We start from the raw sequence: 72089 nt of genomic DNA, 5'->3' as shown, positions 1-72089 counted from the left end.
ACAGGACAGTATGCTTACGTACGTTTCACCTGTCAGAGTCGTATCTAGACGTATCAAGGGTCACATATCACTCCAACTACAGACGTCCCACACCATTACAGAGCCTTCACCAGCTTGAACAGTCCCCTGCTGACATCCAGGGTCCATGGATTCATCAGGTTGTCTCCATACCCGTACACGCCCATCTGCTTGATACAATTTAAAACGAGACTCGTCCGACCACGCAACATGTTTCCAGTCATCAAGAGTCCAATGTCGGTGTTGACAGGCCCAGGCGAGCCGTAATGCTTTGTGTTGTGCAGTCATCAAGGGTATAAGAATTGTCCTTCGACGCCGAAAACCCATGTCGATGATGTTTCGTTGAATGGTTCACACGCTGACACTTGTTGATAGCCGAGCATTGAAATCTGCAGCAATTTGCGTGTTGTATCCACGGACCCAACCAACTAACTCGTGCACGCGCGCCCTGACCGTGACATCGCTGGCCACAGTTCCTGTCGCGGCCGTCGGCGTCTCAGGGCGTTACCGCCGACGGAAGAGGTCGCGCCATGGCTGAGCTCTGGTCCGCAGCGCCCTCTGCCTTTTGCATATAAGGAGGAGCGCTGGCCCCGAGACGGACAGTCTATTGTCGATTGTCTGTTGCTAGCCTGTCGTGGAGTTTATAGCGGAGCCATTGCAGTGTGATATTTGCTATTGTATTCGACTAGGCTCAGTACACGGATTACTCTGGGATGTTACTTGGACTTGTATTGCTGGTGCACGTTTCGTCAGAAATAAAGATAAGTTATCTCTTCATTCTAGCTGGTGCAATTCTTGTCATTAATTATTTTTCCGCCAACAGACATAGTTACATCCTGGTCACTATCCACGCTTGATACAATTTGTGGTGGCTGACACAAAAGTACCGGCGAGGACCTTGGGTTAGGGAGCCGGCACAAAATTGCACTTCTGTCACGTTGGATGGCCCTCTTCAGTTGTCGTTGGTCCCGTTCTTGCGGAATCTTTTTCCCGCCGCAGCGATGTCGGACACTTGATGTTTTACCGACTGCTGATATTCACGGTATTCTCTGGAAATGGACGTACGGGAAAATCTCCATTTCATGGCTACCTCGGAGATGCTGTGTCCTACCGCTCGTGCGCCGACTATAACACCACGTACAAACTCACTTAAATCTTGATTACCTGCCACTGTAGCAGCAGTAACCGAACTAATAACTAAGCCAGACACTTGTGTTATATAGGCGTTGCCGACCGCAGCGCCGTATTCTTCCTGTTTATATATCTCTGTATTTGAATACGCCTATGCCTATACCAGTTTCTTTGGAGCTTCAGTGTAATACTAACGTTACTACGTGTAATATAAATAACGTTTCCCTTTTTACAGTGCAATTGACAACTTCTTGCACTCTTTCTCACGGACTGTCTGAATCTGTTAAATAACATGAGCACAATGTTTAACTTTTGTTTTAATATTATTGCGAAAACACCAAACTGGCAAGCCGGCCGAAGTGGCCGAGCGGTTCTAGGCGCTACAGCCTGGAACCACGCGACCGCTGCGGTCGCAGGTTCGAACCCTGCCTCGGGCATGGATATGTGTGATGTCCTTAGGTTAGTTAGGTTTAAGTAGTTCTAAGTTCTAGCGGACTGATGACCTCAGAAGTTAAGTCCCATAGTGCTCAGAGCCAACCACCAAACTGGCAAATTCTGTACTGGGATTGCCGGGTGCGTCCAGAAATAAGAGATCAATCCAGATGGGTAGTCCACTACTGGCCATTAAAATTGCTGCATCACGAAGATGACGTGCTACAGACGCGAAATTTAACCGACAGGAAGAAGATGCTGTGATATGCAAATGATTAGCTTTCCACAGCATTCACACAAGATTGGCGCCGGTGGCGACTCCTACAACGTGCAGATACGAGGAAAGTTTCCAACCGATTTCTCATACGCAAACACCAGTTGACCGGGGTTGCCTGTTGAAACGTTGTTGTGATGCCTCGTGTAAGGAGGAGAAATGCGTACCATCACGTTTCCGACTTTGATAAAGGTCGGATTGTAGCCTATCGCGATTGCGGTGTATCGTATCGCGACATTGCTGCTCGAATTGGTCGACATCCAATGACTGTTAGCAGAATATGGAATCGGTGAGTTCAGGAGGGTAATACGGAACGCTGTGCTGGATCCCAACGGCCTCGTATCACTAGCAGTCGAGATGACAGGCATTTTATCCGCATGGCTGTAACGGATCGTGCAGCCACGTCTCGATCCCTGTGTCAACAGATGAGAACGTTTGCAAGACAACAACCATCTGCACGAACAGTTCGACGACGTTTGCAGCAGCGTGGACTATCGGCTCGGAGACCATGGCTGCAGTTAACCTTGACGCTGCATCACAGACAGGAGCGCCTGCGATGGTGTACTCAACGACGAACCTGGGTGCACGAATTGCGAAACGTCACTGTTTCGTATGAATGAAGTTTCTGTTTACAGCATCATGATGGTCGCATCCGTGTTTTGCGACATCGCGGTAAACGCACATTGGAAGCGTGAATTCGTCATCGCCATACTGACGTATCACCCGGCGTGATGGTATGGGGTGCCATTGGTTACACGTCTCGGTCACCTCTTGTTCGCAATGACGGCCCTTTGACAGTGGACGTTACATTTCAGATGTGTTACGACCCGTGGCGCTACCCTTCACTCGATCCCTGCGAAACCCTACATTTCAGCAGGATAATGCACGACCGCATGTTGCAGGTCCTTCACTGGCCTTACTGGATACAGAAAACGTTAGACTGCTGACCTGGCCAGCACATTCTCCAGATCTCTCATCAATTGAAAACGTCTGGTCAATGGTGGCAAAGCAACTGGCTAGTCACAATACGCCATACACTAGTCTTGATGAACTGTGGTATCGTGTTGAAGCTGTACGGGCAGCTGTACCTGTACACGCCATCCAAGCTCTGTTTGACTCAATGCTCAGGCGTATAAAGGCCGTTATTACGGCCATAGGTGGTTGTCCTGGGTACTGATTTCTCAGGATCTATGCACCCACATTGCGTGAAAATGTAATCACATGTCAGTTCTAGTATAATATATTTGTCCAATGAATACCCGTTTATCATCTGAATTTCTTCTTAGTGTAGCAATTTTAGCGGCCAGTAGTGCAAAAAAATGAAATATCCCGCATATTCTAAAGAACTTAATGTTGTTTTGAGTATCATATCGATCTACCGTATTTTCTCCTCTTTCTCGTTTATTGTACTGGTAACTAATTAAAAGTTTCGGACCTATCGAAAATAATATACTTTACAAGGATAATCACCTAAATAAATATATTAAAATAACTGAGCATGACGTTCTTAAAAAGGTCTTGCACCAATATGACATTTTCACTGGAAATATCATTTTATAAACCAGAACCGCTAAAAGGGTAATGTTCGACAATGCTTGTCATACTCTTATATTGCGAGAGGTGGGAACACGTAATGCACCCAGAAGTATTGTCGAACATGATGGTGTTGGTAGTCCATGTGTTGTGTGGGGAGGCACAACGTTCCAAGAGCGTAATGTCCTCCAGATCTTTAAACACCGTGCACTCAGTGGTGAAGTTATTGTGACACGGTACTCCTTCTACATGTGCGTCTTGTTGGTGGTGCATTCGGTAGTTACTTCGTTTTTACGGATGACAATGCACGACCGCATAGAACAACGGCGGTGGAGGAGCTTTTCGAACAAGACGATGTTCGGCGAACGGACTGGCGTGCCCGGTCCGTCAACTTACATGCCATGGAGCGCGTGTGGGATGCATTGGTGAAACGTACTGCGTCACGCCCTGTACCAACAACATCCGGCAGCTGTCGTAACGCCGGCCGCGGTGGTCTCGCGGTTCTAGGCGCTCAGTCCGGAACCGCGCGACTGCTACGGTCGCAGGTTCGAATCCTGCCTTGGGCATTGATGTGTGTGATATCCTTAGGTTAGTTAGGTTTAAGTAGTTCTAAGTTCTAGGGGACTGATGACCACAGATGTTAAGTCCCATAGTGCTCAGAGCCATTTGAACCATTTTGAAGCTGTCGTAACCTCTGGTGGAGCAACGGAACACCTGGCCGCAAGAACTTCTCAGCAACCTTGTGGTCAAAATTGGATCACGTTGTCACAGCATGCATTGCCGTACCTGGTAATCACACACCCTGCTAAGAACTATGGCTCGCCTTTTGTAATGTCCAGAGGACCATAATGAATCGCGACAATTTCAGTGTAATTATTGTCTTTGAATAAATGTGTATTTTCTGTATGTCTAATTGAGTATATGAACTGTTACCTTCTGTATTGATTCAGTTATTACCATACAGGGTGTTCCATTAATAGTGACTGGGCCAAATATGTCACGCAATAAGCATCAAACGAAAAACTACAAAGAACGAAACTCGTCTAGCTTGAAGGGGGAAACCAGATGGCGCTATGGTTGGCCCGCTAGATGGCGCTGCCATAGGTCAAACGGATATCAACTGCGTTTTTTTTTAAAAATAGGTACCCCCATTTTCTATTACATATTCGTGTAGTACATAAAGAAATATGAATGTTTTAGTTGAATGACTTTTTTCGCTTTGTGATAGATGGCGCTGTAATAGTCACAAACGTAGAATTACGTGGTATCACGTAACAATCAGTCAGTGCGGACGGTATTTGCTTCGTGATACATTACCCGTGTTACAACTGACCGTTTACCAATTGCGGAGAAGGTCCATATCGTGTTGATGTATAGCTGTTGTGATCAAAGTGCCAAACGGTCTTGTGCTATGTATGCTGCTCGCTATCCTGGACGACATCATCCAAGTGTCCGGATCGTTCGCCGGACAGTTACGTTATTTAAGGAAAGAGGAAGTGCTCAGCCACATGTGAAACGTCAACCACGACCTGCAACAAATGATGATGCCCAAGTAGGTGTTTTAGCTGCTGTCGCGGCTTATCCGCTCACCAGTATCAGACAAATTGGGCGAGAATCGGGAATCGTAAGAACGTCGGTGTTGAGAATGCTACATCAACATTGATTGCACCCATACCATATTTCTATGCACCAGGAATTGCGTGGCGACGACTTTGAACGTCGTGTACAGTTCTGCACTGGGCACAACAGAAATTACGGGACGATGACAGATTCTTTGCACGCGCTCTATTTAGCGACGAAGCGTCATTCACCAACAGCAGTAACGTAAACCGGCATAATATGCACTATTGGGCAACGGGAAATGCACGATGACTGCGACACGTGGAACATCAGCGGCGTTGGCGGGTTAATGTATGGTGCGGCATTATGGGAAGTAGGATAATTGGCCCCCATTTTATCGATGGCAATCTAAATGGTGCAATGTATGCTGATTTCCTACGTAATGTTCTACCGATGTTACTACAAGATGTTTCACTGCATGACAGAATGGCAATGTACTTCCAACATGATGGATGTCCGGCACATAGCTTGCGTGCGGTTGAAGCGGTATTGAATAACGTATTTCATGACAGGTGGATTGGCCGTCGAAGCACCATACCATGGCCCGCACTTTCATCGGATCTGACGTCCCCGGATTTCTTTCCGTGGGGAAAGTTGAAGGATATTTGCTATCGTGATCCATCGATAACGCCTGACAACATGCGTCAGCACATTGTGAATGCATGTGTGAACATTACGTAAGGCGAACTACTCGCTGTTGAGAGGAATCTCGTTACACGTATTGCCAAATGCATTGAGGTTGACGGACATCATTTTGAACATTTATTGCATTAATGTGGTATTTACAGGTAATCACGCTGTAACCGCATGTTTTCTCAGAAATGATAAGTTCACAAAGGTACAAGTATCACACTGGAACAACGGAAATAAAATGTTCAAACGTACCTACGTTCTGTATTTTAATTTAGAAAACCTACCTGTTACCAATTGTTCGTCTAAAATTGTGAGCCATATCTTTGTGACTATTACAGCGCCAACTGTCACAAAGTGAAAAAAGTCGTCCAACTAAAACATTCATATTTCTTTACGTACTACACGAATATGTAATAAAATATTGGGGTTCCTATTTGAAAAAACGCAGTTGATATCCGTTTGACCTATGACAGCGCCATTTAGCGGGCCAACCATAGCCCCATCTGGTTTCCCCCTTGAAGCTAGACAAGTTTCGTTCTTTGTAGTTTTTTCGTTTGACGCTTATTTCGTGAGATATTGGCCCGGTCACGATCAATGGACCACCCTGTAAATCTACCAAATTTCATAGAGCTACGTTATTGACAGTGACACATGTCGCGAAAGTTACTTTTGCACACCAGAGTATCTTTGGTGCTTACGTCAACTTGTTGACCGTCTAGAAGTTACTTTCACGTCACAGGCATGTCGATTCTCTGCCGATGACCAACTCCTCCGCCCTACTCATCTCCTCTCCCTCCAGCTTAACTCCCGTCGCTCCGCCATTTTTGCCTCCCTCGACCTCGAAAAGGCCTACGACCGTGTCTGGCAACCCGGTCTCCTGTTTAAACTCCAAACCTACGCCCTTCCTGTCAACTACATCCATCTGATGGCCTCCACCTCTCCGCCGCCCCTCCTATGTTATCATCCATAATGCCAATTCCCACACCTTCTACCCCTCTGCAGGTGTGCCTCAGGGCACTGTCCTCTCCCCTCTCCTCTACCTCATGTACACGGCAGATATGCCCCAAAGCCCCCCCCCCCCCAGTCCAGTTCACCTCTTGCAATATGCCAATGACACCACATTCCTCTCCCTAGCTCCTACCCTCCAACGGTCCCAACGCCTTCTCCAGAATCACCTTGACCTTTTTGTAACCAGTGGCTCCTGAAAATCAATCCTTTCCAGACCCAGGCAATCATTGTAGGTCTTACCACTCGCTCCTTCCGGCTCCTGGATTTCTCCCTTACCGTCTGCGCCCGTCCTGTCCACCTCTCCCCCACTCTCACCTACCTTGGCCTCACCATTGACCGTCACCTCACCTGGATCCCTCATCTCCGCTACATCCAATCCAAAGCTCACAACCGCCTCCGACTCCTCAAAGTACTCTCTGGCCAGACATGGGGTTTGCACCCCTCTACCATATTCCACACCCACAAATCCTTAATCCGTCCCATCCTCTGTTATGTATGCCAGTCCCACCTTGATATTTGCCCCCCCCCCCTAATTCTGTAAGTCCCTCCAGATCCTTGAGCATGATGCACTCCGCCTCGCCTTCCATATACGCCTCCCGTCCCCCATGCGGATCCTCTATGACCTCATTCCTTCCCCCCATCTGCCCCTATTCCTCCAACATATCCGCATACTCTACACCTCCCACAGCCTTGATCCCCCTCACCCTCTGGTTGCTCCTCTCCTCTCCCATCCCCACCCCCTGCCACGCCTTCACTGTTGTGTCCCGCCTACCTTCCATCTCTACACCCTTCATCTCCTTTACCAAGGTGACTTCCATCAACTCCCCCTCCCAGATGATGCCCTCTCTCCCTCCATCTATCCCTTCTATCAACTCTGATCCTCACCCCCCTCCTTTCCTCCATCCTTTCCCTGGGCTCCCTCTTCCCCCCCCCCTTCCATCCTGTTTTCTCTCTTCCAAACCTCTCCCTACCTCCCTTCTCCCCCCCCCCCGAGTCCTTTTTGTATTCCCCTCCTCTGCCTTCCCCACTCCCTGTAGCGTCTGCCCAGCACCCCCCACCCCTCTTATGGGTCCTCATCCCCTATCAGCTACTTTCCCCCTCCCCCCTTCGCTTTTCCTCTCCTTCCCCCGCTGTTTTTATTTTCACGTCATCTGTCCAGTTACCCCCCCACCTGCTCTCGGCTGTGGTATGTCACATTTGCCAACCTTTTAGTGCAGTGTTCCAGTGAATGTTCAGTGTTGTTCGTCTTTGTAGTGTTGCGAACAGAAACCAGACTGTCATGGTGTTTTTTAATTGTCTATTATTTTACCTGTCTGCTTCGAATGTATTTTATTCGCATCATCTCCCCTTTGGTCTATGTTTTAGTTCCAAGATATTTTCGCCATGTTACAATTTAAGTCTCCGATTTTATGGCCTGTTTTTATTCTCTTCATCTTTTTAAAACAAAGTCTGTAGGCTGAAGAACGGCATACTAAGCTGCTGCCAGCCCGCCCCCCTTCGGGTGGGGGGGGGGGGGGAATCGAAATTCAATAAAGAAAAAAAGCATGACGACCCCTGTACGATCAAATAACGATTATGGTGTTATTTCCAAGTACTAAGAAATGGAATGTAACAGTCTTCTAAATGCAAATATTGGTATATGAGATATGAACAGGTATTCGGCACGAGTTTCATAGCGTAAATCGTAATGTAGTAATGCAATACTGTACACTAATTGCAGAATCACTCGAAAATGCCTTCAAAGCTGAAGGAGAGAAAACCGTAAAAAAGTTAAAGCAATATGAGTTACACAATTCCTTATGACCGTGATTGCTACTAATAAAGAAATCATACGTTGTACTTCTTGTTCGGAAATATACGGATACTTATTAGAACGAGTGACTCTGGAATAGAGAAATGCGAGTGGCGTTACACCCCTCGAGCTGACAGCTAGCAGCGCGGGTGTGCGGTGGACGGCTTTCAGAAGACGCAAATAAACGGTATCGACTTTGATAGGGATTTTGACGAGCAGCGCATTCACGGCGCCAGCGCGCCGGGTGCAGCTTATCTGGGCAGCCCGCACGCCGCTTTCATCCCGCGCCGCCTGTGTTCTGCGCTGTCATCATGTAATTCACACACCCTGCCACTGGCGCAGGAACACCGACCACGGACGCGCTCACCGTTCGTTTATCGCCTCCTCGCAGGCACATGCTGAATTCCTGAATAGGTCGACTTATACACCTTAATTAAATACGAACAACGATCGACAGCCTATCTCAGAGAATGGGGCGCACATCTGAAACGTCCCCTTAGAACAATTATACACGACTGTGCTGATAAACCTCTTACACTATTTGCTTTTCAAAAAGCTGAGCAAAACTAAACGTACTCAAACATTCACTAAAGTGACACACAATATTTTTAGCGCAACGCAATCTGACTATCAAAGATCCCTGCAAAAGAATGGCCCTGAGTAACATTAAACTACACCTTTCAGAAATCACTTACCTCACAAAAATCTTCATTACTCGAACTACTGCAATACAGAGAGCACCACTACTGCCAGCTAAATAAAAGATTCAAACTACGGAAGGCACTAACTACTGATAGGCATAGTTAGCAAATGAAAGATATTAATAGAGAACAAACAATGTATTTACCTTAATAGTCATAATATATATATAGCAGTTCATGACAAATTACAAAACTCCGTCATCTCTCTCCCCACATCCACCACTGCTGGCGGCTCACCTCCAACTGCGCAACACTACGCGCTGTTCACATCCAGCTGCCGCTGCCCAACACTACAATGGCAGACAACAATGCAAACTAGCCACAGACTGCACACAGCACAGCCAGTGATTTTCACAGCCTACTTACATAAAGAAAACATAAACAGCCTACTTACACATCTTAATAGAAGACAAATGTCTTCTTTCAGATGTTTTGTTACGATGGTATTTCTAGTCCTACTAAATCTGTATGACATTCGATGGGTAACCGTATATTACTTGTAGGGAACACAGTTACGGTTCAATTTTTTTTACTTTCTCTACAGTGCTGGTTTACATGAAGTGCTGAGTGCTACTGACAAGGGATTTCAGGTCGATTCCATATTTCTGGATTTCCGGAAGACTTTTCCCCCTGTACCACACAGGCGGCTTGTACTGAAATTGCGTGCTTATGGAATATCGTCTCAGCTATGTGACTGCATCTGTAATTTCCTGCCGGCCGGGGTGGTCGAGCGGTTCTAGGCGCTACAGTCTGGAACCGTGCGACCGCTACGGTCGCAGGTTCGAATCCTGCCTCGAGAATGGATGTGTCTGATGTCCTTAGGTTAGTTAGGTTTAATAAGTTCTAAGTTCTAGAGGACTGATGACCTGAGAAGTTAAGTCCCATAGTGCTCAGAGCCATTTGAGCCATTTTGTGATTTCCTGTCAGAGAGGTCACAGTTCGTTGTAATTGACGGAAAGTGATCGAGTAAAACAGAAGTGATTTCTGGCGTTGGCCAAGGTAGTGTTATAGGACCTTTGCTGTTCCTTATCTATATAAACGATTTGGGAGACAATCTGAGGAGCCGTCTTCGGTTGCTTGCAGATGACGCTGTCGTTTATCGACTAATAAAGTCATCAGAAGATCAAAACAAACTGCAAAAAGATTTAGAAGAAATATCGGAATGGTTCGAAAAGTGGCAGTTGACCTTAAATAACGAAAAGTGTGAGGTCATCCACATGAGTCTTAAAAGGAACTCGTTAAACTTCGATTACACGATAAATCAGTCTTATCTAAAAGTCGTAAATTCAACTAAATACCTAGGTATTACAATTACGAACAATTTAAATTGGAAGGAACACGTAGAAAATGTTGTGGGGAAGGCTAACCAAAGACTGCGTTTCATTGGCAGGACACTTAGAAAATGTAACAGACCTACTAAGGAGACTGCCTGCACTACGCTTGTCCGCCGTCTTTTAGAATACTGTTGCGCGGTTTGAGATCCTTACCAGATAGGACTGAACATCGAAAAAGTTCAAAGGAAGGCAGCACGTTTTGTATTATCGCGAAATATGGGAGAGAGTGTCACAGAAATGATACAGAATTTGGGACGGGCATCATTAAAAGAAAGGCGTTTTTCGTTGCGACGGAATCTTCTCACGAAATTCCTATCCCCAACATAATCCTCCAAGTGTGAAAATATTTTGTTGACGCCGACTTACACAGGGAGGAACGATCACAAACATAAAATAAGGGAAATCAGGCATCGTACGGAAAGATATAGGTGTTCATTCTTTCCGCGCGCTATACGAGATTGTAATAATAGAGAATTGTGAAGTTGTTTCGATGAACCCTCTGCCAGGCACTTAAGTGTGATTTGCAGAGTATCCATGTAGGTGTAGATGTAGATGTGCACTGAAATCGTCTCTCCACGTTACCGTAGACACCGCTAGAGGAGCCAGATGAGTTGGCGCGGTTCATTGTTGAAGTGGAGGATGGTGCGGCTGCCGTAATTCCTTTTCTCCATTCGAAGGCGACAGTCCAAGTGTACGTCAACAACGCGCTGGCGTATGACACAATGAGTAAACTTCCAATGTGGTTAGATGAGCCTGAATGTCTAAGAACGAAGTAGCGACCATCTGTCTATGAAGAACCGGAAATCGCAAGAGAAGTGGAGGACTTGCTGCCGCGAATCGCGATCGTGAAAAATGGTGAGTTTTGTACATTTTGTATCAAGTTTTGAACATTACTTGTATTGGCGCTCGTTAGTTTCCACTCCTGCTGGTACTCATTCAAAAATACCGTCAAATCGAGGCAGCAGCGGGACTGAAACTTCCTGGCAGATTAAAACTGTGTGCCGGACCGAGACTCGAACTCGTGACCTTTGCCTTTCGCGGGCGAAAGACAAAGATCACGAGTTCGAGTCTCGGTCCGGCACGCAGTTTTAATCTGCCAGGAAGTTTCATACCAGCGCACACTCCGCTGTAGAGTGAAAATTTCATTCTAGCAGCGGAATTGTTGCAGCTGGGGCAGAGCTGTCAAGATGACATTTTAGCGACGTAATCATCACAGTCGGCCCTATGACTGTGAGACACAGGTGCTGGGCAAGCAGTGGAACCACCGCTTAACAGGGCGAAGGCCCAACCACAATTGGGAAAGATGATGTGGAGTGTTTTTTTGGACTTCCAGTGTGGTGTGCTAACAGCTTATACTTGTAAAAGGGTAATTCGTCACAGTGGAGGACTGCCTGGGTTTTCGTCCTAAGAGTGAGGTCTCGTCGTAAAGCTAGTACCTCACGGCGGCGCCACAAGATATACACTCCTGGAAATGGAAAAAAGAACACATTGACACCGGTGTGTCAGACCCACCATACTTGCTCCGGACACTGCGAGAGGGCTGTACAAGCAATGATCACACGCACGGCACAGCGGACACACCAGGAACCGCGGTGTTGGCCGTCGAATGGCGCTAGCTGCGCAGCATTTGTGCACCGCCGCCGTCAGTGTCAGCCAGTTTGCCGTGGCATACGGAGCTCCATCGCAGTCTTTAACACTGGTAGCATGCCGCAACAGCGTGGACGTGAACCGTATGTGCAGTTGACGGACTTTGAGCGAGGGCGTATAGTGGGCATGCGGGAGGGCGGGTGGACGTACCGCCGAATTGCTCAACACGTGAGGCGTGAGGTCTCCACAGTACATCGATGTTGTCGCCAGTGGTCGGCGGAAGGTGCACGTGCCCGTCGACCTGGACCGGACCGCAGCGACGCACGGATGCACGCCAAGACCGTAGGATCCTACGCAGTGCCGTAGGGGACCGCACCGCCACTTCCCAGCAAATTAGGGACACTGTTGCTCCTGGGGTATCGGCGAGGACCATTCGCAACCGTCTCCATGAAGCTGGGCTACGGTCCCGCACACCGTTAGGCCGCCTTCCGCTCACGCCCCAACATCGTGCAGCCCGCATCCAGTGGTGTCGCGACAGGCGTAAATGGAGGGACGAATGGAGACGTGTCGTCTTCAGCGATGAGAGTCGCTTCTGCCTTGGTGCCAATGACGGTCGTATGCGTGTTTGGCGCCGTGCAGGTGAGCGCCACAATCAGGACTGCATACGACCTAGGCACACAGGGCCAGCACCCGGCATCATGGTGTGGGGAGAGATCTCATACACTGGCCGTACACCACTGGTGATCGTCGAGGGGACACTGAATAGTGCACGGTACATCCAAACCGTCATCGAACCCATCGTTCTACCATTCCTAGACCGGCAAGGGAACTTGCTGTTCCAACAGGACAATGCACGTCCGCATGTATCCCGTGCCACCCAACGTGCTCTAGAAGGTGTAAGTCAACTACCCTGGCCAGCAAGATCTCCGGATCTGTCCCCCATTGAGCATGTTTGGGACTGGATGAAGCGTCGTCTCACGCGGTCTGCACGTCCAGCACGAACGCTGGTCCAACTGAGGCCGTTCCACAGGACTACATCCAGCATCTCTACGATCGTCTCCATGGGAGAATAGCAGCCTGCATTGCTGCGAAAGGTGGATATACACTGTACTAGTGCCGACATTGTGCATGCTCTGTTGCCTGTGTCTATGTGCCTGTGGTTCTGTCAGTGTGATCATGTGATGTATCTGACCCCAGGAATGTGTCAATAAAGTTTCCCCTTCCTGGGACAATGAATTCACGGTGTTCTTATTTCAATTTCCAGGAGTGTAGACAATCATTACCAGGCGCAGCCACGAATTTGAGACGTAGACAAAGAGAAGTTTCCAGAATTTCCATACGACGCCGTGCAAGGTAGCCTACTTACCAGCAGGTTGGTTTTATTCAGGATTCCAGTACGCCACACTATTCCCCACTCACTTGTCTACAAAACCCCATTTATCATCACAATATCCTTTCAATGCGACAGCCTTACATCACCTTACTGTGGGCACGCATGGTAGCACTGTACCTGTCGACGTTAGAGTCACCCTCTTCCTGCATCAATAACGGTTCTTTCATCCACGTACTCCTACCTGCTAAGATCACCCTTCATTGGGCCAGCCGCGCGGGATTAGCCGAGCGTCTCAGGCGCTGCAGTCATGTACTGTGCGGCTAGTCCCGTTGGAGGTTCGAGTCCTCCATTGGGCATGGGTGTGTGTGTTTGTCCTTAGGATAATTTAGGTTAAGCAGTGTGTAAACTTAAGGACTGATGACCTTAGCAGTTAAGTCCCATAAGATTTCACACACATTTGAACCTTTTTTTTTTTTTTCGTTGGGCCAAGCAGATGGAAGTCAGAAGGTATGAGCCCCGGGCTGTAGGATGGATGAGGAACAACAGTGCAATGAAGTTTTATGAGCTCCTCTCGGGTGTGCAGTCTCGGGTGAGGCTTTGCGCTGTCATGGAGAAAGAGCAGTTCCCTTGCATTACTGTGGCGACGAACAGCATGAAGTCTCTTCTCCAATTTCCTGAGGGTGCGTACGAACGTCCGGCACGCGAGGCAGGTTTGAGCGACCTTGTTGTGATGATTACAGAGACTCGCCCAAAGACTCACCGTGCTTTTGTTCACTGCCAGGTCTCCGTAGACATTTTGCAAGTGCCTCTGTATATCTGCAATGCTCTGGTTTCCCGCCAAACAATCTCACTGACACCTCTCTGCTTGGAACGCACATCCATTAAAGAGGCCATTTTGAAGGCTACCTTCCGAAACTTCATACAACTACACTACTGGCCATTAAAATTGCTACACCAAGAATAAATGCAAATGATAAACGGGTATTCATTGGACAAATATATTAAACTAGAACTGACAGGTGATTACATTTTCACGCAGTTTTGGTGCATAGATCCTAAGAAATCAGTACCCAGAACAACCACCTCTGGCCGTAATAACGGCCTTTAGACGCCTGGGCATTGTGTCAAACAGAGCATTGATGGCGTGTACAGGTACTGCAGCCCACGCAACTTCAACACGATACCACAGTTCATCAAGAGTAGTGACTGGCGTATTGTGACGAGCCAGTTGCTCGGCCACCATTGCCAGACGTTTTCAGTTGGTGAGAGATCTGGAGAACGTGCTGGCCAGGGCAGCAGTCGAACATTTTCTGTATCCAGAAAGGCCCTACAGGACCTGCAACATGCGGTCGTGCATTATCCTGCTGAAATGTATGGTTCCGCAAGGATCGAATGAAAGGTAGAGCCACGGGTCGTAACACATCTGAAATATAACGTCCACTGTTCAAAGTGCCGTCAAAACGAACAAGAGGTGACCGAGACGTGTAACCAATGGCACCCCATACCTTCACGCCGGGTGATACGCCAGTTCGTCGTTGAGTACACCATCGCAGGCGCTCCTGTCTGTGATGTAGCGTCAAGGGTAACCGCAGCCACGATCTCCGTGCTGATAGTCCATGCTGCTGCAAACGTCGTCGAACTGTTCGTGCAGATGGTTGTTGTCTTGCAAACGTCCTCATCTGTTGACTCAGGGATCGAGACGTGGCTGCACGATCCGTTACAGCCATGCGGATAAGATGCCTGTCATCTCGACTGCAAGTGATACGAGGCCGTTGGGATCCAGCACAGCGTTCCGTATTACCCTCCTGAACGCACCGATTCCATGTTCTGCTAACAGTCGTTGGATCTCGACCAACGCGAGCAGCAATGCCGCTATACGATAAACCGCAATGGCGATAGGCTACAATCCGACCTTTATCAAAGTCGGAAACGTGACGGTACGCATTTCTCCTCCTTACACGAGGCATCACAACAACGTTTCACCAGGCAACGCCGGTCAACTGTTGTTTGTGTATGAGAGATCGGTTGTAAACGTTCCTAATGTCAGCAAGTTGTAGGTGACGCCACCGGCGCCAACCTTGTGTGAACGCTCTGAAAAGCTAATCACTTGCATATCACAGCATCTTCTTCCTGTCGGTTAAATTTCGCGTCTGTAGCACGTCATCTTCGTGGTGTAGCGATTTTGATGACAGTAGTGTATAGGGGCTGAAGCGGGAATATCCCCTCGTATCCCACAAAAATTTCCGTAGTTTTTTCAACCTGTAGTGACTGGGAAAAAAAGTGACACTAACCTCTTCGTAGTCTGGATTCGGCAACGATCTAGGGGCGTGTACTGAAGTTCACAGTTAAACATAACAAGCGATATATTAATGTCGTATTGGGCTGAGAACCTTTCTGTGTAGAACAATTATTCAGTACAAGAACTATAAACAGTTGCGACAACAGCAGCACAATTATTCGATGTAAAGAACTGTTTATCATTGAATGTGTTTTGAGATTGCATGATGTATTATCGCCCCACATAAGGACATGGATGTCTTCTAAAGGTAAGTATTTGCTTTAAAGTATTTTGCTGAAATTGATCGAATGACACGAGGCGGGTTTTTTAAGTAAGTACCGTTTTGAAATTAAAAAAAAAAAATTGCTATGGTATCTCAATAATTTTATTTTTCATGAAAGCCTGTACCTTAATCCGCTTTTCTACACAATTTCCGTCAATCTTGAGGCACTTTTCATAACGTTTTGCCAGTTTTTTAATACCCTCCTCATAGAAGTCTGCCGCCTGACTTGTTAACCACTGCATCACCACTGTTTTGACTTCGTTGTCGTCTTGAAGACGCTGACCGCCCCGGTGTTTCTTCAAGTGCAGGAACAGATGGTAGTCACTGGGCGCAAGATCGGGGTTGTTCGGAGGATGATCTAGTTTGCAATCGAGAAGATGTGATGAGATCTTTGGTCTGATTCGCCACATGCGGACGGGCATTGTCTTGCAGCAAAACGATGCCCTTGCTCAACTTCCATGGACTGTTGCTTTGATTCTGGAGTGAGGTAGGCCACACATGTTTCATCGTCCGTAACAATTTGGCTTAAGAAATCATCACTGTCGTTGTGGTACCGCTCAAGGAAAGTCAATGCACTGTCTAAACGTTTGGTTTTGTGCACATCCATCAACATTTTCGGTACCCAACGTGCCCACAATTTTCGGTAATTCAAGTGCTCAGTCACAATGCCATACAAAACATTACGAGAAACATTGGGAAAGTCATCCCGAAAGGAGGAAATCGTAAAGCGTCTGTTTTCTCTCACCTTATTGTCCACTTCCTGCACCAAAAGTTCATTAACGTCCGAAGGACGCCCACTCCGTTGTTCGTCATGCACATTTGTACGGCCATTTTAAAGGTTCTCACTTTCCTACCATTCCATCACTCATAATGTTTTCTCCGTAAACTGCACAGATCTCAAGATGAATATCTATCGCTTTTAGGCCTTTAGCACTAGTAAATCTTATAACAGCCCGTACTTCGCAGTCGGCGGGACTCACAATTATCGGAGGCATCTTAAATTCTCAGAACACAACGTAAACAAGGAAGAATTAGACTGTAATGGCGTCAGTTCGTAGATTAAGGTACAGGCTTTCATGTAAAAATAAAATTATTTAGATATCTTAGAACGTCTTTTTTCAATTTCAAAGCGGTACTTACTTAAAAAACACGCCTCGTATTTAAACGTTGTAAAGGCTTCTCGACCTCCTTCGGAAGTTAACACCGTAGAAGTGTGGTCTAAGCTTCCTACGACACAAAAAACTACCGAAATCTCCGGATGAGGTTACGGGAGGGTATCAAGGCGAATCGCGCGGGTAGCTAACCAATGCGATGTTTTTGCTCCATGACAACGTCACAGCTGGTTCTGCACAGGTAACAGTTACTCATGCTGCTTCTTTGAGCTAGAAATTTTTATCTCCATCCCACCAGTATTCCTCTGACGTGGCAGCAGGTGTTTTCTACCTCTTTCCTCGGATGAAGTGTCCATTAGATGGAAGCAATTTCCAGACTAATCATGTACAGGTTTTCGAAATGGAACGTATCCTACACAGCCAAAACTCTGACTGTTGCTACCAAAGTCTCCGCTGATTTATTCATCGGTGGGAGAAGTGTCGCATATAAGGATGAAGGTGTAGAGAAGAACCAATAACAGCACAGAATTTCATAGCTGCAGTTTAAAAATTAAAACCTGATGACTCCGTCTGTTGTGGTCCCGGCTGCACCAGGTTAGCGTTTTCAGTATTTTCTAACTAATTCATCAGTAAGTCCTATGCCTCTGAAGACAATCAGATTCAGTCCCACACTTCGCTCACCTTCAAGTTGTGTCTACCAGGTAGTTCGAATCTGAATGATATAAGCAATTTTTGTCCGCAGATCGTGGTCGTACGGTAGCGTTCTCGCTTCCCACGCCAGGGTTCCCGGGTTCGATTCCCGGCGGGGTCAGGGATTTTCTCTTCCTCGTGATGACTGGGTGTTGTGTGATGTCCCTAGGTTAGTTAGGTTTAAGTAGTTCTAAGCTCTAGGGGGCTGATGACCATAGATGTTAAGTCCCATAGTGCTCAGAGCCATTTGAACCATATAAGCAATTTTTGTGGCTATTGGTGGAAGAAAGTGAATTCCTGATGCAGCATCACAGTTTTATCCCTCAATGCCTTGTTATTGGTGTTTGTGCAGTTTACTATTGTGTATGTGTTACTATAGGTGAATAACACTGGTCCATGAATTTTCGCTTTTTATTTCTTACAGAAACTAAAATAGCCGTGCCTTCTAGATTTAAATGCGCTGAACACGGATGTGAATGCCAAAATTATCTTGTAGCTCAGATATACAAGCAAACAAGTTTTTTTGTTTCATAGTCACGCTTATGGGATATTATAAAAGCTACAGGCAAAGGCATTCTGACAAGGGTTCCTCTGCCGTAGGTGAGTGGTGCGGACACTTCCAGTATAATTTGGCAACACTGCTTTCACCATGACTCATGTGCGCACCATAGAGGCAAGTGAGCATTGCGTTGAGGTAGGAAGCGGACGCGATTTTAATTATCGTTGGTCAGTGCTGCGTGCTCTTGTGGTGTGTTAGTTCACTTGTTACTCGAACGAGAGTCATTGCGATTGGTAGTGAATGTAAGTGAGGTGAAGTGTTTAAATTGAAGAACTGCGTTAGTGTGCACGTGTATGCTTTCACAAATATGCCCCACACTTCAGTAACAATCCTGATAACTTTTGTTATATTTGTGCAGATGTTTTTTGTGGCTCAAGAAGTCGACCACTAATTAAAGCAATGAGTCAAGTAAAAGTAGTGTATTTCGGGTGTCGAGTTGGAGACCAAGATAAATTACAGGCTATATACATATGTTCACCTCGTGTTTGTCCACAATGAATACTTGGATGAGCAGTGAAAACGTCTCCATGAAGTTTGATGTGCATGCTATCTGGCATGAACACACAAATCATGCGTCGGATTTCTATTTATATATGGTACCTTCGTTGAGGAAAGGAGTCAATTCCAAGAGAAAGAGGAATATTCAGTACCCTGACATTCCATTTGCAATTCGCCCTTTGGCTCTTGAAGGATTGCCAGATCCTTTTTCCCCTAGATGTACCACTATCAAGGAGTGATAACAATTATGCTGAACCGACACATACAGCCGGAAAAATGTAATCATCCGCCAGTAAAACTCCCCCTACATTTACACCAACATCGTCATCTGGAGAACCATACAAAACCACTCAGTGTGAAATCAGTGATCTGATTGGGGATTTGGATCTTCCAATGCATAAGGCCAAACTCTTGGCCTCACGTCAGCAGCAGTAGAATCTCCTCTCACACACAGTACATGTATTACACAATAGTACGAGCGTAAGTCAAATGAAAACCTTAAATATTTTTTAAAATATTATTTATTGTGCAGAAGTGGTACAAAGCTGTATCACTTTCCAACATAATCTCCCCCACGCTCAATTCAAGTCATCCAACACTTACAAGGTTCATAAATTCCTTTATAAAGAAGTTCCTCTTCATCAGTACGGAACTTCTTTCCTCCTATTACGTCTCTGAGTGGTCCAAACATATGGAAATCACTTGGGGTATGGTCTGGTGAGTATCGTGGGTGAGGACACTTTAAATGCAGGTCTGTGATTGTTGCAACTGTTGTACGGGCAGTCTAGGGCCCTGCATTGTCATGTTGCAAACGGACACCTACTGACAGCAATCCACGTCGCTTTGATTTGATTGCAGGCCGCAGATGATTTTTAGGAGATCTGTGTATGATGCACTGGTGACAGTGGTCCCTCTAGGCACGTAATGCTCCAAAATGACGACTTTTTCGTCCCAAAAGAGAGTCAGCATAACCTTCTCTGCTGATCATTCTGTTCAAAACTTCTTTGGTTTTGGTGATGAGGAATGGCGCCATTCCTTGCTCGCTCTCTTCGTTTCCGGTTGGTGGAAGTGAACCCAGGTTCCGTCTCCAGTAACGATTCTTGCAAGGAAGTCATCACCTTCTCGTTCAAAGCGCCGAAGAAGTTCTTCACAAGCATCAACACGTCGTTCTCTCATTTCAGGAGTCAGCTGCAGTGCCACCAATCTTGCAGACACTTTGTGAAACTGGAGCACATCATGCACAATGTAGTGTGCTGATCCATGACTAATCTGTAAACATGCTGCAACGTCATTCAGTGCCACTAAGCGGTTTTCCTTCACTATGGCTTCAACTGATGCAATGTTCTGTGGAGCCACAACTCGTTGTGCCTGACCTGGACGAGGAGCATCTTCCACTGAAGTCAAACCATTGGCGAACTTCTTATTCCATTCGTAGACTTGCTGCTGTGAAAACCATACATCACCGTACTGAACCCCCTCCGCCACACACCGTTGGGTGGCTTGCGGAGTATAAATGTAAATGTAAATGTAAATGTAAACCTTCATTCGTTGATGAATTTCAATAGGTTTCACACCTTCACTACGCAAAAACCGAATAACAGAACGCTGTTCTTCCCTGGTGCAAGCCGCAAGTGTGGCGGCCATCTTTATACTGATACTGCGACGGTATGTGTACATCTGCACTACGCTGCCTCCTATAGACCATTCTGAACGCTGTTTGTAGCACGCTTACCAACTTACAGTACAACGGCGCCAAATTTGGATTTGTTATCACAAATTTAAGGTTTCCCTAAATCGCTTAAGATAAATGCTAAATATTTCTATCCAAAACAACGGGAACAACTTCCGTCGCTGTTACTCACCAACCCGTTCTTCTAAAAAAATGGTTCAAATGGCTCTGAGCCCTATGGGACTTAACATCTTAGGTCATCAGTCCCCTAGAACTTAGAACTACTTAAACCTAACTAACCTAAGGACATCACACACATCCATGCCGAGGCAGGATTCGAACCTGCGACCGTAGTAGTCCCGCGGTTCCGGACTGTAGCGCCTAGAACCGCACGGCCACCGCGGCCAGCTAACCCGTTCTTCTCTTCACCCTCTAATGACTTATTTGTTGACAGGTTGCTAAATCTTAATCTTATATCCTCGTTTACAGCGATATTCGGTGCAGTAAATCTCAGTGATAGCCAAATTCTGTGAGATTTTTTAAACATTGTTCCCCAGACTTGTTACTGTGAATTTGACCGTTGTTTGGAGAGGATTCTAAATTCGTAAGAACAGTGGTGAACAGCATTTGAAAGACGAGTTTTGTCTTCAATAGGTAATAAATCGTCCTGCTTATACGTTTAGATGAGCAAATTTATCAAATCCTTGGCCTATTTAAAAACCAACTAATTTCTTGTCATTCGCCCCACTGCTCAAAGCCTGAGTATATAACACGAAAAGTACGGCTTAAGGTGGACTGTATTCCGAATAAAATCAGTAGCGATGTCACTTAATGGAAATAGTCACATTATATCTGTACTATGAAAACGAACTTTTCAACCAATACATTGCAAGATGAGTAAATCAAGACTAATACCCAGTTTTAAATATTATTGTACAGTTTGTATTGTTGGACACACACAGGCATCTAGTTCGATTACTTAGAACAGTGCAGCGAAAGTTTAGAAAAACTCTGTTGAACAATGTAATATCCATGATACTACGTTCTAGCCATAAGATGTTAAAATGAACTAAGTGTAAAAACTTCAACAAATATTATCGATACTACGTACAAAAAAGACTGCATCGCGTAAAAATGACGATAATTATTTCATTATTTCTGTAATAATTTAATCTCTGTGTGAATTAAAATTATTATCAGAGAACTGCACTCATGGACAACGACAATTATAATTTTTTTGTTATCTGTGATAATTGTGGTTCAGTTGTTCTTCCTGTGCTAACCGATGGACTGTTCGGACGTGAGACGTGTGAGGTCTGTAAAGAGAAAACCTGTAACTATATATTGTTAATCATTATTTGAAAAATAGAGTCGCTATTGTCCAAACGTGGATTTGTATTTATTTCAGTTGTAATCCAATCTAATTAATGTTTATAAGCGTTAATTTTCAGCTCCGCAATTAGGAGCGCAGCCGTTAGCGCTAGTAACTTACAGCGGAGTTTACTAGTAGCTGGTATAAAAAATATGACGGCATTTATCATTGAATATGATTTTAAATGCTAAAAAATAGAGATAAAAGGCTTAAAGAGTTTTATCTAAATATATTAACTTGATATAAAAGGAAAGGAATCGAGAATAATCCGCGGCAGTTTTGAATCGAGAATTGTAACAAACATAAATGTTGTTGGATATAAATGAATGGAAATAAATGTGCACCGGTGGTCCCGAATCTACTTTAAAAAATAGAATTCAACTCAGATTGTATCCTTAAATATAGTGCTCACAGCACGTTACGTAATATTCTTATTTGCTGATGTATGAAGCCTAATTATTTCGCACGATTTACATGAAATTTTTTAAAAGGAGACATGCGTCAGTGCTGTGCGCGGGTAGTATTTTGTGACTAATGTTCCTTTAGCTAGAGAAAAGTGCTTCCATGTTAAGTAACAGTGTAAAATCTGATAAATGATATGCAATTTAGTGCCACTCACACGACTTTACAGATAACATTTTTACACAACGTCAAGTGGGGATTTCTTTAGCAGAGAGACAAATATTAGCCGGGATGAAACTTCCTGGCAGATTAAAACTGTGTGCCGGACCGAGACTCGAACTCGGGACCTTTGCCTTTCGCGGGCAAAGGTCCCGAGTTCGAGTCTCGGTCCGGCACACAGTTTTAATCTGCCAGGAAGTTTCATATCAGCGCACACTCCGCTGCAGAGTGAAAATCTCATTCTGGATTAGCCGGGATAATCATTTTTGAGATCAAACGAATTGTTACGCAGGCAATAGGTAACTGGTTTTATATTTTTTTGATCTATCTGAAATATCATTTATAAGTAATTAAAGTCACGAAATACTATAAACCGGTTCCGCCATAACAACTAAATAAACTATAGAGAAAATTAAAATGAGATTACATTACCACGATTTCAATCAGCACATAGAAATTTTAAGCCGATATCCCGATTCCTCCACCTAGGACTGGGTTAGAAACACGAACAATATAAGATAATATTACATCTGTATGTAAATAATTTAGAGTTTGATGCAAAATACAGCTAGAATGTGGAAGGGACCATGAAAATCGATCTGAAACGCACTTCTAGTGCAAGTGTTTTCCTTATGAATATTTTGTCGATAATTTCTACTGACGTTGTGCATGTGGCCATACAGCTGTCGCCCTCGCACTATCTCTCTCTCTCTCTCTCTCTCTCTCTCTCTCTCTCTCTCTCTCTCTGCCCCTCTCTCTCTGTCTCTCTTCCTCCCTCTGGAGTGTTACAGTCATTGTGCATGCAGGGCACAGCATGTCTGCCAGCAGCATCCGCCTCTTGTGAAGTTGCTTATCTGCCTGTCACCCACTGTTGCCTCTGCAGCTGACCCCTTTCCCCCGTCGGGATCGACTGCTTACGGACGTGAATAGCGACGGATAATCACTGAAGGATCTCTTACAATGCGTGCATTGTGAGCGACATAATAAGGGACGCGGCTCAGTGTCACTATTTCATTATTGTGATATCCGGATTCTTCTGTCTGTATTGCCCAGCAGTGGTTCTAGGCTGCTTTAAGTGTGGCTCTCCTAAAGCAGAGGTAGCAGGCATAAAGCTAATCTCGGATGCGAATAATGCTCTTAAATATACTGGTCATATGTGTCTACCTTCATTAAATTTAGAAACAATCACAGCAACTACAATTTATGTACAGTCATGCTCAAAAGTATCCGAACTACCTGAATAGCCTGTCGCCTTATTCGCATGTAACCAGTATAACGCAGTTGTCTAGCAGGTCCTTCGTATTTATGATTTCCTCTTCACAGTAACATATCGTACTTAATATTTAACACAAAATGACATTAAAAATTTAAGTTATTCACGAGCAGCTAGCTGAGAATATGTATGAACTTCAAACGACACGACGAACCATCTCGTTCTGCATATGGATTCAAACCCAGGTCATGCAGACTAAGCGAAGATTTCGTAACTGACAGAAAAAAATGGTTCAAAGGGCTCTGAGCACTATGGGACTTAACTTCTTAGGTCATCAGTCCCCTAGACTTAGAACTACTTAAACCTAACTAACCTAAGTACATCACACACATCCATGCCCGAGGCAGGATTCGAACCTGCGACCGTAGCGGTCGCGCGGTTCCAGACTGTAGCGCCTAGAACCGCTCGGTCACTCCGGCCGGCAACTGACGGAAACTAACAGTCATTCCTGACTAGGCATACAGAGAGTGATATATCTCGATTTTAGACATTATCAGTTAGCAAATATCAACTTTAAATTACATAACGTAAACATTTTTAACGGACGCGAATTCCTACCCAGCAACTATTGCCCCTGTAAACGAACTACGAGAGATGTTACATATTGCTTCTTCACCAGTAACTTACTTGAAATGCCGTGAGGTAAAGCTTTGTGTTGGACAAGATTTCGAACCCAGAACGTAATCCGATTGTTATCGAAGCACAATCAACTGTGACGTAACGAATTGATTTTCTAAAACATTCTCTGTCATACACAAGTTGAAACAGATCACATCGACCAAATCATATGGAAGAACTGACAGCGACGTATATCGGAAGGCAGTAAGATCCCTTGGCTTTTGGTTTGGCAGTATTCTACAGTCATTTCTAGGCGCAAGTAAATGAAGAAAGGCAGCGCGTTTTTGTTATCACGTAACGTCTTCATCAATTACTTTAGTTTTAATCTAATCTACGAGTAATTGCTGATGTTTGATATTAGCATGAAAAGGATTCTGTAGACAGGGAAAGAACCTGTTCTGGGACAACTACTTCTGTAATGACCAAAAGGCATTAAATGATCTTCAAGCACACGTGTTCCAGCAGCGGTATGAAGAAAGTGATAGAAATAATGACGGTAATAATTGAATTATCCGGTAACTTCACACTTCACAGTGGATTTTCTCGAACTACGAAATTTGCTGAATTAGTGAAAATTTCATAATGGCTTCACATCCAGGCTATGATGCCTAGAAGAGTCTTTACATCCTGCTGACATGAGTATAGCATAATCTCCGCGTCAGAAGCTTGGTTATACTAAACCATATAACAGACTCGCATTTTTTTCAACCGTGACTAGTTTTGTAAGCTAAGTACATCATCCTTTACACCACCATCATCCTTTACACCAAATAACATTTCCCAAATGTGGCCACAGTGGTCTGGTGGAACCAACTATCACAAGTGCAATGCGTGGGTTCAGGCATTTACTTTTGAGAGGCAGAAACAGATTTACTTTACCTCTGGTAACCTCGAGAGAAAGACGTTATAATCCATAAATCGCTTTAAACATCACGTTCCTTCATTACCAACTGGGCAGAGCCGGCTTACGGGGGGGGGGGGGGGATGACATAGGCGGAAGTCATGGTAAACAGAAATACTGTCAACGAGTAAACTTACTTACGTTAGAAAATTTTATTTTATTTGATAAACCGATAGCTATTTAAAGGGACAGGGTTCTTATTTTACTTGTACTTGATTGAACTAGAGACGTTGAAAAATTTGGTGTTGGACTGTGATTCGAATTCGTATCTCCTCTTTCGAGGATCTGAATCTCTCGGAGCAGTATAGTTCAATCATCTCGTTCCTTTTCCCAAGAAAGCAATCTTCTCTAGGTCTCCTCCAAAGGTAAGTATGTGGGTCCGAATCCTGATCCAGTACAAAAATATTCATAATTTCTGTTCAAGTCCTGTCACGTACACACCGGCCTGCTAGTGAATATTAACGTGCATTTTTAATGTCTGTTCATGTGTAGCCTACAATCGCAATAGGTGTCGTTATTTCTGGTCAAACACGCACACATCTTACCGTTGGTGAGTCAGCAACTGATATTTAAGCTGTATTCTGGGATGATAAAGAAGGACGGTAGGTGTGCGGTTCGATTGTCGCTCAGGCAAAAATATTTGTATCCTTATTTTAGATTCAAACACCTAGCAGCTGATAAGAAAAACCAATACGTAACATTTGATTTTACTTAGTTAACAATCTGATCAAGTGTTGGGTTCGTATCTCCGTCACACAACTTCACATCATGCACTTCATCTTTAAATGGATGCACTCTTTGTTACTTCTGAATGGAGGCATATCAGACATCTTTCGTGGTTAGTTAACAGGGATGAAAGGGTCTTGATAGGAGTCCCGGTTTATTATAAAAACTGTCGTCTTTTATTTTTAAGTTAAGATTTGGTTACCGAAAATTTCGGTAATTCATGACTCATCATCGCTAGTCAGCAGTATGATTACATTAGATTATATTATATTAATACTTTTTCCATAGATCATGAATACGACTTTTCATAGTGATGTGAAACATGTCACTTTAATGAAAGATTTCCTTACATACCATGATTCAATTTCTTTACTACAATTTTTTACTCTCTCTCTTAAATTTTTTTTATACTTCTCTCTCTCTCTCTCTCTCCCTCTCTCTCTCTCTCTCTCTCTCTCACACACACACACACACACACACACACACACACACACACACACATACACAAACGCACGCACACACACACATTCTTTTTATATTTTTATTTGTGAGAAAGAAGAGGAAGTGGGAGAATACAAGGTCTGCCTGTCAGGAGACAAAGCAGGAATAGCACAATGGGGTGTAGGGCTTTACATCAGGAAAGAAATGGAACCCAGCGTAGTTGCAATAAGGTATGTAAACGAACGACTGATGTGGTAGATTTGACAGTGTCTAGCAAGAAAATTAGGATTGTGTCAGTATATCCGCATTGTGAAGGGACAGATCAAGATAAGATGGATAGTTTTTATGAGTCACTCAGTGATGTAGTTGTTAGAGTAAAGGACAAGGACAGTGTTCTTCTCATGGGTGATTTTAACGCCAGGATTGGAAATCGAACAGAAGGGTATGAAAAGGTTATGGGTAAATTTGGAGAGGATATGGAGGCCAACAGGAACGGGCAACAACTCTTGGATTTCTGTGCCAGTATGGGCTTAGTAATGACAAACTCCTTTTTTAAACATAAGATCATTCACCGGTATACTTGGGAAGGAAGGGGAAACAGATCTGTCATTGATTATATAATAACAGATCAGGAATTCAGGAAGGCTGTGAGGGACACACGTGTATTCAGGGGATTCTTTCATGACACTGCTCATTATTGCTGTGAAATTGGGATTGTGAGGCCGAAAGTGCAGGAGGTTACGTCCATACGTAGGAGGATAAGAGTGGAGAAACTTCAGGATAAGGAAATCAGACACAAGTACATAACAGCGATCTCAGAAAGATACCAGTTAGTTGAATGTAGTCAATTACAGTCATTGGAAAAGGAATGGACAAGGTACAGGGACACAGTACTAGAAGTGGCTAAAGAATGTCTTGGAACAGTAGTGTGTAAAAGTAGGATGAAGCAAACAGCTTGGTGGAATGACACAGTCAAGGCAGCCTGTAAAAGGAAAAAGAAGGCGTATCAAAAATGGCTACATACTAGAACTCAGGTTCACAGAGAAAGTTATGTTGAAGAAAGAAACAAAGCCAAACAGATAATTGCAGCATCCAAGAAGAAATCTTGGGAAGACTTTGGAAACAGGTTGGAGACTATGGGTCAAGCTGCTGGAAAACCATTTTGGAGTGAAATTAGCAGTCTTCGAAAGGGAGGTAAGAAGGAAATGACAAGTAGTTTGGACAGGTCAGGAAAACTGCTGGTGAATCCTGTGGATGCCTTGGGCAGATGGAGGGAATATTTTGAAGAGTTGCTCAATGTAGGTGAAAATACGATCAGTAATGTTTCAGATTTCGAGGTAGAATGGGATAGGAATGATGATGGAAATAGGATCACATTTGAGGAAGTGGAGAAAATGGTCAATAGATTGCAGTGCAATAAAGCAGCTGGGGTGGATGAAATTAAGTCGGAACTCATCAAATACAGTGGAATGTCAGGTCTTAAATGGCTACACAGGATAATTGAAATGGCCTGGGAGTCGGGACATGTTCCATCAGACTGGACAAAAGCAGTAATCACACCAATCTTTAAACATGGAAACAGAAAAGATTGTAACAACTACAGAGGTATCTCTTTAATCAGCGTTGTGGGTAAAATCTTCTCAGGTATTGTTGAAAGGAAAGTGCGAGTATTAGTTGAGGACCAATTGGATGAAAATCAGTGTGGGTTTAGGCCTCTTAGAGGTTGTAAGGACCAGATATTTAGCTTACGGCAAATAATGGAGAAGTGCTATGAGTGGAACAGGGAACTGTATCTATGCTTTATAGATCTAGAAAAGGCATATGACCGGGTTCTTAGGAGGAAGTTATTGTCTGTTCTACGAGATTATGGAATAGGAGGCAAACTTTTGCAAGCAATTAAAGGTCTTTACATGGATAGTCAGGCAGCCGTTAGAGTTGACGGTAAATTGAGTTCATGGTTCAGAGTAGTTTCAGGGGTAAGACAAGGCTGCAACCTGTCTCCACTGTTGTTCATATTATTTATGGATCATATGTTGGAAACAATAGACTGGCTGGGTGAGATTAAGATATGTGAACACAAAATAAGCAGTCTTGCATATGCGGACGACTTAGTTGTGATGGCAGATTCGATTGAAAGTTTGCAAAGTAATATTTCAGAGCTAGATCAGAAATGTAAGGACTATGGTATGAAGATTAGCATCTCCAAAACGAAAGTAATGTCAGTGGGAAAGAAATATAAATGGATTGAGTGCCAAATAGGAGGAACAAAGTTAGAACAGGTGGACGGTTTCAAGTACTTAGGATGCATATTCTCACAGGATGGCAACATAGTGAAAGAACTGGAAGCGAGGTGTAGAAAAGCTAATGCAGTGAGCGCTCAGCTACGATCTACTCTCTTCTGCAAGAAGGAAGTCAGTACCAAGACTAAGTTATCTGTGCACCGCTCAATCTTTCGACCAACTTTGTTGTATGGGAGCGAAAGCTGGGTGGATTCAGGTTACCTTATCAACAAGGTTGAGGTTACGGATATGAAAGTAGCTAGGATGATTGCAGGTACAAGTAGATGGGAACAATGGCAGGAGGGTGTCCACAATGAGGAAATCAAAGAAAAACGGGGAATGAACTCTATAGATGTAGCAGTCAGGGCGAACAGGCTTAGATGGTGGGGTCATGTTACACGCATGGGAGAAGCAATGTTACCCAAGAGACTCATGGGTTCAGCAGTAGAGGGTAGGAGGAGTCGGGGCAGACCAAGGAGAAGGTACCTGGATTCGGTTAAGAATGATTTTGAAGTAATAGGTTTAACATCAGAAGAGGCATCAATGTTAGCACTGAATAGGGGATCATGGAGGAATTTTACAAGTGGGGCTATGCTCCAGACTGAACGCTGAAAGGCAAAATCAGTCTTAAATGATGATGATGATGATGATGATGATGATGATGTACACTTACGAAAGAAATATAAAAACTATGAGAGTTACTGATTTATGATGCTTAGTTTTCAGTCAGTTCTGAGTATTATTAGTAACTACCCTCCAGTCCCTAAACCTAGTTACAGAAATGAGAATCAGACGCATTACGTTTTCCAGGCCTGGCAGCCACGTCTTTGAGATGCCAACTATGGTCACTTCCCAGCCCGCTGTAGGATCACAACGGTTCGTCTTCTTCCTGCTGGTACTGTAACTGAGATTTGGCAACAAGGTGAGGTATGTTTTGCAACTCTGTGATCGACGAGTTACTTCCTGGTGTGCACGAAATTAAGCCTCAAAGTTCACTTGATTTTTACTGTCATTTTCATTTAATAATCTGAGTTATTACCGCTTGAGGTGTAACAAAAGATTGTAAATTTACAGTTTCCATCCCAGGAAAGTCGTTGCACGTCGAAATCGCAACTAATCTCGTCCTTTAAATAGCGGTTTACGAGTTCTACCCACTATTGACCACGTTATAGGAAGCTAAGGTACATACCTCTTCGATAGCTCTGTGGTAATGTGCTGACCTCTGAATAGGCGCCTGTAATGGCTCATCGTTCCAGTCTCGCTGGCTGTGACTTTTTTTATCCCTTCTATGAAAGAGCTACAAGAAGTCAGATCAAACATCAATAAGGAAATCGCAAGAAAATACTTTCGGCTCATAGTGCAATGGTGATAAACTTACAATGCTGCACAACAGATAACGCCTCTTTCCTCTGCTGACAAGCAAATTTTGAGTTTCTAGGAATATACAACTTTGTTTATGAAATGCCACATTTGCATACCTCTTGAGTATGATACGACATACCAATTAAACACAGACCCAATAGAAATCTAAGTGAGTAGTATTTTACTAATTCGTGCTGATAGAGGCACCCTTGTGTTCAGATACTCAGTTTTATTAAAACAGACTATCGTCGTAAGGTCATTGTGGGTAGTTTTACTTCATTTCTTATAATACAGTGCACAATTTTCCTAGGGATTCTTTTAGTGTTGTTAAAACAACAGTAAACATGAGAAAGAAATTAATCATCAACGATATATGCGAATTCTCTTATATAATCTATAACAGTCTGACACTGCACATGCAGTTTACTGATTACATGCATGTAGAAAACTTATTCTGAGTTAAAGCTGTCAAACAAGGTTTGAAGAAGAATAAAATAGCACTACCACACGACAGCTAATGTAGAAAATACTTTTCTGACGTATTTTGGCAAGACGCGCTCTCCCCATACATAGTACAAAAGTTTCCAGATGCATCTACTGCCTGGCCGTCTATTAAACCCGAAAAGAACAAAATGTCGCAGAAGTTAGCCCTTTTTCCCCATGCGACTATTTTTGGTTGAGAAGTGAAGGGAATTATGTTCAAAGTTCCATTAGATTGATAACTTCAACAGGCAACAGAAATGCGTTTTAAAAAATGTGGCAGTGGTAGCCCTGCAGCCAGGCGACGGCGCGAGTTTAGGTGTTCTCGTAAAGATAAGTCATTTTATGTTATAAAACATATTGTTTACTACTGATTCCGTAGTAAATAGGTGAATTAGTGTGCCATTTAAGTGTACCACTACAGGTTTCATTTTTCTTTACGTAATATAGCATAAAACGCGAAAAGATCGTACAGTCGGATTTTCTGTTCACGTTTTGCCGCAGTAGATCTATATAATTTCGTTTAGTTGTTCTTTGCTCTCTCCATCAATTTAACTGTAGCATACCTCATCATTATTTAACTAGCATTTCCGGAAAGTAGCGTGAAGTTTAAGTTGTTGTTTCATAAACTTTACACTGTTGTTTTTGTTTACACACAGTTGCGTATAGGCCAGATTTGTGGAACCATATTTTCGTGTTTATCTGTAATTTAACTGACTCATTCCTAACAAACTATTACGTTTATCATGAGTGAAAAGTGCTTGACTTGCCGTAGAATTGTTAGGTCGGGGCTTTGGTGTGATGGATGCTGTGGTTTTTTCCATGTGGGTGACTGCAGTGGCGTGGGAATAGGAGAAGTAAATGAGACTCATCAGTGGTTTTGTAGGATTTGTAGCAGAGATAGGAAGATACTAGAACAGGAGGGGAAAATTGCCGTCCTTCAGGCTGAGTTAGACAAGGCCAGGGGAGATCTTGACAGGTTAAGGAGGGAGAAGGGTAAAGAGAGGTGGGAAGTGGCAACAGGCAACAGGAGGAACAGGCCTAGAACTTTATCTGACAGCTTCGTGATGAATATGGAAAATAGATTTGACCTGTTGCTTCAGTTAGAAAGTGGTGAGTCTCAAGCAGTTTTAGGTGTAGACAGGGCACAACAAACTTTCAGCAGCAAACTGAAAAGTAAGAAGGTAGGGAAATCAGCAAAGAGAAAGAAAGTGTTGTTGTTAGGTAGTTCCCATAGTGGAGGTGTTGGCCAATTTTTGCAGGATGAACTAAGATCAGAATACCAGGTCACCAATTTCTTTAAACCTAGTGCTGGTCTGGAGTAGGTGACAGAGGATTTAGGATCACTTTGCAAAGATTTCACTAAGGAAGACACCGTGGTTATAGTGGGCGGGGCAGGTAATAGTATTGACAGAGATCCTGGGTACAGTATAGAGCGTGACCTGGCAAAGATTGCATCAGCATCGAAGCTTACTAGTGTTGAGTTTGTATCTGTTCTTGGGCGCCATGACCGACCTCATTTGAACTCTTCTGTCAAGAGAGTTAATTTGAAGTTGGAACGATTCCTTATGTCGGGTGCAGGGTCACACATTGGTGTGGTTCCTGTTGATTCTCTCAATAGGTGGGATTATACTAGGCATGGCCTTCACCTCAACAGGAAGGGGAAGGATAAACTGGCTGGGAAAATAGCAGGAAAGTTAAAAGGGGGAGGTACTATCATGAGTGATAAAATACCGGTGGTTATAGTGTTCAGAAAAGACCCTTTTTTAGAGTAGTGAGGAAAGAAAGAAACCAAATTTTAAGAGAGGTTAGGACTGAGACAAGCCCTCAGTTTGAGAAAGAAATCAAAAAACATAATTCTAACTTATTACATCAGCATAAACAGCCATTGGTAAAGAATTTTCAGCAGTCAGCAGATATTTTAACCCTACCCAATTTTAATTTAGTCAACGTGAAATATCAGCTATCATTATTGCATCAAAATATTCGAGGACTGAGAAATAAAATTAATGAATTAATTATCTGCATAGATGAATTAGAGTCTTCAAACCCAGCTGACATAATCTGCTTCTCTGAACATCATGTGACCACTGGTATAGAACTTTTAAGTGTTACGGGTTTTAGGTTAGCATCTCACTTTTGCAGATCGGAAATGGAGAAAGGAGGAGTTGCCACATTCATCAGGAGCTGTCATAAATTTAAGAACTTAGACATTCATAAATTTTGCCTAGAACAGCATATGGTAGCATGTGCAACAGAAGTAGAATTTCACAAAAAATCCTTCATAATATTAAGTGTATATCGAGCACCTGCAGATAACTTTAATCTGTTCGTAAACCACCTTGAAGCTGTACTGCCCCATTTAACAGCCAAAACCAAAGAAATAGTGGTCGCTGGTGATTCAGTGTAGATTTCCTTAAAGACTCTCCCAATAAGAACTTAACTTAGTAACACTATCATTCAACTTAATTCCCACTGTAAAGTTCCCCACTAGGGTAGTCAATTGCTCACAAACAGCCATTGATAATATCTTTATAGAAAAGTCCAATGAACAAAGTAATATTACAAAACCAATAGTCAATGGCTTCTCAGATCATGACATGCAGTTCCTTCTGTTAAATGTTAACACTGAACAGGATATACAATCTGTTAAATCTGAGCTCAAGAGGGTAATCAATAAGCCAAAAATTGATTATTTTAGGACACTCCTCAGAGACATTCACTGGACTGATGTTTACAGTGCTCAAGGAATGAATTGAAAATATAACACTTTTGCTAATAACGTGCTTACCTTATTCGAACACTATTTTCCCAAAAACTTACCAAGGTTAGAGCAAAGTCTACAAAGAAGCCATGGATTACTCCAGGAATAGGGGTATCTTGTAAAACAAAAAGAAAACTGTATCTGTCAATCCGAAACAGTCCCGATGTTGATGCTATAGCACATTACAAGAAATACTGCAAAATATTAAAGACTGCAATACGGACATCAAAGCAAATATATTACAAGGAAAAGACAGTCATATCAGATAACAAAATAAAGACAATATGGGATATAGTGAAGGAAGAGACCGGTAGAACCAGACATAAAGAGGGACAAATAGCATTAAGACTAAATGATACATTGGTGACAGATGTGTATAGTGTTGCAGAACTTTTTAACAAACATTTCATAACCGTTACTGAAAAGATGGAGTTGTCAGGTTCTGTAGATGCTGCTAGGGAATACCTCAGACCAGACATTTCAAGTAACTTCCATAATATGGATTTGACCCTCACTACCCCAGCAGAAAAAATGTCCATCATAAAATCTTTAAAACCTAAAACATCTTGTGGGTATGATGAAATATCAACAAAGCTAATTAAAGAATGTGATTCTGAGTTATGTAACATATTAAGCTATCTGTGTAACCAGTCATTCATCAGTGGAATATTTCTTGAATGGTTAAAATATGCTAAAGTTGAGCCACTATTTAAGAAGGGAGATAAGGAAATAGCATCAAATTTCCGTCCAATTTCACTTTTGTCAGCATTCTCAAAAATTTTAGGAAACGTAATGTACAATCGGCTTTATAACCATCTTATCTCAAATAACATACTGTCAAAGTCACAGTTCGGATTTCTAAAGGGTTCTGATATTGAGAAGGCTATCTACATTTACAGTGAAAATGTGCTTAATTCATTAGACAAAAAATTTCAGGCAACTGGTATATTTTCTGATCTGTCAAAGGCATTTGACTGTGTAAATCACAATATCCTATTAAGTAAATTAGAATATTATAGTGTAACAGGAAATGCTGCAAAATGGTTCAAATCTTATATCTCTGGCAGGAAACAAAGGGTGTTATTAGGAAAGAGACATGTATCAAACTATCACACATCATCCAACTGGGAACTAATTACATGTGGGGTCCGACAAGATTCCATTTTAGGGCCCTTACTTTTTCTTGTGTATATCAATGACCTTTCATCAGTAACATTACCAGATGCCAAGTTCATTTTGTTTGCTGATGATACAAACATTGCAATAAACAGGAAATCAAGTGTAGTCTTAGAAAGATCTGCTAATAAAATATTTGTGGACATTAATCACTGGTTTCTAGCCAATTCCTTGTCACTAAACTTTGAAAAAACACACTACATGCAGTTCAGAACTTGTAAGGGGTATCCCACGAGTATATGCCTAACATATGATGACAAGCAGATAGAAGAAGAGGACACTGTTAAATTCTTAGGATTACAGCTTGGTAATAAATTCAACTGGGAAAAGCACACCACAGAACTGCTGAAGCGTCTTAACAAATCTCTATTTGCAATGCGAACTGTGTCAGACATAGGGGATATAAAAATGAAAAAGCTGGCATACTATGCTTACTTTCAATCTATAATGTCATATGGGATTATTTTTTGCGGTGATTCGTCAAGCCAAGCTGAAGTTTTCTGGGCACGAAAACGTGCAGTAAGAGTTATTTGTGGTGTGAACTCAAGAACATCCTGCAGAGGCCTGTTTAGGAAACTAGGGATACTAACCACTGCTTCCCAATGTATTTATTCTATAGTGAAATTTGTGATTAAAAATATATCACTTTTTCAAACCAACAGCTCAATTCATGGAATCAATACTAGAAATAAGAATAATCTTCACAAGGATTTAAAGTCACTTAGTCTTGTTCAAAAAGGTGTGCATTATCCAGGAACACACATTTTCAATAGCTTGCCAGCAGCCATAAAAAGCTTAACAACCAATGAAATTCAGTTTAAGAGAAGCCTAAAGGATTTATTGGTGGCCAACTCCTTCTACTCCATTGATGAATTTCTCAGTAGAACCAACTGATTTGTACAATATAACTTCTGCACAATTTCAGTGCAGTAATGTGTTCATTGTAAAAAAGTGTGTGTGTGTGTGTGTGTGTGTGTGTGTGTGTGTGTGTGTGTGCGTGTAAGTACAATCTAACTTCTGCAGCATTTCAGTGCAGCAATGTGTTCATTATAAATAAGTATTATAGAAGTTGTATTACACGTTTATTATCTTATAAATAAATAAATAAAACTTTTTTGTTTTAAATTCAATGCATTAATATTTTTAAAATGATTCTTTCATATAGTGTTCACTAAAAAATGACGATCATTCCACTTGGGACCTGTGGAATGGTACGTTAACTTATTTGTTTGAGTTGTAAATATTTGTCATGTATTGTTGTTTTTCTGACATGTTCTACATCCTGGAGGACCTCCTCACTACGGATCAATCGGAATGAAAATAAATCCAATCTAACGTACTCGAAATCGCGATGTCTTATCTATGGCGCATGATGCTTACCGTTACGCTACTAGCTGACATGTAGCTACAGCAGATCCAGAAGTCAACAACAATTCCTCCAGAATTTCCGCATTCCATACTGCTGTGAGATAATGCATATGGCCGGATATAGACTTCTGAGAGAGAGACAGTTACAGTTTTTCTTTTGCACTGCACCACGTTTTCAACAAACTGATAGCACAATAAAGTAGCTGAAGTGGAAAGGAACACTTCCTATTTAAATTTCTGCATCCTACACCTTTGGCATTTCTTTGTAGGTGCCAGTTATGTGATTTTATTTCGATAATTACAAAAATAGAGTCGAATGTATCCACTGGGTAGCCGAGGAAGCTAATTCATGGCAATTTAGTCAACCAAGTAAATGAATGTACTGAACATGCTGCAAACCGCTACAGGGAGCCTGTGTGTCAGAATTCTCATCCAGTGTGGCGCAACAGCGTTATGATAGAAAAATGAGTCTGGGTTGGATTCCAATTTCTGCGGATGATTTTTGATAGGGAGAGACAGATTCTGTTCTCTTCTGGCTATGCCAAGTGAAGAAGGTATAATGGCACTGTGATCTGAAATTCACATTAAACATGATATTCTTTCTCTACCATGTAGACGTTAGGTTGAACCACAGTAAAGTCAGGAGTGGCGACATGTAGAAACTCTACCACCAGTAACCCTTCTTATACTAGTTATTTATTTCTAGTGACCAAACAAACGCTATGTAGGGTCACAGGAAACTTATTCCATCCTTTAGTTGAGCTTATGTATGTCGATAAAATTAGTTCTGAACTGGGAATGCAACTCAGACCGCCATTAACGCGGAATTTGATCCCTTCGTGACAATACAGCTCGACTACAATTTGTTGTTTGTTCAAAACTGCAGATTCCTCAACATCTCCACATACAGCGCATGAATGGATTCGAATCCTGGCCCAGCAATGAAGCTTTCATTATGTGTTATCAAGCTCTAGCATGAGAACACCTATCTGCTGGAGGATAATAATTTTGATTTTTAATGTACACTACTGGCCATTAAAATTGCTACACCAAGAAGAAATGCAGATGATAAACGGGTATTTACTGGACAAATATAATAAACTAGAACTGACATGTGATTACATTTTCACGCAATTTGGTTGCATAGATCCTGAGAAATCAGTACCCAGAACAACCACCTATGGCCGTAATAACGGCCTTGGAGTCAAACAGAGCTTGGATGGCGTGTACAGGTACAGCTGCCCATGCAGCTACAACACGATACCACAGTTCATCAAGAGTAGTGACTGGCGTATTGTGACTCGCCGGTTGTTCGGCCACCATTGACCAGACGTTTTCAATTGGTGAGAGATCTGGAGAATGTGCTGGCCAGGCCAGCAATCGAACATTTTCTGTATCCAGAAAGGCCCGTACAGGACCTGCAACGTGCGGTCGTGCATTACCCTGCTGAAATGTAGGGTTTTGCAGGGATCGAATGAAGGGTAGAGCCCTGGGTCGTAACTCATCTGAAATGTAACGTCCACTCTTCAAAGTGCCGTCAATGCGAACAAGAGGTGACCGAGACGTGTAACCAATCGCACCCCATACCATCACGCCCGGTGATACGCCAGTATGTCTTGCAAATGTCCCCATCTGTTGACTCAGGGATCGAGACGTGGCTGCACGATCCGTTACAGCCATGTGGATAAGATGCCTGTCATCTCGACTGCTAGTGATACGAGGCCGTTGGGATCCAGCACGGCGTTCCGTATTACCCTCCTGAACCGACCGATTCCATATTCTGCTAACAGTCATTGGATGTCGACCAACGCGAGCAGCAATGTCACGATACGATAAACCGCAATCGCAATAGGCTACAATCCGACCTTTATCAAAGTTGGAAGCGTGATGGTACGCATTTCTCCTCCTTACACGAGGCATCACAACAACGTTTCTGTAAAGGATGAGCCAGGCAGTAGGAGATTTTACTTTATTATGTGAGCTTCCAAACGGTAACTCCATTTTTCTATTGCGGCCAAGCCCCGGCCGTCAGTGTTAGCTGCCTGTAAATTCTTTCGTCCCACGGTATAGTAACAGGTAGTCAGCTCCGTGGAAGGGCACATTGATCACGCGCCTCTTTCATGTGCTGCCGAGGTAACGCCGCCCCAGGCGTCGCTTAGCAGCCAACGCTCTGGAAAGTTAGATGCCGCCCGCACAGTTTGCGCGATCCTGACCAATCAGGGCGGAGGAAGCCGCGTAGTGCGTCGAATATACCCGGCCGCCCTCCGCCGGGCCCGCTCTCTGGTATTCTTACTCGACCGCGAGTCGGATGCGCGCCCTGTAGCACTGAACATCTCCCGCTTCTCCCGGTGCCGCAGCGCTGTGGACTTAGTTTTGGCAGACAACCACTTCCGTTTACTTCGCGAACAATATTTCGCCAAACTCTAAGCTCTGTCTCACCCTCACCTCCCTAGGCCTATTTAGCCCATTTCAACATGCTTTAGCCAATAAATGGCCTTTCTCTAAAAATAATCCTTATCATTCCATAACGCTCACCGCCTGCCCATACGCCCGTCCTGTACATTTCACCAGGCAACGCCGGTCAACTCCTGTTTTTGTGTGACAAATCGGTTGGAAACTTTCCTCATGTCAGCACGTTGTATGTGTCGCCACCGGCGCCAACCTTGTGTGAGTGCTCTGAAAACCTAATCATTAGCATATCACGGCATCTTCTTCCTGTCGGTTAAATATCGTGTGTGTAGCACATCATCTTCGTGGTGTAGCAATTTTAATGGCCAGTAGTGTATTTCATTCGTTGTCATCACTAACGTTATCTGTTTTTTTGACTCCCAGTGAGACACAGAACTATTTGCGAGATCACTGTAAGTTCAAGAATGTTATTCCGATCTGCTGTTGTAGAAAAATTCGGTAGCTGACGCCTCTTTGTGTGTAGTCAACAACGACATGTGTGCGGTTCGATTACCAGTCAGCACTGAACCCTTCGTCATATTATTTCTAGTTCAAACATGCTCACATGTCGCTGCTGGTGTAAGAGACCCATATTTAACGTTTGTTTTCTCTAGAATATAACAGTGATAGGTGCCAGGTTGGAGTACTGCGAAGTAAAAAAATTAATTTTTAATCTCGTTATTTCAGTAAAATCATCCAGCTACTACCGAGAAAATCCCATATGTTAAAGTTGTTATGCTTCGATAACAACCCGATTAGGTTCTGGGTTCGAATCCCTGTCCAACACAAAGCTTTACCTCACGGCGTTTCAAGTAAGTTACTTGTGAAGAAGTAATATGTACAATGGCAATAGATGCTGAGTAGGAATTCGCGTCCGTTAAAAATGCTTACGTTATGTAATTTAAAGTTGATATTTGCTAACTGATAATGTCTAAAATCGAGATATATCACTCTCTATATGCCTAGTCAGGAATGACTGTTAGTTTCCACCAGTCATGAAATCTTTTCTTAGTCTGCATGACCTGGCTTTGAATCCATATGCAGAACGAGGCGGTTCGTCGTGTCATTTGCAGTTCATACATATTCTCAACTAGCTGCTCGTGAATAACTTAAATTTTTAATGTCATTTTGTGTTAAATAATAAGCACAGTATGTATCTTTGACGAGGAAATCATGAATACGACGAACTTAGTACGTGCATTACCTATCTGACGTAATAATGAGAGTGGTAACAATTCAGGTATGTCATTTATTGTGATAAATCTGAGCTTACAAGCCTTAAGGACAGTCTTATCTGTGATAAGGTGTTCCCTGATATTTGTAGTATCGTGGTATTACTTTACATCTTGAGTTATTGCGATACATGGCAATGTGTTCTAGTGGTGACTTGTTGGAACCATTTTAAATAGTCAAATGACTGTACCGAGGAGCGATTAGAGGACCTGCTAGAGAGCTGCGTTATACGGGTTGCATGCTAATAATGCGAAATGCAATTCAGGTCGTTCGGATACTTTTGGGCACGACTGTACATACATACAACGTCCTCAAAAACTTAGTATTGTAATTGGATGTCCGCTGATCCAAACACAGCTTTAATCACCTAAAGCCTTTTAGTTTGTATGGTTCGATATATCGAAACAAGGTACCCTGCAAATAACAGTAGGCGAATGAGAGCGTCATTTTATCATACTCTTATCTTTTGTATCAATCGTAATATTGAAGCAAGTTTGGAGATTTTATTGTATTTCCATTTGGTCTTACTTTACGCATGACAGATGCAGAATCCGTTGCGATTATTATAAATCGATCTGTATCCTAACCTCTTTGTGATATCTCCAATCATTCACGACATAATGTGTGGAAGTTTGGGGGTGTTTACCCCATGAATTACAGAAGATCTCGCAAATCTTTCGGGCCGTAAATGTACAGAGACAGAAGATGCTGCAGTGAGTATCTTGAGACAATTGACCAACGGCCGGAAATGAGTATTTCAGGTGGTACGAGGCCTCCAATGATGTACATGTTCACTGAAGTACCTAGAAAACAATACGCAGTCACCCATGTGGACTTTACCAATGTTTCTAATCCGTGAATTGTCAGTGATGTATCGTTACTCGTAATTTGAACTTGAAGACATGCGTTTCATTTATGGAGTGTAGTAAAGGCTATGTACTAAATCCGACCGAATATAGTGATCAATGCTTCACAAGAGGTTTCATCACAACTGGAAGAAATTCATGTGGATAAAATTGCATCATTCAAGCCAAGAAGAAGCAACCGCGCTCCTCGACAAGTATTTGTACCCATAACACAGATTTAGAAGATGGTGAGGGTCAAGAAGGAGAAATGCTGAAGCAGAAATCACACCCTTGCCGCTAACAGAATTTCGAAGTAAATAAGTCACATGATTTCGAATATACAGTTCAGTTCTGTAAATGGATTATGCTGCAATATATGCTTTGAGCCTAATTTGCTGTTATTTTATATAAACTGCTTATGTCGATAAATAAATTAAATCAGTTCCAATCCTTAGGACAATACCTCAAAAATTTTCAAAACACACTGACTTTGTGCTCGTCGAGTCGCAAATCTTGCGACAAAAAAGTTCCAAAAGCTCTGAACGACAAAATTATGCAGGGAATTATATTTGATAGTTTAAAATTAGTAGAACGATAACGTTTTGACATATATCATTACTCGAGACAAAATGGATGAAGAGCAGAAAGAATGTTCTGCTCCAACTGTATAAATGCCAATATACATTAAATTACAGTAAGAGAGTAAGCTTAGGAGATGAATAAAAAAATATATTGTCAAATAAAATAAAAAAGCAGCAAAATTATAGTCAGTGCTTTCGAATGTGCACATCTGTGCAACAAAACTCTGCTAGTGGGCAACAGTAATACCACATTCCTCTATCTCAGTAATGGAGCAAAGACACAGCTAGTACCATTTATAGGATAATCATACAAATGAGCTGTCACATTCAAGGTCATCCCACCCTTCCCAATTACCCCTCATTCCACCCACCCCCTCTATCCTTTTATGCTTCCTTCTCTTTTTTTCAAGCAGTTGGGTGGGAGCAATAGCTGGCATAGTCTACACTTATGATGACACAAAGAATGGTGGACTATAACCACACTACCAAACAAGACAGCTTCCACCATGAATTGCCATATAAGTCAGCCAGAGTATTTTAGTTGAGTTCACTTACCACCACCATACACTCCACCTCTCTCAGACTTACTATCTGTAAGCCTGACTCCTCACTCATGCTCTACACACCATCAGTTCAATATTAGCTAACTAATGGTAAATAGTTATTAATTATTTGTGACCAAAAAATTACTGTTTCACTTCAAACATGACTGGGAACTGAAAACTTAAATTCATGTATTGTGCTGTTCCTTTAGTGAAAAAGCACAGAATGCATATTTCACGGATAGGTTACTTCTTGTTTAATTTGAAACATGATAAATTACAGATTCATCAGCCCAAAGTACTTTTTCCCTGTTTTAACGAACTCACGACGTTTAAAAAATGCAAGTGACATAGTATGGTCTACTTACGCAGGTGGCATTCATCAGAATATGGTGCACTCTTGCTACATAATGATCACTTTCTAGGTGCATAGCAATTTAGAGTATAGAGGTCTGTTATTACATAGTTTCTCGTGGGAAAGCTACCTATGGGTGACTAGTGACTACATAGCATATCATGAACACATTTGTCCATTTAAGTATGCTTGTTCCAAGTAAAATTTCAGACAGCTACTGCCTTTTTAAAAAAATACCATTACACACACACACACACACACACATATATCACTGTAGACACTGAAAACGTAGACCGCAGCTCGACGTTTTAACAATTTTTACAGGAGTTTGTTATCCAGTCACTTTTCCGCGTCATATGTCATACAGAGGAAGGAGAGGGCAATAACTTCTTTTTATTATTAACAAACACAGTATCTGTCAAGCACAACTGTATGGTAGCCATGTCAAGCGGTAACAGCAATAGACCAGGCACAGAACGTTTTCCTGTGACATGGAGCTGCATGGATCTTAATTCAAATAAGATTACTGCTGAGGGCGCAAGAGATGCAAATGTAGGTCTGGGTGGATCATGATATGTGATCAGCCTTCTGGGGTTTCCAGCACTGGGGACGCTATCCCAGCAAGTGTCTTGGCTCAATTAACACAGTTCCATGCAGAGAGTGTCTTCACTGCAACGTCCAGTGTCAACAGAAAACAAACTTTCTGTACCATATACACCCCACCATATGATATGTTGTACAGGGATGTCACTAAAACATGGAAACGACACAAGAAATGAATGGTAGAACATAAATTCAGATGCAGTCCAAAACTGGATGTGTTTAATGTATTATTATCTGCTACTCCATTAATTATTTAGTATATTTAGTGCTTTCACAGATTCCCACGTCTCACTCCAAATAATACTGTCGTTGTCGGATGGGCCTGTGTCATTAGCCTTCGGGTGGAAGCCATAAAGCCCTTGAAACCAGGAGGAATACATTGCAGTACTCATTTCCTACCACATTCAATCTATTGACGATCTTTAGCTACCATATGGAGTGTAGTGTGTATCATAACAGTAGATCTCTTTCACTGTCATCTGCTCCATTGATCAGCAAAGAGACTTTCTAAATGACAACCATGTTGAAGGAATCACGCATATATTCAACAGTAATGACAGAAAACTTGTGAAAATGTGAGATGTTTATAGCACACTCATAGAATCATATCCAGCATAGTATAGCATCTAGGACTAGTGTTCATCAGAAATATGTATTGAACTTTCAGCGTCATAGCTGTGATGGTTTTGAGTCTGTGGCAGCAATGGGGGCACTGCTAAGGTGATAATTCAATAGATATACTGCCACATGTCAAAACCATAAGGACAGGCTGGAAAAAGCACTTCCAATTTTTTTAAACTCTTAAAACTTTGTGAAGAGGAACTTAATTAACTAACGTTTTACATCTTTATTCATCATGTCTGTATATGAACAAATTTCTCCCAACAGAGGGACCAGTTTGTTGATACCCTCACTGTGGAATGTTCGGCTTTGTTGATGGAGCCAAAACCTCACCATTGCTCACACTGTTTCATCAATGCCGAAGTGAAGTTCTTGAAGCTGTTCTTTAAGTTTTACAAACCGATGGTTATCAGATGGGGACAAGTCGGGACTGTATGGAGGATGACCAATGACAGTTAATCCTAAGTGTCGGATTGTTCCAGATGTCGCAGTACTCTTGTGTGGTCTGGCATTATCACGCTGAAGGAGAGAGGGCGCCACTTATAGACGAATTCTTTGAATTCATGCTTTCGGATTTCTGAGAATCTTGAAGCACAACAAACGTAGTTACATCACACATTTCTATGTTACGCACTACGATTCGTATCTCTATAGTGGCACAGCATTGCAACTCGTGCCAATGAAACCAGCAGGTAAATCACGTAATGTGCGTGACATGTAATACTTCAGTCGATATTGAGAGGAGAATAAAATATTCAGAGGCATTACTTTTCAGCACGCCCTCATACTTCTTTTCTATCTGCATTGCTTGCAACGAAATAAATTTAACTGATACCCATCCTCCAACTTTTGGGGTGTACTGTGCATTGTGTCTGAATGTTTAAAAGAAAATCAAACTGAGAACTGATGTGAATTCCATAAAAAATCTATGTAAACTTATCAATGGAATACATCACACCAAGTCATCACTGTATTAGATAATTCCCTTAAATTATTCACTGATTTCAGAACAATGTTGATGGATCTTTTTATTTCTGTCATGCAGACAGTGCTGTAGTAATCTCTGCAATGAAGATGGTGCATTCAATGAAAGGTCTTGCCACTGAAGATCCGAAGATTGCGGACTACACTGACGAGGACAGTGGGGGTATGTAGTAAGAAATTCTGGGGCAGGGGACTCCTGGCATTTGATCCTACACACATTTGTAAGTAAGATTGTGATACATAATTATCCTTGCAGAAAGAAGTCGTGGTTTCACATTATGTAATAATCAAACACCTCCATTTTGTCCATCACATCTCTAATTTTACATACTAGTCATTCATTTTTAACTGCCCTAAGATTATCACAAAATTTAATACATCTATGAATGATACATACAAGAACGTAATCTCCCTTCCCCCCTCCACACAAAGTCAGACAGGAATGCATTGCAACACTTCTGTATAATCTAACAGCGCAAAACTTATGGCATATTAAGAGTTGACCAATTTTGGTATTATCTGTCTTGATATGGAATGCTGATGTGCGGTGTCTCACTTTAATTATGAATTGGGGTGTGAAACAGCACCACTTGCTGCGATGTCATAGTGGCATGCATGGAGACAGGTAGCAAGCAAAAGTATAGTATATCCAATACAGTTTTCACAGCACAGTGCCCTTACAGGATCAGTCACACCACACATCTAATTTATAATATTTATTTCCACATTTCGACAGGCTACCATACGGGTTACGCTGGAAAAACGTAATGAGGAATTATTTGGGTCATGAAACAGGTCCTCACGACTGTCTACAAGTACATGACATATATAGTTAGCTTACTTGGAACTGCACTAGATGCAGACTATGTCACTACTTTACATTTCTCGATGTGAGAGTTCTTCGAACACGAACAGGTTTTCCTCAGATGAAGCTAGGAAAGTGGGGTGCGAAACAAATACACACCACCACACACAGTAAGGATGAGAGTACATCTGAAGTCAACCGGATTCATCACCGTGATTTCCACCAAGAGATACACCTGGAAATACTCTTTTTTGTAGATTAATGTGGTACAACGCTCCTGCCATTAAATATTTCATTAGTAAATGGTTCAAATGGTTCAAATGGCTCTGAGCACTATGGGACTCAACTTCTGAGGTCATTAGTCCCCTAGAACTTAGAACTAGTTAAACCTAACTAACCTAATGACATCACAAACATCCATGCCCGAGGCAGGATTCGAACCTGCGACCGTAGCGGTCTTGCGGTTCCAGACTGCAGCGCCTTTAACCGCGCGGCCACTTCGGCCGGCCATTTCATTAGTACTCCAGCCTTCTACCACACAGGTACCTCTAATGTCTATGCTGTTATTTCCAAATTGCAATTTGCTTATGAATAGTGGTCATTACTCCAGCAGAGCAATGGAATCGGATGTGAACACATTTCCACATAGTTTACAGTCAGATAATTAAAACTATGGGCAGACAGATTCGAGTTTATTACATTTTCCCAGTCTTGATTTTCTAGAAGATGCCTTCATCATAGCAACTTTATGTTTACATAAAAAGTATGAACTGACTACATCTGTTCTCAGGAAGTGAATAGTAAAATACGTGGTAGGAACTTATATACAAGTTTTGTAATTTTAAAACAGTAATCACTTGTTATATTGTATCCATGTACCCAAACTTTTAATACAACCTCATTCTTCTTCTTTGTCTTTCATCAAAACTGTTTGCCACACAACAATACTTGTCAAATAACTGTTTATTATGCATGTAAAATTCAGCATGTATGTAGTGTTTCCCATGTGCAGCTATGTAATCGTCCATTCCAGGAACCACACACAGACGATGTTGCATTTTGGTTCTTACAATGTCACTGAATACGTTTTTCAGATTTCCACTTACTTGATACATTTGACCAACAGCAAAACTTATCACATCTAACAACTTCTGGATGGTTGAGACACTATTTTTTTTAACAATACGCTACGTGTCCAAGATTTTAAGTTCTGTGCCACTAAATGCAGCAAATGCCAAGATGCTAAGAAGGGTTCTGTTGCTGGAGAGAATGCTGATGTTGATTTGGTCCAGTTTGTACACAATGGTTAACTGGCTCTCAGTGTAAGATAGTCTGTCACACAGAGTCTCCACGTTGTTAGAGTTGACGGAAACTTCCTGCTATGCAACGCGTTCTCTGTCTCAACTACCACTTCAAACTCAATGTATGATGAAATACCATCATTGACTCATTGGAACCAACAATTGGCCTAATAAAATGTACTTGGAAATATCAACAGCAATTTGATGGTTAGGTGAAATGAGGGGTTTATGGACACACAGCCCATACCAAATACAGCTGATGTCTACCAATCATGACAGCCCACAACTGTCTGGTGGTGTGAGGTGGGGTGGAGTGGGCTATCGATCTGAAACCAGTCTGAATGTATCATACGATACATCGAAAGGCACTTGTTAACAGATCGTGATATGGAACCGTGTAATACAGCTCTAAATTTCCAGTTCTACTGCATCTGACATACAAAAATGTTAACCCTATGGAAGGGGCTGTCCACATTGATAAACAGTGTTATTTTCTGATAATTCTACGTTTTAACACTAAAATCGTGATCCTATGATGCTGGTGAAGACATTGGTATCGGTTTTAACAGAACTAAGACGATTTTTTGACGATGTAATATGAACAGTTTGGACTATGAGCAGTTCATTACCTAATTTCAATTTACTTCCAGCAGGCAGCAGAAGTCCTTTATGCAAGGTACATGGTGCAGCTTTGAGCATCTGCCAGTATCAGCTGGCCTCTGCCAGCACCTCCCTCCAAGGGCTTTTAGCAACACGTGGAAGAGAGGCTGATGCAGTTTCTGCGTGTCACAGATTCTCGGACAACCACTGACAGGGTCAGCTGCGGTCTGCTGCCATCGACATCATGAACACAGCATGGATCATATACTTACTCTTCCAGTTTTTCAAAAGAAATGCTAATATCACAATGTAATTAGATTGAGGACTGACGATCTAGATACTATCTGTCAGTATACAGACCGTCAGAATGTGGCGTCTCATTTAGACACAAAAAAGGCCAAAACCTTTTCGTGCATATAAAATTATACATAAGTTTTTGCTGACCCCACCACAGGAGCTCTAAGGCAACACAAACTATAAAGAGTATCCCAAAACGTCTAGATACCTTCAATGTCCGAACTATCATGTAAAACTATTATGTAGCAGTAATCACCCCTGGGACCACCATTTTACCTGCAAGTACATCAGTATACATCTATTCTCCTTTGGCTTTTTACTATTAAATGTAATTGTAAATGTCAAGTTTGACATTTGGAAGAAAAGAAACGAGTGATCTTACAGACGCTTTCTAGTTTCACTCTCGCTTGGTGGGCAAATCTGAATTACTGTTAAGAAATAAGAACACAAATACACTACTGCACATTAAAATTGATACACCAAGAAGAAATGCAGATGATAAACGGGTATTCATTGGACAAATATATTATACTAAAACTGACATGTGATTACATTTTCACGCAATTTGGGTGCATAGATCCTGAGAAATCAGTACCCAGGACAACCACCTATGGCCGTAATAACGGCCTTTACACGCCTGAGCATTGAGTCAAACAGAACTTGGATGGCGTGTACAGGTACAGCTGCCCATGCAGCTTCAACACGACGATACCACAGTTCATCAAGACTAGTGACTGGCGAATTGAGACGAGCCAGTTGCTCGGCCACCATTGACCAAACGTTTTCAGTTGGTGAGAGATCTGAAGAATGTGCTGGCCAGGGCAGCAGTCGAACATTTTCTGTATCCACAAAGGCCCATACAGGACCTGCAACATTTGGTCGTGCATTATCCTGCTGAAATGTAGGGTTTCGCAGAGATCGAATGAAGGGTAGAGCCACGGGTCGTAACACATCTGAAATGTAACGTCCACTGTTCAAAGTGCGCGTCAATGCGAACAAGAGGTGACCGTGACGTGTAACCAATAGCACCCCATACCATCACGCCGGGCGATACGCCAGTATGGTGCTGACTAAATGTTCAAATGTGTGTGAAATCTTATGGGACTTAACTGGTAAGGTCATCAGCCCCTAAGCTTACACACTACTTAATCTAAATTATCCTAAGGACAAACACACACACCCATGCCCGAGGGAGGACTCGAACCTCCGCCGGGACCAGCCGCACAGTCCTTGACTGCAGCACCTGAGACCGCTCGGCTAACCCTGCGCGGCGGTGCTGACTAATACACGCTTCCAATGTGCGTTCACCGTGATGTCGCCAAACACGGATGCGGCCATCATGTTGCTGTAAACAGAACCTGGATTCATCCGAAAAAATGACGTTTTGCCATTAGTGCACCCAGGTTCGTCACTGAGTACACCATCGCAGGCGCTCCTGTCTGTGATGCAGCGTCAAGGGTAACCGCAGCCATGGTCTCCGAGCTGATAGTCCATGCTGCTGCAAGCGTCGTCGAAATCTTCGCGCAGATGGTTGTCGTCTTGCAAACGTCCCCATCTGTTGACTCAGGGAGCGAGACGTGGTTGCACGATCCGTTACAGCCATGCATATAAGATGCCTGGCATCTCGACTGCTAGTGATATGAGGCTGTTGGGATCCAGCACGGCATTCCGTATTACCCTCCTGAACCCACCGATTCCATATTCGGCTAACTGTCATTGGATCTCGACCAACTCGAGCAGCAATGTCGCGATACGATAAACCGCAATCGTGATAGGCTACAATCCGACCTTTATCAAAGTCGGAAACGTGATGGTACGCATTTCTCCTCGTTACACGAGGCATCACATAGAACGTTTCACCAGGCAACGCCGGTCAACTGCTGTTAGTGTATGAGAAGTCGGTCATCACGTTGTAGGTGTCGCCACCGGCGCCAACCTTGTGTGAATGCTCTGAAAAGCTAATCATTTGCGTATCACAGCATCTTCTTCCTGTAGGTTAAATTTCGCGCCTGTAGCACGTCAACTTCGTGGTGTAGCAATTTTAATGACCAGTAGTGTATTCTTGTACATTTCCACATGCAATATGGAAATAATATCAAAAAAGGAAATAGTACGTAAAATATGGAAAATTATTAAAGAAATGTGGACAAGAAATGTAAATATTGGGTAGCTATATTTACAGCAAAATACTAAAGGAGAGTGGTCATACGTTGATGTACAACCAGAAAAATCGATTGCTTGAAGAGTGTTTACTACATCCACAACAGTTTTACATGATACTTCGGACATAGAAAATAAATAGGTGTGTTTGGATATTTTATATTGTTTATGTTTAATTAGAAATCCAATGGCGGAATTAGGAAAAAACTTTGTAGTATTATATATGTACACAAAGAATGTGGCTTTTATTTGACTCTGCAAATCGGTAGCCTATGTAGTGACAGCTAATATTTAAATAGGTCAGTTCTTAATCTGACTACATTGTGATCTTGACACTTCCTTCAAAAACTGATGAACTTCATGGAATCACGAATTTAGTACTGATACATAACGTGCACTGTGTTTGTGACATCAACAGCAGTAACCTGTAGCTGCCCTTCTTGTAGGCTGCCCTAGTCATAATTGGATAATTTTTTGCAGCAGGCAAATATGGGATGGGGAGGCAGTACCACGTTATCTGGCAGTTGTCAGTAGAAGATCCTGCAGGCAGATGCTGGCAGATGTCGGTAGATGCTGGTAGCTCCGCCATCTACCAGAGATAATGGATGACTGCAGCAGGCCGGAAGTAGACTTGGAAATAGGTCATGAACCGACCGAAGTCTAAATTTCCAGTATTATTTTGTCAAAATCTCGTCTTAGTTCTGCTCAAATCGATACCAGAGTTTTCAGCAGACTTATAGAATCATACGTTTAGTGTCGAAAAATAGAATTTTCAGACAATATCGCTGTTTAATGATGTAAAGAACGTTCGCGATAGGGTTAAAGTCATCATTTTTATACCCCACAGATTACAATTATTAAAACATTATACCTACACTACACAGTTCTGTATCAACACGTACTAAGAGGTGATTTGTAAATTCAGACTGTTTTCAACTTCACATCCCTGCCCACTGCTCTGGACCGATGTGATCTGTCATGAACGTAGTTAGCTACTGGAGTTGGGAAGGACATAGTGTCCGTTGAAACCCACTGATTCACCCAGCTACAAAAGCAATGTTTCTGTTCATATGTAAGATTTATTTGACAAATTCTTGGTCACTACCTGTCATTGTCAGCATTTTGTCAGACATTGAGTTTGAAGCGGTAACAGAGATAGATGTTTCAGTTCACTCTAATAGAGTGGAGGCAGTTCTGCGACAGAATGTTATGGAACACGTATCATGTTCAAGTATAATGACTTTTCTGGAGACTAGAAATCTACTCTGTAGGAATCAGCATGGGTTTCGAAAAAGACGATCGTGTGAAACCCAGCTCGCGCTAATCGTCCACGAGACTCAGAGGGCCATAGACACGGGTTCCCAGGTAGATGCCGTGTTTCTTGACTTCCGCAAGGCGTTTGATACAGTTCCCCACAGTCGTTTAATGAACAAAGTAACAGCATATGGACTATCAGATCAATTGTGTGATTGGATTGAAGAGTTCCTCGATAACATGTCATTCTCAATGGAGAGAAGTCTTCCGAAGTAAGTGATTTCAGGTGTGCCGCAGGGGAGTGTCGTAGGACCGTTGCTATTCACAATATACATAAATGACCTTGTGGATAACATCGGAAGTTCACTGAGGCTTTTTGCGGATGATGCCGTAGTATATCGAGATGTTGTAACAATGGAAAATTGTACTGAAATGCAGGAGGATCTGCAACGAATTGACGCATGGTGCAGGGAATGGCAATTGAATCTCAATGTAGACAAGTGTAACGTGCTGCGAACACATAGAAAGAAAGATCCTTTATCATTTAGCTACAATATAGCAGGTCAGCAACTGGAAGCAGTTAATTCCATAAATTATCTGGGAGTAGGCATTACGAGTGATTTGAAATGGAATGACCACATAAAATTAATCGTCGGTAAAGCAGATGCCAGACTGAGATTCATTGGAAGAATCCTAAGGAAACGCAGTCCGAAAACAAAGGAAGTAGTTTACAGTACACGTTTTCGCCCACTGCTTGAATACTGCTCACCGGTCTGGAATCCGTACCAGATAGGGTTGATAGAAGAGATAGAGAAAATCCAACGGAGAGCAGCGCGTTTAGTTACAGGATCATTTAGTAACCGCAAAAGTGTTACAGAGATGATAGATAAACTCCAGTGGAAGACTCTGTGCTACGGTCGCAGGTTCGAATCCTGCCTCGGGCATGGATGTGTGTGATGTCCTTAGGTTAGTTAGGTTTAAGTAGTTCTAAGTTCTAGGGGACTGATGACCACAGATGTTAAGTCCCATAGTGCTCAGAGCTATTTGAACCATTTTTGGAAGACTCTGCAAGAGAGACGCTCAGTAGCTCGGTACGGGCTTTTGTTGAAGTTTCGAGAACAGACCTTCACCGAGAAGTCAAGCATTATATTGCTCCCTCCTACGTATATCTCACGAAGAGACCATGAGGATAAAATCAGCGAGATAAGAGTCCACACAGAGACATACCGACAATCTTTCTTTTCACGAACAATACGAGACTGGAATAGAAGGGAGGACCGATAGAGGTACTCAAAGTACCCTCCGCCACACACCGTCAGGTGGCTTGCTGAGTATGTATATAGATGTAGATATAAATCGAGAGCCAATTAACAATCATATACTAACAGGACCAAATCAGTGTCAATATTTTCTCCAGCAGCAGCAGCAGCCACCATAGCACCTCAGTAATAACATTGTTTGGAGGTATAGCACCTATATAGTATTTCTTTCTTCCCCAATTTCTGTTTATTAATAACGTTGCTCTCCTCTTCCACTCCCACTTCCCCCAATTCTAACCAACGCTTTTCCCATAGTTGTCCTACTATGATTGAAGTGATTTATGATCAGTCTTTGATACGTAACTGCATTTCCTTTCCTTGGCACACATGATTAGTTGTAGGACCTTATATGTTTTGGTAGCTAGAACGTTGTCTTTAGGCAGGTCAAAATGCTATAATTATTTTATCGAAGCTATAGTCAGAAAATTACAGTCAGTGGGTTTCAATCAGAATGACAGCTTCAATAGTTTGCAGAAAGTTGTTATAATGAGATGGCCACTAATTTTCTATTTACAGCCAGAAAATTATTAGCACTATTTTACACTCTATAGCTTAATCATATACTGTTGCAGTTAGTTCCTGCTCGTCTACACACAACAGCTTGGCCATATGGTGTTGCAAAAAAATGACTCTGAGCACTATGGGACTTAACTTCTGAGGTCACCAGTTCCCTAGAACTTAGAACTACTTAAACCTAACTAACCTAAGGACATCACAGGCATCCATGCCCGAGGCAGGATTCGAACCTGCGACCGTTGCGGTCACGCGGTTCCTGACTGTAGCTCCTAGAATCCCTCGGCCACCCCGGCCGGCTATGGTGTTGCAGATAGTTACTGTTAGTAGTCACCTGGTAGTTAGACATTTATAGTTACTGATAGTACGCCACACACAACTTACATCGGGTGATTCACTTTTGCTACAGGTGATTAGCTATTCAAAAACAATGAGCTATGTGCTTTCTATTTTATAGCTACAGGTGCTTTTCCCTGTAGCTGCCAATAGTGATAATGGCTAACAAGCAGTGTTAGTCATTTAACGTCAGTCAGTCAAATCTATTTTACTTATTTCATACAATCTGTATGAAAATCGCAAGATACAGTTACTTCATGAAGCAGATTTACGACTTTGCATAGATTCATTTCACTGTAGCAGAAGTACCCAACTATAGCCACATTTCTTTTCTTTTGTAGCTGCTTTTCTCCCTTCATTTAGCCTACTAATTAGGAACTGTTTCTCTGTTTACTCCAGTTATTGTTTCTGGCCCCATGATGTGGCTTACACGTTGTTTGCATAGGCACATTCCCTGCAAGCACGCTAGTCACATCTCTGTACCAGTTGAATGAAGTGTTCTATAACTTGCAATACAACTGGTATGAAAGTCGCTACTTTCACGAATCGTATTTGTGACCTTGCATACGTTCCAGTACTAGTTGCTACACTATAATAGAGATATACAATCGTGCCCATGATATAGTCATTTTCTGATCCTTCATATTAGATACTGACTGAGAATTTTCTCTTTACTTAGTTCAGTTACTACTTCCGGCACCACGATATGGTTCGCACTTTGTTCTCGCCAACAAGTTAACTGCTACCACGCTACAGACCTCACTACACCTGTTACGTGATCAGCTTCTTAACCTCACATGCATATCGCCAATTAGCGTTTGTATTAACTTATTTTATTTGTGATTAATATGTAGAATTTTGTGTATTAGTTAACACAATGGGTATGTTCACTTACATTTTCGTCTGTTTTGTGGTAATATAGTTGCGTTAGTTATTGTTTTATCACTCTATGTTATTTTTACCCCCACTCTGAGCTTGAAGATTTGCATGTCAACAGTTTAATACCTTCAATTCTTGCACAATGTCTTCCCTTGTTGTTAGGTGTACTTATAACATACTTGTACATACACTGCTATTCATATGTAAGTACTTAAGATCTCTTTTTGCATTAACGCATATTGTTCTCGTATTTTTACAGAATTACAGTACTATTCTGCATATACCGGTTTATTTTCGATGCTCGCTAATCATGCTATGTATGTACGAATGACATCTCTTTGTCTTTAAAATTTTAAACTTTTCCTTCTTAATTTTCTACTAGGTGCGTTCAGTAAGTAATGAAACACATTTTTTTCCAGAAAGCAGGTTTTTTTTTTGGCCTCCTACAAGCTATATTATTCTCCACTCTTTCTGCTACAAAACCGTATTTTTTAACACAATCTCTGTTCAATGCGACAGCCTTACGACACTTTACTGGGAAACCTGTGTGCCTGCGTGGCACCACTCTATTGGTCGACGACGAAACCAACGTCATACTACATCAATAATCTTCATGTGGTGCATATACTGCTTCCCACAAAGTGCATCCTTCCATGGTGTGCTGGTGCGTTTCTGGCGCCAGTTTCCATCGATCGTCATTCTGATCTTTGAGTCGACTTCGATGCTCATTTGTCTTCTGCTCTTCTTTGGCGGCGCGGATTTAACGGCAGCGCGTACGCTCTGCTGGGGAGGTGTGTCGGGATCGGCAGTGAGCGAGAGTCACGTGGAACTGTGTACGTAGGCAGGGCGGCAAGAAGGACCGGGGCCAGCGGCTACGGCGTGTTGAGTCGTGAGGGCAGATCCACCGCCCACGGTGATTTGGCTTTCCTAGAGGTCGGAAGGACAGGCTCCTTCGAGTCTGTTATAAGCTACGCCGGCCGGTGGAATTGGAGTCGCCGAGTTGCTTCGATGGGTTGCGTGCGGTTTAATTGAATATGCCAGTGTACTAAAAATCCTTTGGAATTGTTTTAGTTGTTTATCACTTACCTCGGTGTCGTGACTAACTATCTTGACGGCAGTTGAGGAAGTGTGGCTACGCCCAACCAACCGACATGTTGTTGTTCTTGTGGTCTTCAGTCCTGAGACTGGTTTGATGCAGCTCTCCATGCTACTCTATCCTGTGCAAGCTCCTTCATCTCCCAGTACCTACTGCAGCCTACATCCTTCTGAATCTGCTTAGTGTATTCATCTCTTGGTCTTCCCCTACGATTTTTACCCTCCACGCTAACCTCCAATACTAAATTGGTGATCCCTCGATGTCTCAGAACCTGTCCTACCAAACGATCCCTTCTTCTAGTCAAATTGTGCCACAAACTCCTCTTCTCCCCAATTATATTCAATACCTCCTCATTAGTTACGTGATCTACCCATCTAATCTTCAGCATTCTTCTGTAGCACCACATTTCGAAAGCTTCTATTCTCTTTTTGTCTAAACTATTTATCGTCCACGTTTCACTTCCATACATGGCTACACTCCATACAAATACTTTCAGAAATGACTTCCTGACACTTAAATCTATACTCGATGTTAACAAATTTTTCTTCTTCAGAAACACTTTCCTTGCCATTGCCAGTCTACATTTTATATCCTCTCTACTTCGACCATCATCAATTATTTTGCTCACCAAATAGCAAAACTCATTTACTACTTTAAGTGTCTCATTTCCTAATCTAATTCCCTCAGCATCACCCGACTTAATTCGATTACATTCCATTATCCTCGTTTTGCTTTTGTTGATGTTCATCTTATATCCTCCTTTCAAGACACTGTCCATTCCGTTCTACTGCTCTTCCAAGTCCTTCACTGTCTCTGACAGAATTACAATGTCATCGGCGAACCTTAAAGTTTTTATTTCTTTTCCATGGATTTTAATACCTACTCCGAACTTTTCTTTTGTTTCCTTTACTGCTTGCTCAATATACAGATTGGATAACATCGGGGATAGGCTACAACCCTGTCTCACTCCCTTCCCAACCACTGCTTCCCTTTCATGTCTCTCGACTCTTATAACTGCCATCTGCTTTCTGTACAAATTGTAAATAGCCTTTCGCTCCCTGTATTTTACCTCTGCCACCTTCAGAATTTGAAAGAGAGTATTCCAGTCAACATTGTCAAAAGCTTTCTCTAAGTCTACAAATGCTAGAAACATAATTTTGCCTTTCCTTAACCTTTCTTCTAAGATAAGTCGTAGGGTCAGTATTGCCTCACGTGTTCCAACATTTCTACGGTATCCAAACTGACCTTCCCCGAGGTCGGCTTCTATCAGCTTTTCCATTCGTCTGTAAACAATTCGCATTAGTATTTTGTAGCTGTGACTTATTAAACTGATAGTTCGGTAATTTTCACATCTGTCAACACCTGTTTTCTTTGGGATTGGAATAATTATATTCTTCTTCAAATCTGAGGGTATTTCGCCTGTCTCATACATCTTGCTCACGAGATGGTAGAGTTTTGTCAGCACTGGCTCTCCCAAGGCTGTCAGTAGTTCTAATGGAATGTTGTCTACTCGAGGGGCCTTGTTTCGACTCAGGTCTTTAAGTGCTCTGTCAAACTCTTCACGCAATATCATATCTCCCATTTCATCTTCATCTACATCCTCTTCCATTTCCATAATATTGTCCTCAAGTACATCGCCCTTGTATAGACCCTCTATATACCCCTTCCACCTTTGTGCTTTCCCTTCTTTGCTTATAACTGGGTTTCCATCAAAGCTCTTGATATTCATGCAAGTGGTTCTCCTTTCTCCAAAGGTCTCTTTAATTTTCCTGTAGGCAGTATCTATCTTACCCCTAGTGAGATAAGCCTCTACATCCTTTCATTTGTCCTGTAGCCATGCCTGCTTAGCCATTTTGCACTTCCTTTCGGTATCATTTTTGAGACGTTTGTATTCCTTTTAGCCTGATTCATTTACTGCATTTTTATATTTTCTCCTTTCATCAATTAAATTCAATATTTCATCTGTTACCCAAGGGTTTCTACTAGACCTCATCTTTTTACCTATTTGATCCTCTGCTGCCTTCACTATTTCATCCCTCAAAGTTACCCATTCTTCTTCTACTGTATTTCTTTCCCCCATTCCTGTCAATTGTTCCCTTATGCTCTCCCTGAAACTCTGTACAACCTCTGGTTTAGTCAGTTTATCCAGGTCCCATCACCTTAAATTCCCACCTTTTTGCAGTTTCTTCAGTTTTAATCTACAGTTCATAACCAACAGATTGTGGTGAGAGTCCACATCCGCCCCTGGAAATGTTTTACAATTTAAAACCTGGTTCCTAATTTTCTGTCTTACCATTATATAATCTATCTGATACCTTTTAGTATCTCCAGGGTTCTTCCATGTATACAACCTTCTTTCATGATTCTTAAACCAAGTGTTAGCTATGATTAAGTTATGCTCTGCGCAAAATTCTACCAGACGGCTTCCTCTTTCATTTCTTACCCCCAATCCATATTCACCTACTATGTTTCCTTCTCTCCCTTTTCCTACGCTTGAATTCCAGTCACCCATGACTACTAACTTTTCGTCTCCCTTCAGTACCTGAATAATTTCTTTTATCTCATCATAGATTTCATCAATTTCTTCGTCATCTGCAGAGCTAGTTGGCATATAAACTTGTACTACTGTAGTAGGCGTGGTCTTCGTGTCTATCTTGGCCACAATAATGCGTTCACTATGCTGTTTGTAGTAGCTTACCCGTACTCCTATTTTTTTATTCATTATCAAACCTACTCCTGCATTACCTCTATTTGATTTTGTATTTATAACCCTGTATTCACCTGACCAAAAGTCTTGTTCCTCCTGCCACCGAACTTCACTAATTCCCACTATATCTAACTTTAACCTATCCATTTCCCTATTTAAATTTTCTAACCTACCTGCCCGATTAAGGGATCTGACACTCCACACTTCGATCCGTAGAACACCAGTTTTCTTTCTGCTGATAATGACATCCTCTTCAGTAGTCCCCGCCCGGAGATCCGAATGGGGGACTATTTTACCTCCGGAATATTTTACCCAAGAGGACGCGATCATCATTTAATTATACAGTAAAGCTGCATGCCCTCGGGAAAAATTACGGCTGTAGTTTCCCCTTGCTTTCAGCCGTTCGCAGTACCAGAACAGCAAGGCTATTTTGGTTAGTGTTACAAGGCCAGATCAGTCAATCATCCTGACTGTTGCCCCTGCAACTACTGAAAAGGCTGCTGCCCCTCTTCAGGAACCACACGTTTGTCTGGCCTCTCAACAGATACTCCTCTGTTGTGGTTGCACCTACGGTGCGGCTATCTGTATCGTTGAGGCACGCAAGCCTCCCCACCAACGCCAAGGTCCGTGGTTCATGGGGGGAGGAACCGACATGTAGCGTGGTTAAAGACGTAGCTAGAAGTGCAACGGGTAGTGAGTAAGTCCGGCTCTGGCGTTTCAAGACACGCCGAGATACGTCCTCTGTTCTACCTTGTAGTTCATTTGATAGTTTGGCGTGTAAATGTGCGCAGAGATAATTCTTGTCAGCTTAACTTTAGGGCATGGTTTTTAACAAAATTTTTAATCAAAGTTTAAGGGCTGGCACTGGCCAATTAATTCATGGAGGCTAATTTGTTTCTATTCAGTTGTATTGATCACCTTTTCTCTAGATATGATTGAGTAGTTTATGTCTCAGAATACCGTCTGCAGTTCATGTGTGTTGTGTTACAGATAATTGGCAGCGGTCGACGCGAGCATACTGGGAGCAGAGCACCACGGGGGCAGAGAGGTATTCAAGGCCCTGTCCTCTCCTATGCATCTTGTGTTATGTTGTCATTGTTGCGTGATTCCATATTTCCGGTGGAGAATTGTGGCATCTGAAGTTCAACTGCAGTGCAAAGTTGAGTACATTTTTATGTCATTTCCTGTCTCGTGGATCTCTCGTATTGATTTGACTCCTTGGTCTGCTCTCGTCTTTCGCTAAGTCACACGCAATATTGAAGGAACCTCATTTTAGGGGTACTGTCATATGGTCATGTTCTAGTTTTAATCATTCTAAGAATATTGTTAATTAATCAACTGAATAAATTTGAAGATTGGTTTGGTTAAAATTGAAGCACCTCCCTAATTGTTTTAGTCATTTGTATATAGTTTTGTATAGGAAAATTGGATAGCCAAACTTTAAAAGATCTGTGTTCTTACCCTTAATCTGTTCCTCAGCTGATTGGAAGTAATGAGTTCTGATGGGAATTGTATGGACATTTGTACTATTTAAGTAAAGCTTTACCTGAGTATATTCACCTACTCATGTTCAGATTTCAAATTTTATGGGTCTTGTTCCGGTTAAAGAAACTTATTTGTTATTTGTACAAGTGATCTGGCCTTGTAAGGCAGTCTCCTGTATTATTGTGATTGTGATTTTATAATGCTTTTGATTGTAATAAAATATGTAGCAACTGCAACGGATTACTATTGTGATTTTTGTGTGTCACTACTATTACCACATTTCACATGGGCTATTAAGATGGAAATCGAAAGGTGCGAGATCCGAGATTTGGGGTGGATGAGGACGAACAGTTCAATGAAGAGTTGTGAGCTCCTCTCAAGTGTGCAGACTTGTATAAGGCCTTGCAGTTTCATGGAGCACGAGAAGTTCGTTGGCAGTTTGGTGGCGACGAACACACTGAAGTCGTTTCTTCAATTTCCTGAGGGTAGCACAGTACACTTCAGAGTTGATTGTTGTGTCATGAGGGAAGACGTCAAAAAGAATAACCCCTTCAGGGTCGCAGAAGTCCCACTCCATAACTATACCAGCTGAGGGTGTGGCTTTGAGCTTTTTCTTCAGAAGAAAGGTAGCGTGGCGAAACTCCTTGCGTTTTGTTTCCAGCTCGAAGTGATTAACTCCTATTTCAGCGCCTGTAATGATGATCGACAAAAAATTGTCACGGTCGCCCTCGTAAAGCGCAAGCAACTCCACACAGATGGTCGCCCATCGCTTTTATTGGTCTTGTGTTAGGCAGCGATAACCCAGCACACACACATCCTTGAGTACGCCAGCTGGTGGACGAATTGGTCAAAATCTGCAACAGAGATGTTCAGCTGAGCAGCAAGATGTTTGATTTTGATCCGTCGATAACCTCAAATAAGAGACTATGCATGTTCCAACATCAGCAGTCACAGCTGTGTGCAGCTGGTTGTCACACGGGAGTTCGAATAAGTTTGCGCGACCTTTTTCCAATGATGACAAACACCTCGCTCAGCGAATCACCATTCTCTTGTTACTGATGGGACTACCAACTGGTTTCAACAACCGATTGTCTAGTCCAGTATTTACCAACAGGTGGTCCGCAGACCCCTAGGGGTCCTCGAGCTATGCCAGAGGAGTCCGCAAGATGCTATTAGCACAAAAAATATATTTCGTATGACAACATATTTTTTGTTTTGGCCGCTTCCTGCATGAGCAGTTTTAAGCTCAATATTTTTTCAATAATGAATATGTCAATATTTTTCTAAGTACCAAAAATAGAAAACGTATAAAAAGACTCTTAATTTGGCTTTTTTAGGTACTTGATACTGTGATATGACAAGGTACCAATCATGCTCGATAAGGGGGTCAGCGAGAAAATTTTGTTGGGAACCCCTGGTCTAGTCGATTTATTTTTCGATCAGTCGATGTTTTCAGTCAAATGAGATAACTGAATTAAAATTTGTCTCTGGCCAAGTCACGCTTCAAGCTACATACAGTAGTTTCGCTTAATGTGACACAACTGAAAGACAAGTATTTATTTGTTACATCTGTTAGATACACTACTGGCCATTGCTACACCACGAAGATGACGTGCTACAGACGCGAAATTTAACCGACAGGAAGAAGATGCTGTGATATGCAAACCATTAGCTTTACAGAGCATTCACTCAAGGTTGACCCCGGTGGCGACACCTACAACGTGTTGACATGAGGAAAGTTTCCTCCCGATTTCTCATACACAAACAGCAGTTGACCGGCGTTGCCTGATGAAACGTTGTTGTGATTCCTCGTGTAAGGAGGAGAAAGGCGTACCATCACGTTTCCGACTTTGATAAAGGTCGGATTGTATCCTATCGCGATTGCGGTTTATCCTATCGCGTCATTGCTGTTCGCGTTGGTCGAGATCCAATGACTGTTAGCAGAATACGGAATCGGTGGGTTCAGGAGAGTGATACGGAACACCGTGCTGGATCCCAACGGCCTGGTATCACTAGCAGTAGAGATGACAGGCATCTTATCCGCATGGCTGTAACGAATCGTGCAGCCTCGTCTCGATTCTTGAGTCAACAGATGGGGACGTTTGCAAAACAACAACCACCTGCACGAACAGTTCTACGACGTTTGCAGCAGCATGGACTATCAGCTCGGAGACCATGGCTGCGGTTACCCTTGACGCTGCATCACAGACAGGAGCGCCTGCTCACAGACAGGAGCGCCTGCGATGGTGTACTCAACGACGAACCTGGCTGCACAAATGGCAAAACGTCATTTTTTCGGATGAATCCAGGTTCTTTTTACAGCATCATGATGGTCGCATCCGTGTTTGCCGACATCGCGGTGAACGCACATTAGAAGCGTGTATTCGTCATCGCCATACTAGTGTATCATCCGGCGTGATGGTATGGGGTGCCATTGGTTACACGTCTCGGTTACCGGACGTTACTTTCCAGATGTGTTACGACCCGTGGCTCTATCCGTCATTCGATCCCTGCGAAACCCTACATTTCAGCAGGATAATGCACGACCGCATGTTGCAGGTCCTGTACGGGCCTTTCTGGATACATAAAATATTCGACTGCTGCCCTGGCCAGCACACTCTCCAGATTTCTCACCAATTTAAAACGACTGGTCAATGGTGGCCGGGCAACACGCTCCTCACTATACGCCAGTCAGTACTCTTGATGAACTGTGGTACCGTGTTGTAGCTGAATGAGCAGCTGTACCTGTACACACTATCCAAGCTCTGTTTGACTCAATTCCCAGGCGTATTAAGGCCGTTATTACGGCCAGAGGTGGTTGTTCTGGGTACTAATTTCTCAGGATCTATGCACTCAAATTGCGTGAAAATGTAATCATATGTCAGTTCTAGTATAATACATTTGTCCAATGAATACCCGTTTATCATCTGCATTTCTTCTTGGTGTTGCAATTTTAATGGCCAGTAGAGTAAATGTTTTCACTCAGTATCTGGGGTTTTACTGACACCACATACGTACCTTTTCACCCCTTTCCATGGGGATTGACGGTCGTTGGGGCGGTCTCGTGGCGCCGCTGCCGAAGCCTCCTCCTCCTTCTTCTGCCGCTGCTTGCTGCTGCTGCCAAGGCCAGGGTCGCAGCCGGTGCGAGAAGGTGGAGCAATGGCTGATGCGAACGCAGCACTTCTGGGACCTGTGTTCCAGCGGTGATTGACTACCTCCGTCAGCCGCCCTAGCTCTTACAGCATCAGGACGCTGGTGTGGGCGGAACACGAAGTGCAGTCTCAGAGGCTACATTAAAATGGACGTCGTCCTCCATCACACCTTTTCAGTAAAACGCAATGCAAAAAGTCACAAACTTTTGGTAACGTTCCTTTCTTCTTTACATATCCCTGAAAGTACTTTTATGCTTGCTCAGATTTGTACTTCCAGTGTAACTTTATTAGTTACATGTTAATTGCACCAGCAATAATACAGTGTGGTGCACTGATAGTGACCCGGCCAAATATCTCACGAAATAAGCATCAAACGAAAAAAAATACAAAGAACGAAACTCGTCTAGCTTGAAGGGGGAAACCAGATGGCGCTATGGTTCGCCCCCTAGATGGCGCAGCCATAGGTCAAATGGATATCAACTCCGTTTTTTTTAAATAGGAACCCCCATTTTTACTACATATTCGTGTAGTACGTAAATAAATATGAATGTTTTAGTTGGATCATTTTTTTCGCTTTGTGATAGATGGCGCTGTAATAATCACAAACGTATATGTTAAAGGTATCAAGTAACATTCCGCCAGTGCGGACGCTATTTGCTTCGCGATACATTACCCGTGTTAAAATGGACCGTTTAACAATTGCGGGAAAGGTCGATATCGTGTTGATGTATGGCTATTGTGATCAAAATGCCCAACGGGCGTGTGCTATGTATGCTGCTCGGTATCCTGGACGACATCATCCAAGAGTCCTGACCGTTCGCCGGATAGTTACGTTATTTAAGGAAACAGGAAGTGTTCAGCCACATGTGAAACGTCAACCACGACCTGCAACAAATGATGATGCCCAAGTAGGTGTTTTAGCTGCTGTCGCGGCTAATCCGCACATCAGTAGCAAACAAATTGCGCGAGAATCGGGAATCTCAAAAACGTCGGTGTTGAAATGCTACATCAACATCGATTGCACCCGTACCATTCTTTTATGCACCAGGAATTGCATGGCGACGTCTTTGAACGTCGTGTACAGTTCTGCCACTGGGCACAAGAGAAATTGCGGGACTGTGATGACAGAATTTTTGCTCGCGTTCTGTTTAGCGACAAAGCGTCATTCACCAACAGCAGTAACGTAAACAGGCATAATATGCACTATTAGGCAACGGAAAATCCACGATGGCTGCGACAAGTGGAACATCAGCGACGTTGGCGGGTTAATGTATGGTGCGGCATTATGGGAGGAAGGATAATTGGCCCCCATTTTATCGATGGCTATCTAAATGGTGCAATGTATGCTGATTTCCTACATAATGTTCTACTGATGTTACTATAAGATGTTTCACTGGATGACAGAATGGCATTGTACTTCCAGCATGATGGATATCCGGCACATAGCTCGCTTTCGGTTGAAGCGCTATTGAATAGCATATTTCATGACAGGTGGATTGGTCGTCGAAGCACCATACCATGGCCCGCACGTTCACGTGATCCACCAACGACGCCTGACAACATGCGTCAGCGCATTGTCAGTGCATGTGCGAACATTACGGAAGGCGAACTACTCGCTGTTGAGAGGAATGGTGTTACAAGTATTACCAAATGCATTGCGGTTGACGGACATCATTTTGAGCATTTATTGCATTAATGTGGTATTTACAGGTAATCACGCTGTAACAGCATACGTTCTCAGATACGACAAGTTCACAAAGGTACATGTATCACATTGGAACAACCGAAATAAAATGTTCAAACGTACCTACGTTCTGTATTTTAATTTAAAAAACCTACCTGTTACAAATTGTTCGTCTAAAATTGTGAGCCATATGTTTGTAACTATTACAGCGCCATCTATCATAAAGCGAAAAAAGTGGTTCAGCTGAAACATTCATATTTCTTTACGTACTACACGTTTACGTAATAAAGAATGGAGGTTCCTATTTTTAAAAACGCAGTTCACATCCGTTTGGCCTATGGCAGCGCCATCTAGCGGGCTAACCATACAGCCATCTGGTTTCCCCCTTCAAGCTAGACAAGTTTCGTTCTTTGTAGTTTTTTTCGTTTGACGCTTATTTCGTGAGATATTTGGCCCGGTCACGATCAATGGACCACCCTGTATAGTCCACAACAGTCTATTTATCAGTTGAAAATGGTGAAAAGAAGAATTCTTTCAATACATAATTCAATGTATATGTATATTGCTTTCTGAGATGTCTTCACGTACACTTGGTGGTGGGGCTATCAGCTGGTGGCATGTGTACCATCGGTTTGTATTGTATACCACTGCTTTACTGCACCCGATGAAAGTACTACAGACAGGTTTCAAGCAGAAAGATAACTGGGTAACTCAGTCAACTAAACTACTAAGCAGTGGTTTCAGTTGAATAAACGGGTGAATACATGCTTCAACAAATAGAAAATCTAAAGACTGATTTCGCTTGAAAAGAAAGAAGAAATAACACAGTAAGCACGCAAAACACTACCGAATTGTGTCGACGGTTATCATTCGATTGCTCCCCGAGACGGGTTTTACATTAAAGAAATGAATCAATAGTTATCCAACTGATAAGTAAAACTACAACCAACTGATTCGATTGTTAGCATTCGGCTGCTTCCATGGACTAGTTTCACTCAAAAGAATGAATTAATAATTGAAACATTATGTAAAGCTACATTCAAATGCGTCAACTGTTTTCCAACAATTGATTAAATCGATTGTTTTCATTTGGTTGTTCCCATCACTAGCTTTTGTTCACTTCCAGATCTCTGTAGATATTCCGAATACGCCTGCGAATATCCATGATGCTCTGGTTTTCCCCTGAAAGAAACTCAGTAACAGCTTTCTGCTTAGAAAGCAGCTCCGTTATAGATACCATTTTAAAGGCTACATAGAGCACTGGTACCCATCGGAACTTCGTGAACCTATGAGGGCTGAAGCAAGAATATTTCACGATGCTCCACAACCAATTCCGCAACATTTTTAACCAGAGTTGGTTGAGAAAAAGTGTGTGTTAGTAGTTATTTATCGCCCCTCATTATACTCTTATCTGACTTACTTGCGGTATATTTTCCTGTACAGTCTTCTGAAGGAGGGAACAGCGTCTCTAAAACCGGTACAGAAATAAAAAAACGCACGAATATTTCGTCAGGCAGAACTACACAGCTCCAAATGAATAACATAAACAAAACTAGTTCCAACTAAGAATGCTTGTAATCTGCCATCTGAAGATGGATTTGTAAAGAAAAATCCGAAACCGGTCATGGTCTGAAGATAATAAACCTTTTTAAACCATACATGTGGCTGGTAGCTGTTTTTTTTTATATAAAATAGCGATAAAATTGCTTTTGCGCAACTGGTTGCCGATTCTTTCAACAAATATACTGCATTTTTAGTAGCTTTCTGTCTCCGTGCACACCGTCGTAATGTCGCAGATATCTGTTTTTTTAAAGGAGAGACTGTATATCACCACCCTATACCGAGACAAACAACATATATGTAGGTCAACCATTAATATGACCGCTACATTTACATCGTAATAGTATACGAAAGTATTACAATACCCTCCTGTCTGACTCTGCACCAAACGGGTTCTTGTATTGTTCACCCACACATAATTTAAGTTTCGTGGCAATGTTATGATGAAGTGGTCTGGAGTGGAAAATTGGAGAAGTGATGGAGGAAATGCATGTGTATGATTCTTACCAACTATCAGACCATGACTTGTGTGTTTATGCTGAGGGATTATCAAGGAAGCAGGAATACGATTATGCACTCCCGTCTGTTCGACTGCATGGGAGACAATTTATGTGCTTTAAACAATGACAATGCAATTCCTTATAGCCTACGCTTCCTCACCCCATAACAGTTCTTAATTTTTGATAATAGACTCAACCCACACACCTTAACAGTAAAAAATCATTACAAAAAGGTTGAATTCTATAGTGTACAATTCACGCACAACTTTTTGCTTTTTCCTTTTTAGCAGCTGCACATAGGATCCTTGGCGCACAATATGTGTAGCTCAACATGGCACTGTGTACAACGTTGTCATAGCCATGTTAGATTATATTCCACAACTCCATAAGGTCAGTGCACGCACATCACACTTTAAACATGTGCGTGTGTTAGTGGCATGGGTGGAAAGGGCTGCCTCACTCTTAACTGGCTGATTATTTGAGGCCGACAGATACGTATAGGGCGTAGCTGTTTCATCCTGGCTGTGGCCGAGCCTATCCCTACATCTGTTGGTTTTGTTATGCAGTATTAAATAGAAAAAGTAGCAATTGCTAACGAATGTCTGTAAGTAGGTGTCTGGTGCCACCTAAAAGTAGGACAACTACATACAAAGAAATTAGGTTTGGTTGGTTGGTACTTTAGGGCGCAAAACGTAAAAATAGCAAATACTAAATAAAAACCTGAGGAGAAAATGGCAAAAACCCAATCAAAAAAATGGTTCAAATGGCTCTGAGCACTATGGGACTTAACATCTGAGGTCATCAGTCCCCTAGAACTTAGAACTACTTGAACCTAACTAACCTAAGGACATCACACACATCCATGCCCGAGGCAGGATTCGAACCGGCGACCGTAGCGGCCGTGCGATTCCAGACTGTAGCGCCTAGAACCGCTCGGCCACCCCGGCCGGCAAAAACCCAATCAAGTAATTTCAAAAGAGGATCAGCTAAGAACAAGGAAGTCCTTAGAGAAATTTTCTCGAAACATCGTTGAGATGGTGGAGGTTCCCGCAGGGGGGATCAAATTTGCTTCGCCATACCACTGCGTCGAATAAAAGTAAGACGCGACCGACAGAACGCGTGTCGTCCACTAAAACATTCGGCAGAGTAGACGCAAACATAGACATAAACATACACAGTTAAAAAATGGGCACCGGATCAGAAACGGGCGCGCCGTCAAGGATTGTAAGCAGTAGGCATAGAGTGGGGCATGGTCGCCACTTAATACATGGTGGTGATTATATCAACAGTGTCCTATACGCAGCTGTATTAGAATGACCATGTCGTGACGTCAGGGCTCAGAGGAAGTCGACAATGCTATTGGGAGAGGTTTAACGTCCCGGAGTTTTTGTCCCCTGGAGAGAGGGTCATTGTGGACTCCAGAGTGATACTATATGCCGACGCACAGCGACACGAATATCATCAGAGGATACAGAAGGACTAGCAGCCAAGGGAGAAGGCGTGCAGCCTTTGCAGTAACATCAGCAACCTCCTTCTCTGGCACGCCGATGTGACCTGGAACCAACAGGAGCACCAGGTTGGCTCCCCCCACAGTAAGCGAATGGAAGCATTCTTGGATCCCTTTTACTGAAGGGTGGACTGAGTACAGTGCGCGAAGGCTCTGAAGAGCACCGAGAATCTGAACAGATTATACGATTCGGAAGTCCGTGTCGTCAAATGTACAGGGTGGTGTGATAAAGAGCGTAGAGCTATGTGTTAAAGCATTGGTCAAAAAGCCAATACTGAAAAGGATCGTCGCCAAATACAAAGGCAAACCCGACACCATGGTCTGTCTTGGAACCGCCGGTGTAAACGAAGACACTGTCTCCGAGCCATGTGCAAAGTGCGAGAAACAAGCTGCAGTAAGCCAGGACAGGAGAAATGTCCTCAGAAAGCGAATGAAGTCCGAAATGGACACGTACCTCGGCAAGAAACCAGGGCCGAGGAGATCAAAGACGACGAAGTAAATATTCCTAAATTCCAATCAAGAACAACTGCCAAGATGAGAAACATAGAAGTACATATCCTCGGGGTAACAAAGCAGTTTAACTCACTTAATAAAGGCAAGGCGACCTAAAGACTGGAAAATTGCTCAAGTCACACCAATACCCAAAAAGGGAAGTAGGAGTAATCCGCTGAATTACAGGCCTATATCACTAAGGTCGATTTGCAGTAGGGTTTTAGAAAATATACTGTATTCGAACATTATGAAGCACCTCGAAGAAAACGATTTATTGACATATAGTCAGCACGGATTCAGAAAATATCGTTCTTCTGAAACACAACAAGCTCTTTATACTCATGAAGTAATAAGTGCTGTCGACAGGGGATGTCAAATTAATTTCCTATTTTTAGATTTCCAGAAGGCTTTCGACACCGTTCCTCACAAGCGTCTTCTAACCACACTGCGTGCCTACGGAATATCGCCTCAGTTGTGCAACTGGATTCGTGATTTCCTGTGAGAAAGGTCACAGTTCGTAGAAATAGACGAAATGTCATCAAGTAAAACAGAAGTAATATCCGGCGTTCCCCAAGGAAGTGTTATAGGCCCTCTATTGTTCCTGATCTATATTAACGACATAGGAGACAATCTGAGTAGCCGTCTTAGATTGTTTGCAGATGGTGCTGTCATTTATCGTCTTGCAAAGTCATCAGATGATCAAAACGACTTGCAAAATGATTTAGATAAGATATCTGTATGGTCCGAAAAGTGGCAATTGACACTCAATAAAGAAAAGTGCGAAGTTATTCAAATGAGTACTAAAAGAAATCAGTTAAATTTTGATTACGCGGTAAGTCCCACAAATCTGAGGGCTGTAAATTCAGCTAAATACTTAGGGATTACAATTACAAATAACCTAAACTGGAACGATGATATAGATAATATTGTCGGTAGAGCAAACCAAAAACTGCGATTCATTGGCGGAACACTTAGAAGGTGCAACAGGTCTACCAAAGAGACTGCTTACACTACGCTTGTCCTCCCTATTCTGGAGTAATGCTGTGCGGTGTGGGGTCCGCATCAGGTGGGACTGACGGATGACATCGAAAAAGTACAAAGAGGGGCAGCTCGTTTTGTATTATCGCGAAATAGGGGAAATAGTGTCACAGACCTGATACGTGAATTGGAGTGGCAATCATTAAAACAAAGACGTTTTTCGTTACGACGGGATCGTCTCATGAAATTTCAATCGCCAGGTTTCTCTGTTGGCACCCATCTACATAGGGGGAAATGATCATCACGATAAAATAAGAGAAATCAGGGCTCGCACAGAAAAATTTAAGTGCTCGTTTTTCCCCTGTGCCGTTCGAGAGTGTAACGGTAGAGAAAGACCATGAAGGTGGTTCATTGAACCCTCTGCCAGGACTTTATTGTGAATAGCAGAGTAATCACGTAGTTGTAGATGTATATCTCGCACACAAGGGGAATATGGCAGGGAGCGTAAAGTAGAGCTATCGAAGCAGCAAACTAAAGTGGTCTCCGGGAGGCAACAGGGAAGACGAACGCAGCCCATACTGGTGGTCAAGGGAATCATCAAGAAATGGGGCATAGGATGCGTGACCGGGCATTGAAGACAGACAGGTGGAGTAAAGACTGAGGAGAACGTCCCGCCGGTAGGGCAACGGTAAGTCAACAGCCTCAGCATAAAGACTCTCAACGAAACTGGTATAGAAGGCACCAGTAGGTATGAGTTAAGACAACGTTAGATAGACGGACGTGCTGATGAATAGATGACACATCCATAATCCAGTTTCAAACGGACAGGAGACCAGTATAAACGAAGGAGGGTGGTCCTACCCGCTCCCCACGAGGTACTGCAGGAAACACGTGGAACACTGAGGGAGCGAGTAAAACGAGCTGCCATGTAAGAGACGTGGGAAGACCAACAGAGTTTCCTATCAAACATAAGTCCCGAGAATTTCACTATATCAACGAAAAGAAGAAGGGACGTAGGGACAGGAGAAGAATCTCCTGGCGCCACAAGAAGTTCGTACAGAGAGTCATGTCAGCGCAAAATCGGAATCCATTGTTGATGCCTCACGAGTAAGGATGATCAAGACATCCTTCAAGAGGCCGCTCAAGTAGACATGTTCATTGAGAGCTGCAATAGATCGCAAAGTCATTAACGAAAAGAGAGCTTGAGATATCAGGCGGGAGACAATCCATACTAGAGTTAATGGCTATGGCAAATAAGATGACGCTGATCACAGAACCCTGAGGCACAACATTCCTCTGAATAAAAGCGTCCGACAGCGCAGAGCCCATCTGTGCCTTGAAAACACGCTCTTTTAAAAATTCCCCGGATAAAAAGAGGCAGGCGACCCCAGAAGCCCCACTCGTACATAATACGGAGGATACCCGTCCTCCAGCAGGTGTCATACCCCTTCTCCAAATCATAAACCACGGCCACAGTTTGGCACTTCTGCAAAGAAACGTTCACAATATGAGTCGGCAAGGTGACAAGATGATCAACTGCAGAGCAGTGCCCACGGAATCCACATTGGGCATTAGTGCGGAGATTCGGGGACTTAAGCCACCACACCAGCCGACCGTTAATAATATGTTCCATGACTTTGCAGACGCGACTGGCGAGGCAAATTGGGCGGTAGCTGGAAGGAAGCTGTCCCTCCTTAGCAGGCTTTGGTATGAAAATAACAATGGCTTCACGCCAATGACTGTGAAATGTGCCATCTGTCCAAATGCGGTTGTATGTATGGAGGATAAATCATAGGCCCTAAGGAGACAGTTAGACACTGGACTAGCATTCGGGAGGACGACGGTTCAATCCCGCGTCCGGCCATCCTGATTTAGGTTTTCCGTGACTTCCCTCAATCACTCCAGGCAAATTCCGGGATGGTTCCTCTGAAAGGGCACGGCCGACTTCCTTCCCAATCCTTCCCTAATCCGATGAGACCGATGACCACGCTGTCTGGTCTCCTTCCCCAAACCAACCAACCAACCCTAAGGAGACAGGTGGTGCAAGATCATAATGTGAAAGCCTTCTGGTCTTGGAGTAGACGACCAAGAAGAAGAGAAAGTATGTTTAAGCTCCCTCGTAGTAAAAGCAGTATTTTAACATTCACGATTCTGGGAGGAGAAAGATATCGTTCTTTCCACCGCCACCCATTTCAGAGGGAGGAAGGCAGGATGGTAGTGGGTGGAATTCGAAATGTCTGCAAAATATCGGCCCAAGGTGTTGGAGATAGCAAGAGAGTCTGCAATGACATGGATCGCTATGGTCAAATTAGGACTTGGCGAATCAACCACGGTTCCGGAAAACCGACGGAGATTATCCCGAACAATAGAAGGGTGATTAAAAGTGTTGAAAGAGCTTTGGAAAGAAAAGAAACTAGCTTTTTTGCTATCCCTGGAAATACGGCACACTGCGCACGTAGCTGTTTATAATGAATACAGTTCGTCATTGCGGGACTCTGTTTAAGAACACGGATGGCATCACGGCATGCCTCAGTCCACTAGGGGACGGGGACACTTCACGACGAGGAAGAGTTGAGAGGTATGAAACATTCTGCATCATTAAGGATAGCGTTTGTAAGGTCGTCTACTTAGCCATCAATGAAGGGGAAATGGTGTTCATCGAAAATGGCCAGTGAGGAGTAAAGCTGCTAGTTAGCTTTGGAAAGATGCCAGTTGGTTGCATGCACAGATGGACTAGGCGTTAGCAAACCAATGACTCAGGGGAAATAGACACCCGAATGTGTGTCGGAGAGAATGGACCACTCGAGACGAAGATAAAGCTGAGCAGTATAGATCCAAAGGTCCAAGTGGGAGAAGGAGTGCGTAGAATCGGAAATAAATATGAGTGTACCCATGTTCAACCAAATTAGACTGATCTGGTTTAATATATTTACTAGGAGAGAGCCTGTCAGACAGGGGCGTGGAGAGCCCCAAAGGGGATGGTGGGCACTGAAGTCGCTGAGCAGCATAAAGGGAGGAGGAAGTAAGAGCAATAAGCTGCAAAATGTACGGCCTGGTCACAGCAGAATACGAGGGTGAGTAGACGTTGCAAAGGGAGAAAGTGAAACAGGGAAGGGAAAGACAGACAGCAACACCTTGAAGCTGGGTGTGCAAGGAAATGTTGCGACTATAGACGACGTCTCGAAATAGCAACATGACACCCCCACGAGCTGGAGTCCCCTCGTCAGGGGGAAAGTCAGAATGGATTCTAGTGAAGTGTAGGAGGTGAAAGCGATTGTGTGGGTGTTATTTTGTTTCCTGAAGACAAAAAAAAACCTTTAAAGTATCATCCCAAGTGGATCTGTAATTCAACCCTATAGGATCTGATGCTGCAAATGTTCCATTGG

The sequence above is a fragment of the Schistocerca cancellata genome, chromosome 4 (assembly GCF_023864275.1).
Source record: "Schistocerca cancellata isolate TAMUIC-IGC-003103 chromosome 4, iqSchCanc2.1, whole genome shotgun sequence".
Lineage (NCBI taxonomy): Eukaryota > Metazoa > Arthropoda > Insecta > Orthoptera > Acrididae > Schistocerca > Schistocerca cancellata.
Note: the sequence above shows the minus strand (reverse complement) of the source record.